Source organism: Triticum aestivum, chromosome 5A (genome assembly GCF_018294505.1).
Source record: "Triticum aestivum cultivar Chinese Spring chromosome 5A, IWGSC CS RefSeq v2.1, whole genome shotgun sequence".
Classification (NCBI taxonomy): Eukaryota; Viridiplantae; Streptophyta; class Magnoliopsida; order Poales; family Poaceae; genus Triticum; species Triticum aestivum.
The window spans coordinates 111351643-111423139 of record NC_057806.1 but is presented as its reverse complement, the minus strand read 5'-3'; the positions used below and the strand labels follow the sequence as shown (position 1 = coordinate 111423139).

Genomic DNA, 71497 nt, shown 5'->3' with positions numbered 1-71497 from the left:
ATATCTACACCCTCTGAGCAAATTAAAATTGAACCTAGTATTGCTATGGTTAAAGATCTCTTGGCCAATAATATTGATGGGCATGTTATTTACTTTTGTGATGAAGCTGCTAGAATTGCTAGACCTGACACTAAAAACAAACATAGACCTGTTGTAGGCATGCCTATTATTTCTATTAAAATAGGAGATCATTGCTATCATGGCTTATGTGATATGAGTGCTGGTGCAAGTGCAATACCTCATTCCTTATATAAAGAAATTATGCATGATATTGCACCTGCTGAGATAGAGGAAATTGATGTTACAATTAAGATGTTGAAGTCTTGTGTGGGAAAGTTAAATATCCTATTGATTGTCTTGTTCTTGGTTCCCCACAAGATAACTTTTGTCCCATTATATTTGGTAGACCCTTCTTGAATATTGTTAATGCTAGGATAGATTGCAAAAAGGTTGTTGTTACTATTGGTTTGGGGGATATGTCTCATGAGTTTAATTTTGCTAAATTTTGTAGACAACCCCATGATAAAGAATTGCCTAGTAAAGATGAAATTATTGGTCTTGCTTCTATTGTCGTGCCTCCTAATGATCCTTTATAACAATATTTGCTCGACCATGAAAATGATATGTTTATGAATGAAAGAAGGGAAATAGATGAAGTATTCTTTAAACAGGGACCTATTTTGAAACACAACTTGCCTGTTGAAATCCTAGGGGATCCTCCTCCACCCAAGGGTGATCCCGTGTTTGAGCTTAAACCTTTACCTGATACTCTTAAATATGCTTATCTTGATGAGAAAAAGATATATCCTGTTATTATTAGTGCTAACCTTTCAGAGCATGAAGAAAAGAAATTATTGAAAACTCTAAAGAAGCACCGTGCTTATATTGGATATACTCTTGATGATCTTAAGGGCATTAGTCCCACTCTATGCCAGCACAAAATAAAATTGGATAAAGACGCGAAACCGGTCGTTGATCACCAACGACGGTTAAATCCTAAGATGAAAGAAGTGGTAAGAAAAGAAATACTAAAGCTTCTGGAGGCAGGTATAATTTATCACGTTGCTGATAGTCAGTGGATGAGTCCTGTCCATTGTGTCCCTAAGAAGGGAGGTATTACTGTTGTTCCTAATGATAAAGATGAATTGATCCCACAAAGAATTGTTACAGGTTATAGAATGGTAATTGATTTCCGCATATTGAATAAAGCTACTAAAAAGGATCATTACCCATTACCTTTTATTGATCAAATGCTAGAAAGATTATCCAAACATACACATTTTTGCTTTCTAGATGGTTATTCTGGTTTCTCTCAAATACCTGTGTCAAAAGAGGATCAAGAAAAGACAACTTTTACTTGCCCTTTCGGTACATTTTCTTATAGATGTATGCCTTTTGGTTTATGCAATGCACCTGCTACCTTTCAAAGATGTATGATTGCTATGTTCTCTGACTTTTGTGAAAATATTTTTGAGGTTTTCATGGATGATTTCTCTGTATATGGAACTTCTTTTGATGATTGCTTAAGCAACCTTGATCGAGTTTTGTAGAGATGTGAAGAAACTAATCTTGTCTTGAATTGGGAGAAGTGCCACTTTATGGTTAATGAAGGTATTGTCTTGGGGCATAAAATTTCTGAAAGTGGTATTGAAGTTGATAAAGCCAAGGTTGATGATATTGAAAAGATGTCGTATCCTAAGGACATTAAAGGTATAAGCAGTTTTCTTGGTCATGCCTGTTTTTATAGAAGGTTCATTAAGGACTTCTCTAAAATTTCTAGGCCCCTGACTAATCTCTTACAAAAAGATGTTCCATTTGTCTTTGATGATGATTTTGTAGAAGCATTTGAAATACTTAAGAAATCCTTGATTTCTACACCTATTGTTCAGCCACCTGATTGGAATTTACCCTTTGAAATTATGTGTGACGCTAGTGATTATGCTAAAGGGGCTGTTCTAGGAAAAAGAGTTAATAAGAAATCAAATGTTATCCAATATGATAGTAAGACTCTGGACAGTGCCCAAAGAAATTATGCTACTACTGAAAAAGAATTTTTAGCAGTTGTGTTTGCTTGTGATAAGTTCAGACCTTATATTGTTGATTCTAAAGTAACTGTTCACACTGATCATGTTGCTATTAAATATCTTATGGAAAAGAAAGAATGCTAAACCTAGGCTTATTAGATGGGTTCTCTTGCTACAAGAATTTGATTTGCATATTATTGATAAAAAGGGAGCTGAGAACCCCGTTGCAGACAACTTGTCTAGGTTAGAGAATGTTCTTGATGACCCACTACCTATTGATGATAGCTTTCCTGATGACCAATTAGCTGTCATAAATGCTTCTCGTACTGCTCCATGGTATGCTGATTATGCTAATTACATTGTTGCTAAATTTATACCACCTAGTTTCACATACCAACAAAAGAAAAAGTTTCTCTATGATTTAATACATTAATTCTGGAATGACCCACATCTTTATAAAGAAGGAGTAGATGGTGTTATTAGACGATGTGTACCTGAGCATGAACAGGAACATATCCTACCCAAGTGTCATTCTGAGGCTTATGGAGGACACCATGCTCGAGACAAAACTGCACATAAGCTATTGCAATCCGGTTTTTCTTGGCCTACCCTCTTCAAAGATGCCCGTAAATTTGTCTTGCCTTGTGATGAATGCTACCTCTTGAGCTTGCGTTGGATTTCCCCGAAGAGGAAAGGATGATGCAGTAGAGTAGCGTAAGTATTTCCCTCAGTTTTTGAGAACCAAGGTATCAATCCAGTAGGAGGCCACGCTCAAGTCCCTCGTACCTGCACAAAACGATAGCTACTCGCAACCAATGTGATTAGGGGTTGTCAATCCCTTCACGGTCACTTACGAGAGTGAGATCTGATAGATATAATATTTTTGGTATTTTTGGTATAGAGATGCAAAGTGAAAAGTAAAAGGCAAAGTAAAAAAAGCAAAGCAAGATTAAAGTGATGGAGATTGATATGATGAGAATAGACCCGGGGGCCATAGGTTTCACTAGTGGCTTCTCTCAAGAGCATAAGTATTCTACGGTGGGTGAACAAATTACTGTTGAGCAATTGACAGAATTGAGCATAGTTATGAGAATATCTAGGCATGATCATGTATATAGGCATCACATCCGTGACAAGTAGACCGAAACGATTCTGTATCTACTACTATTACTCCACTCATCGACCGCTATCCAGCATGCATCTAGAGTATTAAGTTAAAAACAGAGTAACGCTTTAAGTAAGATGACATGATGTAGAGAGATAAATTCATGCAATATGAAATAAACCCCATCTTGTTATCCTTGATGGCAACGATGCAATACGTGCCTTGCTGCCCCTTCTATCACTGGGAAAGGACACCGCAAGATCGAACCCAAAGCTAAGCACTTCTCCCATGGCAAGAAAAATCAATCTAGTAGGCCAAACCAAACTGATAATTCGAAGAGACTTACAAAGATAACTAATCATACATAAAAGAATTCAAAGAAGATTCAAATATTATTCATAGATAGACTTGGTAATAAACCCACAATTCATCGGTCTCAACAAACACACCGCAAAAAGAAGATTACATCGAATAGATCTCTACGAGAGAGGGGGAGAACTTTGTATGAGATCCAAAAAGAGAGAAGAAGCCATCTAGCTACTAGCTATGGACCCGTAGGTCTGAAGTAAACTACTCACACTTCATCGGAGAGGCTTGGATGATGATGTAGAAGCCCTCCGTGATCGATGCCCCCTCCGGCGAAGCTCCGGAACAGGCCCCGGGATGGGATCTCATGGATATAGAAAGTTGCGATAGTGGAATTAGGTTTTTGGCTCCCCTGGCGATCTTTTGGGGGTACGTAGGTATATATAGGAGGAAGGAGTACGTCGATGGAGCACCGAGGGGCCCACGAGGCAGGGGGCGCGCCCCCCACCCTCGTGACCGCCTCTTTGACTCCTTGGAGTAGGGTCCAAGTCTCCTGGATCACGTTCGGTGAGAAAATCACGTTCCCAAAGGTTTTATTCCATTTGGACTCCGTTTGATATTCTGTTTCTCCGAAACACTGAAATAGGCAAAAAAATAGCAATTCTAGGCTGGGCCTCCGGTTAATAGGTTAGTCCCAAAAATAATATAAAAGTGGAAAATAAAGCCCAATATAGTCCAAAACAGTAGATAATATAGCATGGAGCAATCAAAAAATTATAGATACATTGGGGACGTATCAGGCATCCCAAAGCTTAATTCCTGCTCGTCCTCGAGTAGGTAAATGATAAAAAGAGAATTTTTGATGCGGAGTGCTACTTGGCATAATTTCAATGCAAATCTTCTTAATTGTGATATGAATATTCAGATTCGAAAGATTCAAGACAAAAGTTTATATTGACATAAAAATAATAATACTTCAAGCATACTAAGAAAGCAATTATGTCTTCTCAAAATAACATGGCTAAAGAAAGTTATCCCTACAAAATCATATAGTCTGGCTATGCTCTATCTTCACCACACAAAATATTTAAATCATGCACAACCCTGATGACAAGCCAAGCAATTGTTTCATACTCTAACTTTTTCAAAACTTTTTCAATCTTCACGCAATACATGAGCATGAGCCATGGATATAGCACTATATGTGGAATAGAATGATGGTTGTGGAGAAGACAAAAAGAGGGGAAGATAGTCTCACATCAACTAGGCGTATCAACGGGCTATGGAGATGCCCATCAATAGATATCAATGTGAGTGGGTAGGGATTGCCATGCAACGGATGCACTAGAGCTATAAGTATATGAAAGCTCAAAAAGAAACTAAGTGGGTGTGCATCCAACTTGCTCGCTCATGAAGACCTATGGCAATTTGAGGAAGCCCATCATTGTAATATACAAGCCAAGTTCTATAATGAAAGATTCCCACTAGTATATGAAAGTGATAACATGAGAGACTCTCTACTATGAAGATCATGATGCTACTTTGAAGCACAAGTGTGGTAAAAGGATAGTAACATTGTCCCTTCTCTCTTTTTCTCTCAATTTTTTTATTTTTTTTATTTGGGCCTTTTCTCTTTTTTATGGCCTCTTTTATTTATTTTTCGTCCGGAGTCTCATCCCGACTTGTGGGGGAATCATAGTCTCCATCATTCTTTCCTCACTTGGGACAATGCTCTAAAAATGATGATCATCACACTTTTATTTTTCTTACAACTCGATACTAAGAACAAAATATGACTCTATATGAATGCCTCCGGCGGTGTACCGGGATATGCAATGAATCAAGAGTGACCTGTATGAAAGAATTATGGACGGTGGCTTTGCCACAAATACGATGTCAACTACATGATCATGCTAGCAATATGACAATGATGAATGTGTCATGATAAACTGGATGGTGGAAAGTTGCATGGCAATATATCTCGGAATGGCTATGGAAATGCCATAATAGGTAGGTATGGTGGCTGTTTTGAGGAAGGTATATGATGGGTGTATGATACCGGCGAAAGGTGCGCGGTATTAGAGAGGCTAGAAATGGTGGAAGGATGGGAAAAAGTGCATATAATCCATGGACTCAACATTAGTCATAAAGAACTCATATACTTATTGCAAAAATCTAGAAGTTGTCAAAGCAAAGTATTACGCGCATGCTCCTAGGGGGATAGATTGGTAGGAAAAGACCATCGCTCATCCCCGACCGCCACTCATAAGGAAGACAATCAATAAATAAATCATGCTCCGACTTCATCACATAACGGTTAACCATACGTGCATGCTACGGGAATCACAAGCTTCAACGCAAGTATTTCTCAAATTCACAACTACTCAACTAACATGACTTTAATATCACCATCTCCATATCTCAAAACAATTATCAAGTATCAAACTTCTCATAGTATTCAACACACTCAAAAGAAAGTTTCACAAATCTTGAATACCAAGCATGTTATTATTAAGCAAATAACCATGCTATTAAGACTCTCAAAATAATTTAAGTGAAGCATGAGAGATCAATAGTTTCTATAAAACATATCCACTACCGTGCTCTAAAAGATCTAAGTGAAGCACATAGAGCAAAATTATAACGCTCAAAAGATATAAGTGAAGCACATAGAGCAAAACTACTTAGCTCAAAAATATATAACTGAAGCACATAGATCAAAACTACTTAGCTCAAAAAGATATAAGTGAAGCACATAGAGCAAAATTATAACGCTCAAAAGATATAAGTGAAGCACATAGAGTATTCTATCAAATTATAATTCATGTATGGCTCTCTCAAAAGGTGTTTACAGCAAGGATGATTGTGGCACACTAACAAACAAAGACACAAATAATACAAGACGCTCCAAGCAAAACACATATCATGTGGTGAATAAAAATATAGCTCCAAGTAAAGTTACCGATAGAAGTGGACGAAAGAGGGGATGCCTTCCGGGGCATCCCCAAGCTTTGGCTTTTAGGTGTCCTTAGATTATCTTGGGGGTGCCATGGGCATCCCCAAGCTTAGTCTCTTGCCACTCCTTGTTCCATAATCCATCAAATCCTTACCCAAAACTTGAAAACTTCACAACACAAAACTTAAGGTAGAAAACTCGTGAGCCCCGTTAGCGAAAGAAAACAAAAGACCACTTCAAGGTACTGTAATTAACTAATTCTTTATTTATATTGGTGTTAAACCTACTGTATTCCAACTTATCTATGGATTATAAACTATTTTACTAGCTATAGATTCATCAAAATAAGCAAACAACACATGAAAACCAGAATCTTTCAAAAACAGAACAGTCTGTAGTAATCTGTAGCTAACGCAAGATCTGGAACCCCAAAAATTCTAAAATAAATTGATGGACGTGAGGAATTTATATATTAATCATATGAAAAAAGAATTAACTAAATATCACTTTTCAAATATAAATGACAGCAGTTCTCGTGAGCGCTAAAGTTTCTGTTTTTTACAGCAAGTTCAACAAGACTTTCCCCAAGTCTTCCCAACGGTTCTACTTGGCACAAACACTAATTAAACACAAAAAACACAACAAAAACAGAGTCTAGATAATTTATTTATTACTAAACAGGGGCAAAAAGCAAATAATAAAAATAAAATTGGGTTGCCTCCCAACAAACGCTATCGTTTAACGCCCCTAGCTTGGCATAAAAGCGAGGATAGATCTAGGTATTGCCATCTTTGGTAGGCAATCCATAAGTGGATCTCATGATAGTTTCATATGGAAATTTTATTTTCTTTCTTGTAAAGTGTTCCATGCCCTTTTTTAATGGAAATTGAAATCTAATATTCCCTTCCTTCATATCAATAATCGCACCAACCATTCTAAGGAAAGGTCTACCAAGAATAATAGGGCAAGAAGGATTGCAATCTATATCAAGAACAATGAAATCTACGGGCACATAATTCCTATTTGCAACAATAAGAACGTCATTAATCCTTCCCATAGGTTTCTTAATAGTAGAATCTGCAAGATGCAAGTTTAGAGAGCAATCATCAAAATCGCGGAAATCTAGCAAATCACACAAAGTTTTGGGGATAGTGGAGACACTAGCTCCCAAATCACACAAAGCATAAAACTCATGATCTTTAATTTTAATTTTAATTGTTGGTTCCCACTCATCATAGAGTTTTCTAGGGATAGAAACTTTCAACTCAAGTTTTTCTTCATAAGATTGCATCAAGGCATCAACAATATGTTCGGTGAAGGCTTTCTTTTGACTATAAGCATGTGGAGAATTTAGCACGGATTGCAACAAGGAAATACAATCAATTAAAGAGCAACTTTCATAATTAAATTCCTTGAAATCCAATATAGTGGGTTTAGCAACATCTAGATTTTTATTTCTTTCAATCCCACTTTCATCAATTTCATCATAAAGATCTAAATACTCCGAATTTTTAGAATGCCTTCTAGGTAAAGGAAGATTATATTCAGTTTCATCAAGATTCATATTGCAAAACAAAGATTTGATAGGAGACACATCAATAACTTTTGGATCTTCATCTTGATTTTCATAGGAATTGGAAGAACACGCTTTAATAAAGGCATCTTTGGAAGCACGCATCCTAGCGGTTCTTTCCTTGCACTCATCAATGGAAATTTTCATGGCTTTGAGAGACTCATTGATATCATGCTTAGGAGGAATAGATCTAAGCTTTAAATAATCAACCTCAAGGGAAATTCTATCAACGTTCCTAGCCAAATCATCAACTTTAAGCAATTTCTCTTCAAGCAAAGCATTAAAATTCTTTTGTGAATTCATAAACTCTTTAACACTATTCTCAAATTCAGAGGGAATCTTATTATAACTTCCATAAGAGTTGTTGTAGGAATTCCCATAATTATTAGAAGGATTACTAGGATATGGCCTCGGAATAAAATTCCCTCTATAAGCGTTGTTACCAAAATTATTCCTACCAACAAAATTCACATCCATAGATTCATTGTCATTCTCAATCAAAGTAGACAAAGGCATATCATTAGGATCAGAAGAAACACTCTTAGCAGCAAATAATTTCATAAGTTCATCCATCTTTCCACTCAACACATTGATTTCTTCTATCGCATGCACTTTTTATTAGAAGATCTTTCAGTATGCTATTGAGAATAATTAACCATAATATTATCTAGGATTTTAGTAGCATCTCCTAAAGTGATTTCCATCAAAGTACCTCCTGCGGCTGAATCTAAAAGATTTCTAGAAGCAAAATTCAATCCGGCATAAAATTTTTGTATAATCATCCACAAATTCAAACCATGAGTAGGGCAATTACGTATCATTAATTTCATTCTCTCCCAAGCTTGTGCAACATATTCGTGATCAAGTTGCTTAAAATTCATAATATCGTTTCTAAGAGAGATGATCTTAGCGGGAGGGAAATACTTAGAGATAAAAGCATCTTTGCACTTGTTCCAAGAATCAATACTATTTTTAGGCAAAGACGAAAACCAAGCTTTAGCATGATCTCTAAGCGAAAAAGGAAATAGCTTCAATTTAATGACATCATTATCGACATCTTTTTTATTTTGCATATCACATAAATCAACGAAGCTATTTAGATGAGTAGCGGCATCTTCACTAGGAAGGCCGGAGAATTGATCTTTCATAACAAGATTCAACAAAGCAGTATTGATTTCACAAGATTCAGTATTGGCAAGAGGAGCAATCGGAGTGCTAAGGAAATCATTATTATTGGTATTGGTGAAGTCACACAATTTGGTAGTATCTTGAGCCATCGCGACAAACAAGCAATCCAACACACGGGCAAACAAAAGGGCAAACGGAAAAGAGAGGCGGAGAAGGAGAAGGAGATTGGGAAAGAGAGGGCGAATAAAACGGCAAGGGTGAAGTGGGGGAGAGTTAAACGAGAGGCAAATGGCAAATAATGTAATGCGAGAGATAGGGATTGTGATGGGTACTTGGTATGTTGACTTTTTGCGTAGACTCCCCGGCAACGGCGCCAGAAATTCTTCTTGCTACCTCTTGAGCTTGCGTTGGGTTTCCCCGAAGAGGAAAGGATGATGCAGCAGAGTAGCATAAGTATTTCCCTCAGTTTTTGAGAACCAAGGTATCAATCCAGTAAGAGGCCACGCTCAAGTCCCTCGTACCTGCACAAAACGATAGCTACTCGCAACCAACGCAATTAGGGGTTGTCAATCCCTTCACGATCACTTACGAGAGTGAGATCTGATAGATATAATATTTTTGGTATTTTTGGTATAGAGATGCAAAGTGAAAGTAAAAGGCAAAGTCAAAAAGCAAAGCAAGATTAAAGTGATGGAGATTGATATGATGAGAATAGACCTGGGGGCCATAGGTTTCACTAGTGGCTTCTCTCAAGAGCATAAGTATTCTACAGTGGGTGAACAAATTACTGTTGAGCAATTGACAGAATTGAGCATAGTTATGAGAATATCTAGGCATGATCATGTATATAGGCATCACTTCCGTGACAAGTAGACCGAAACGATTCTGCATCTACTACTATTACTCCACTCATCGACCGCTATCCAGCATGCATCTAGAGTATTAAGTTAAAAACAGAGTAACGCTTTAAGCAAGATGACATGATGTAGAGAGATAAATTCATGCAATATGAAATAAACCCCATCTTGTTATCCTCGATGGCAAAGATGCAATACGTGCCTTGCTGCCCCTTCTGTCACTGGAAAAGGACACCGCAAGATCGAACCCAAAGCTAAGCACTTCTCCCATGGCAAGAAAAACCAATCTAGTAGGCCAAACCAAACTGATAATTCGAAGAGACTTGCAAAGATAACTAACCATACATAAAAGAATTTAGAGAAGATTTAAATATTATTCATAGATAGACTTGATCATAAACCCACAATTCATCGGTCTCAACAAACACACCGCAAAAGGAAGATTACATCGAATAGATCTCCATGAGAGAGGGGAGAACTTTGTATTGAGATCCAAAAAGAGAGAAGAAGCCATCTAGCTACTTGCTATGGACCCGTAGGTCTGAAGTAAACTACTCACACTTCATCGGAGAGGCTTGGATGATGATGTAGAAGCCCTCCGTGATCGATGCCCCCTCCAGCGGAGCTCCGGAATAGGCCCCAAGATGGGATCTCGTGGATACAGAAAGTTGCGACGGTGGAATTAGGTTTTTGGCTCCCCTAGCGATCGTTTGGGGGTACGTAGGTATATATAGGAGGAAGGAGTACGTCGGTGGAGCACCGAGGGGCCAACGAGGCAGGGGGCGCGCCCTAGGGGGGTGGGCACGCCCCCACACTCGTGACCGCCTCTTTGACTCCTTGGAGTAGGATCCAAGTCTCCTGGATCACGTTCGGTGAGAAAATCACGTTCCCGAAGGTTTTATTCCGTTTGGACTCCATTTGATATTTTGTTTCTTTGAAACACTGAAATAGGCAAAAAAACAGCAATTCTGGGCTGGGCCTCCGATTAATAGGTTAGTCCCAAAAATAATATAAAAGTGGAAAATAAAGCCCAATATAGTCCAAAATAGTAGATAATATAGCATGGAGCAATCAAAAATTATAGAAACGTTGGAGACGTATCAATTAATGCCAAAGAATTGGAAATATTAGCAGACGTTAAGAAATGCCTATGAATTATTCACTTGTTATTGAACCATTTGATGTTTGGGGCTTTGATTATATGGGACCGTTTCCTTCCTCTAATGGGTATACACATATTTTAGTTGCTGTTGATTACGTTACTAAGTGGGTAGAAGCTATTCCAACTAGTAGTGTTGATCATAACACCTCTATTAAGATGCTTAAAGAAGTTATTTTTCTGAGGTTTGGAGTCCCTAGATACCTAATGACTGATGGTGGTTCACATTTTATTCATGGTGCTTTTCGTAAGATGCTTGCTAAGTATGATGTTAATCATAGAATTGCATCTCCATATCATCCCCAGTCTAGCGGTCAAGTAGAACTGAGTAATAGAGAGCTTAAATTAATTTTGCAAAAGACTGTTAATAGATCTAGAAAGAATTGGTCCAAGAAACTTGATGATGCATTATGGGCTTATAGAACTGCATATAAAAACCCTACGGGTATGTCCCCATATTAAATGGTTTATGGAAAAGCATGTCACTTACTTCTCGAACTAGAACATAAGGCATATTGGGCCATTAAAGAACTCAATTATGATTTCAAACTTGCCGGTGAGAAGAGACTTTTTGACATTAGCTCACTTGATAAATGGAGAACCCGGGCTTATGAGAATGCCAAATTGTTTAAAGAAAAAGTTAAAAGATGTCATGAAAAAAGGATACAAAAGTGTGAGTTTAATGTAGGTGATTATATTTTGCTATACAACTCTTGTTTAAGATTTTTTGTAGGAAAACTCCTCTCTAAATGGGAAGGTCCTTACGTCATCGAGGAGGTCTATCGTTCCGGTGCCATAGAAATCAACAACTTCGAAGGCACAAATCTGAGGGTGGTGAATGGTCAAAGAATCAAACATTATATCTCAGGTAATCCTATAAATGTTGAAACTAATGTTGTTGAAACCGTAACCCCTGAGGAATACATAAGGGATACTTTCTAGAACGTTCCAGACTCCGAAAAGGAATAGGTATGTGGTACGGTAAGTAAACCAACTCCAAAACAGTTCTAATAGCAATTTTCTCTGTTTTGGAATATTTAAGAAAATAGGAAAATAAGAAGCAGTCCGGGAAGGACATGAGGCTTGCACGAGGGTGGAGGGCGCGCCCTACCCCCCCTGGGCGTGCCCCCTGCCTCGTGGGCACCTCGTGCGCTCTCCGGACTCCGTTTTCTTGCACGATACTTCTTTTGGTCGGTAAAATTCATTATATAATCTCCCGAAGGTTTTGACCACCGTATCACGCAAATATCTTCTGTCTTTGTTTCGAGCTATTTTTCGGACAAATCTAGATCGCCATGACGTCTCCAACTGCCCCCAAGGACAAGTTCTTCGAGAAGGTCATCAACCCCTACATCGCGGAGGTTCTACAACACCCTCAAACCATTGAGATGCGTGAGGGGTTGCTGCACATCTGTGATGTTGAGGGACCAAGGAGGACCGGAAGCATGGAGACAAGACTCGAGGCAATGGAGCAACAAGTTTTCAAGTGCTAGGAGATGGTGGAGCGTGGACTCGACGCCAACCACATAATGATCACGGAGTTCACCAACAACACCAAGCAAGATGCCAGGAACATCGGGGAGACCATCTCAAGCTTCACGAGAAAATCGAGCATCTCCAAGCCCAAATCTATGACCTACAAAACCAAAACTGTGAGTATGAATATAGATTCAAGAGGATGAGTTTGGCTGCGGATGTGAGGATCCCAGAGACTCGATCATCCTTCTATTATGGTGAGCCTATGCCTTGGAAGATGGACGACAAGCCTACATCATCAACAACTCCATCACCACCACCTTCGAGGAAGGAGACATAAACATATGGGTATGGGCACTCCCCTTGACAACTCTCAAGCTTGGGGGAGTGCCCCGGTATCGCATCACCATCACACCTTTTTATCTTTACCGTTTTTCTTAGTTCGATCCTTTTGGTAATATCTTGATCTAGTAGAATAAAGTTTTAGTATGATCTAGTTTTTAGTTTTGCTTTATGATCCTTCTATGTAATCGAGTCCGTGAGCTATATAATAAAGATTAGTGTTGAGTCAAGGGCTTTGCCATCTTGCTATGATCTGGAGGGAATAGAAATAAAACAGAAGAGAAAGAATAAAAATGATTAAAGATATCATATGGATCTTATGGAGGGTAATGACTTCACATATAAAAACTATGATGAATAAAAGTTGTTGAGAGTTGACAAACATAGTTTTGGTCATCGTTGCAATTAATAGGAAGTAATAAAGAAAGAGAGGTTTTCACATATAAATATAATATCTTGGACATCTTTTATGATTGTGAGCACTCATTAAAATATGACATGCTAAAGAGTTGATGTTGGACAAGGAAGACAATGTAATGGGTTATGTTTTCTTACATCCGAAATAAATTATATTGTCATGGATCATCCAACATGTTGAGCATGTCTTTCCCTCTCATGCTAACCAAATTCTTTGCACCAAGTAGAGATACTACTTGTGCTCCCAAATATCCTTAAACCCAGTTTTGCCATGAGAGTCCACCATATCTACCTATGGATTGAGTAAGATCCTTCAAGTAAGTTGTCATTGTTGCAAGAAATAAAAATTGCTCTCTAAATATGTATGATTTATTAGTGCGGAGAAAATAAGCTTTATACGATCTTGTGATGTGGAAGAAATAAAAGCAATGGACTGCATAATAAAGGTCCATATCACAAGTGGCAATATAAAGTGACGTTCCCTCTACGAAGGGCCTATCTTTTATTCTTGTCTTATACTTCATACAAGAGTCATGGTGATCTTCACCTTTCCTTTTTACATTTTATCCTTTGGAAAGCACAATGTGTTGGAAAGATCCTGGTATATATAGCTAATTGGATGTGAGTTTTCATGAACTATTATTGTTGACATTACCCTTGAGGTAAAAGGTTGGGAGGCAATACTATAAGCCCCTATCTTTCTCTGTGTCCGATTAAAACTTCATACCCATAAATATTGCATGAGTATTAGCAATTGTGAAAGACTAAATGATAGTTGAGTATGTGGACTTGCTGAAAAGCTCTTATATTGACTGTTTCCGATGTTATGATAAATTGCAATTGCTTCAATGACTGAGATTATAGTTTGTTAGTTTTCAATGAAGTTTATGATTCATACCTGAAATTGTGAATGAGTTGTTACTTTAGCAAAAGAGATCATATGACAATATATATATGTTGTTGTTATAAGAATGATCATGATGCCCTCATGTCTGTATTTTATTTTATCGACACCTCTATCTCTAAACATGTGGACATATTTTCGATTTCGGCTTCCGCTTGAGGACAAGCGAGGTCTAAGCTTGGGGGAGTTGATACGTCCATTTTGCATCATGCTTTTATATCGATATTTATTGCATTATGGGTTGTTACTACACATTATATCACAATACTTATGCCTATTCTCTCTTATTTTACAAGGTTTACATGAAGAGGGGGAATGCCGACAGCTGGAATTCTGGGCTAGAAAAGGAGCAAATATTAGAGACCTATTCTGCACAACTCCAAAAGTCCTGAAACTTCACGGGAGCACGTTTCAGAACATATAAAAAATATTGGGCGAAGGAAGTACCAGAGGGGGGCCACCCACCATCCACGAGGGTGGGGGCGCCCTACCCCCTGGGTGCGCCCCCTGCCTCATGGGCCCCCTGGCAGGCCCCCGGTGCCCATCTTCTGCTATATGAGGTCTTTTGCCTAGGAAAAAATCATCAGCAAGCTTACGGGATGAAACTCCGCCGCCACGAGGCAGAACCTTGGTGGAACCAATCTAGGGCTTCGGCGGGGCTGTTCTGCCGGGCAAACTTCCCTCCGTGAGGGGGAAATCATCACCACTGTCATCATCATCGATCCTCTCATCAGGAGGGGGTCAATCTCCATCAACATCTTCACCAGCACCATCTCATCTCAAACCCTAGTTCATCTCTGGTATCCGATCTTTGTCTCAAAACCTCAGATTGGTACCTGTGGGTTGCTAGTAGTGTTGATTACTCCTTGTAGTTGATGCTAGTTAGTTTATTCGGTGGAACATCATATGTTCATCCTTTATGCATATTAATACCCCTCTGATTATGAACATGAATATGATTTGTGAGTAGTTACGTTTGTTCCTGAGGATATGGGAGAAGTCTTGCTATAATTAGTCATGTGAATTTGGTATTCGTTCGATATTTTGATGAGATGTATGTTGTCTTTCCTCTAGTGGTGTCATGTGAACGTCGACTACATGACACTTCACCATTGTTTGGGCCTAGAGGAAGGCATTGGGAAGTAATAAGTAGATGATGGGTTGCTAGAGTGACAGAAGCTTAAACCCTAGTTTATGCGTTGCTTCGTAAGGGGCTGATTTGGATCCATATGTTTCATGTTATGGTTAGGTTTACCTTAATACTTCTTTTGTAGTTGTGGATGCTTGCAAGAGGGGTTAATCATAAGTGGGATGTTTGTCCAAGGAAGGGCAGTACCCAAGCACCGTTCCACCCACATATCAAATTATCAAAGTACCAAATGCGAATCATATGAACATGATGAAAACTAGCTTGACGATAATTCCCATGTGTCCTCGGGAGCGCTTTCCTTTATATAAGAGTTCGTCCAGGCTTGTCCTTTGCTACAAAAAGGATTGGGCCATCTTGCTACACCTTATTTACTTTTATTACTTGTTACCCGTTACAAATTACCTTATCACAAAACTATCTGTTACCGATTTCAGTGCTTGCAGAGAATACCTTACAGAAAACTGCTTATCATTTCCTTCTACTCCTCGTTGGGTTCGACACTCTTACTTATCAAAAGGACTACGATAGATCCCCTATACTTGTGGGTCATCAGAAGCGTATACCCAAACCTACCCCATATGGGACAAAATGTGTACCACGGCATGTTGATGCCGCTCCATGATAGCATGCCAAGTTTCATGAATTTCACACAAGTTTTGGATTTACTAGAATTTAACAACCAAGCATCTCAATGTTTTGCTGGCAATCAACGGTGCCCCGGTGTTTGAAATTCATGCTCATTTCTTGCATGGGACCTAAGCATGCACCCAAGGACACAGATTTGATTTTCCAACTAATTTATATGCACTGGAGCATGTGCATATAGTTCAAATTTGAATTATGCACATAAAATGCATTGAAAACTCAGTTAATGCATAAAAATGTCCAAACGAACCCCGAAAAATCACAAAAAAATCACACAACACTCCTGTTGTTCTATGTTGACATGAGAAAAAAATTGAAAGCAATAAGAGGCAATGGATATCGTTTCGTCCCCAAAGGTGGGACATTCCCTACCGAAAACCATCATGCTTGTTGTGAGAAGCTCCGGTTTGTGCGAAGCATATACCCAAACCTGCCCCATATGGGACAAAATTTGTACCACGACATGTTGATGCTGCTCCATGATAGCATGCCAAGTTTCATGAATTTTAGACGAGTTTTGGATTTACTAGAATTTAAAAACCAGGCATCTCAATGCTTTGCCGGCAATCAACGGTGACCTAGTGTTTGAAATGCACTCCCATTTCTTGCATGGGACCTAAGCATGCACCCAAGGACACAGATTTGATTTTTTTTAACCAATTTATATGCACTAGAGCATGTGCATGTAGTTCAAATTTGAATTATGCACATAAAATGCATTGAAAACTCAGTTAATGCATAAAATGTCCAAACGAACCCCGAAAAATCACAAAAATTCACACCACACTCCTGTTGTTCTGTGTTGACACGAGAAAAAAATGAAAGGAATAAGAGGCAATGGATATTGTTTCGTCCCCAAAGGTGGGACGTTCCCTACCGAAAACCATCATGCTTGTTGTGAGAAGCTTCGGTTTGTGAGAAGCATATACCCAAACCTGTCCCATATGGGACAAAATTTGTACCACGACATGTTGATGCCGCTCCATGATAGCATGCCAAGTTTCATGAATTTCAGACGAGTTTTGGATTTACTAGAATTTAAAACCAGGCATCGCAATGTTTTGCCGGCAATCAGCGGTGCCCCGGTGTTTGAAATTCATTCCCATTTCTTGCATGGGACCTAAGCATGCACCCAAGGACACAAATTTGATTTTTCAACCAATTTGTATGCACTGGAGCATGTGCATATAGTTCAAATTTGAATTATGCATATAAAATGCATTGAAAACTCAGTTAATGCATAAAAATGTCCAAACGGACCCTGAATATTTCCAATTCTTTTATGATCACTGCAGATAAAAGGTCTAGCAATTCAAACACCGTCCATGGCCATTGTGACCCCATTATGTAATTCAAATGAAGACCAAAAATCAAGCAGATCCCACACAGTTTATTATAACCAACCGTGTGAGATGCGGCACAAAATATCTTCGGATTGTGTCTGAATAAGGGACCGCGTTTGATGACACTTTGCGCGCCAGTTTTTTGGCTGAAGCGATTCCAAATTTTCGGTTTCCGCGGAAATATCTACCTCCCCGCCCCCTTCCCTTACCAAAAGACACATTTCCCCTCTTTCCGCCTTCCTTTCCAAATTGAAACCTTCACTCCTTGCTTGCAGCGTTGTCGCCTCCTTGCCGGCAACCCTCCTTCACACTGCTCGGCCTCGCCTATCCGGGCAGGTAATCCACACCCGACCCCCATCCTCCTCATTCTTCCACATCTCACATGGCCCGACCACCGGCGCAAATTGCGGCCACACGCGTGGATGGGGTCTTGATGGCTGCCATTCGTGCCGACCCGCAGATCTTGAAGAAGCACCTTGCCATTTGCTAGCTATGCCGGTTATGCATGCTCGGTTTACCCATTGTGGGTGCTGCTCCTGCCTTTCCTTCACAAATTCTAGTGAATTGTGCTATCTAATTTTACCATGCAATCTGTTGCTCTAGTGTATATGTTCTATATGTCATGCAGTGTGGTGCTCACTTAGTAACTGTTTTGTTAATTAGTTGTCGTCTTGAGTTAACTATTTGGTTCAAATCTGCAAATGTGATGTTCAATTCTTCAGGCTGCAATTTTGTATTGTCTTTCAAATGAGAAATAAATTGAATTTATCTTTACAAAATTATGGGTGCATTCTGTTATTGTATACCATGTGAGGAATAAATTAAATTTGGCTGTAGTAAATACATGAGAAACAAATAGAATTGCTACAATTGGATGTATTTAACTGTTTGGTTAACTGTCTGATCTTCTATTAGGAGTATGTTATATTGCGCAATGTGGTGCTCAGTTAATGTTTGGTTCATTTGTTGTGGTGTTTAATTAACTGCTTGGTTCAATGTTATATTGTGCAATGTGGTGCTCGGTTAATGTTTGGTTCATTTGTTGTGGTGTTTAATTAACTGCTTGGTTCAATTCTGTAATGCGATGTCCAATTGTCGTGGGTAGAATTTTGTATTGTTGTGCATGTGAGGAATAAATCGAATTTGGTTGGACTTAATACATAAGAAACATATAGAAGTGCTATATTTCCTAGTTCTTAATCATGCTTGGTTTGGATAAATGGGTTTTCCCTATGGCTTTAATTAATCTGATGAATCTGCAATGTGATTATTTTTCATCAACATATTTTACTGATAGCATGCGAACCCTTACTTAACCTGATGACTAACTACCTTATATGTGTTGCAGGGAAACAATGGGAAGCACTGAGGTTTACAATCGAGGTTAGCACGTGCATGGTCCGTTGTCTAATAGCATATTATTGTGCAATTGCAGGAACCATTCTAATAATTATGTTCTTAACAATTTGGCCTTGCACATGTAGGTCCTGCTGTCAGAGGTTTTGACCCACTGTTCGACCCTTTTGCATATGGGGAAATGAGTTGTCCATGAGTATCAGTCAAGTCAAGAAACTCAGAAAGATTGTTAGGATAAATAAATTAGCAACAAAAACAAAAAAGATCTATGTCTCTACAATGAAGAAGACATCAATTCACTACAGGATGGTACTAACTATTTTACCTTGCCTTTTTTTTATTCCTTTGCCCCATTTCCAATATAGAGAAGATATTTATGCACATCCTTGTTTTCAGGCCTTTCTAAAGCAGTTTACTGATGATTACCTCTCAAACCACATGTATGGTTAGGAGGCGAGGAAGGTATTCATACAACACCCACGGTTCAATATTGAAGTGTTCCTGAAGAGGACGAAGGATGGACGGCCAATCATCCACAGGCACTGGCCTAAAGTTAAAAAGACCTTCAACATCAATGAAGGCTCAATATTCGCCTTCTGCCTCAGCAGTTTTCCAGATGAGATGCATCTGTCTATGTACCGTCAATGATGCTAATTTCAAAAGGTTATAGATGTTGCATGTGAAACTTGGTCCTGGTGTAGTTGTGTAATGGGATAGCTGAGTGTTGAAGCTATATGATGTTGTACTCTAATGTATTTCAATTATGAAAATAAAATATATTGTGTGCTTAATATGAACTGTCAATTAGATTAATAAATGGATTATGAATAGTCGGATAATTAGTCTGCTAGTGGCGAATTAGCCTGCTAATTGGGTTTTGCTATTGCAAACGGTTGTTAAAAATATACTGTGGGCGATGACCTCGGGCAACACACATAGTTTCTAGGAATAAAACGTGTTGGATCAATGAACAATCACACACGACTCTCTTGAGAACTGTTTGCGTTAGGCCACCTTGCGCAAATGTTTACCACATGAAAACTGTGTGCGATGGACAACCTTTGACACACAGTTTCTTCCACGGACCGTGTGTGATATATTCAATAACGCAAGCGATTTAACGGGAAAATTTGTGTGTGATGTACCTGTGAACGGAAACATTTTCCTTTGAGCGACTGTGTGGGATGTACATACGAACGGAAACGTTTAGCGGGGACTGACTATGTGGGATGTACTTGCGACCGGAAATAATTTCGCCGTATAATTGTATTTTTTTAGCTCTGTTGTACGTATTTCCATATTTGAACGCTCGCCGGTTGCACATGAACTCATTTTGCCGAACGTGTGTGCCAGGAGGGCATATCCCCGATGGTTTCTGGGTCGTGTGGGAAGGACCCCCCTATCGCCCACACTCACTTGGTGACGGTTCCAGATGTCGTCGTGGAAAGGGGTTTTAAACCGTTTGTTTAGGAGCTCATTGTACTAGTGTTGGTCCCTGCTTCCTCTCATAGTTGTTCTCTGGAACGGCGATGGATTTGTGCAGTTCCTCTACATGGTCTTCATGGTGACATTATCCACAACATGTTGTGGGGATCCAATCCTTGGGCCCTGCAATCAATGCGTCACTTTCTCCAATGATGGTGTAGGGATTCTAAGGTATGTTGGAGTGGCTCCAGATCCTCCTCTATCTTGCCGGCCGGCAAGCGAGGTGGCAGCTTCGACTCAGTAGTGGTATGTCCCTCTTCTTCTCCGTCGTGCGGGTCCGAAGTGATAGAGATCGATGACTTCCCGTTCGCGTGGATACTACCTATAGAGTCTATGATCTCGTTAGTTCTAGGAGGGAGTGGTGGAGGTGGTGCAGCGGCATGTCCTTGTGTCGCGTCAGTGTTTGCAGTGGGGTGGGCCTCCAGAGATCCATCTGTAAATTTGTGGTTTCTTTGGGGTGCGTTGTACCTACGAGTGTGGCTAATAGATTCGGGTGTTATTCTAAAAAAACAAATGAATTCAAAGGTCTTGGTGCAGCAGATATCCACAATCATGATGTTGTGAAGAATTTGATGAGTTCCCTCAATGATTTGTTTGATGCTCTAGTCCTCATGATCCGAAAATGCATGGGCTAGTGGAGCAATTAGGCCTTTACATTTGACACCTGATCATTGAATCTGATGCATCTTTTGTTTCCAGGCTAAAATATGTCACAACCTACATATTCTAATTAGTATCATTCTCGGGTGTCAAGAGAGGACGTAACGCTTTGGCCAGCTTCGCCAGGAAACTCCATAGTTGTGTAGATCATTTGGTCGGATGTGCATAGTTGTGTAGATCATTGGGCCGGATGTGCATAGTTGTGTAGATCATTTGGCCGAATGTGCATAGTTATGTAGATCATTGAGCCGGATGTGCATAGTTTGGTAGATCATGGCCGGATGTGCATAGTTTTGTAGATCATTGGGCCGGATGTGCATAGTTTGGTAGATCATTTGGCTGGATGTGCATAGTTTGGTAGATCATTTTACCCGATGTGCATAGTTTTGTAGATCATTTGGTTGGATGGTGCATGGTTGAAAATATTTCTTTTGTAGCCTTCCCGTGCGTGTAGTGTGTTCCTGAAGTTGGAGAAGAAGTTAACCATCATACAATGTTGGTTGAAGTTGAAAGGACAACCCTAGTGGAATATATACATTGTCAAGAGCGTCGCCCATGCCATTGAGAAGAAACCGGTGATCCAACCAACCCAACAAAAGAAATTCCCAAGAAGGCTAGAAGAGGGTTCCAGGGAAAGAAGTGGGAGGAGGAGAGGGCCAAGCAAGAAGGGGCGGCGGCCAAGATGACGGTGAGGTTCGAGGACATCTTGGGGAAGAAGGAGGAGGCATACGTCAAGAGCTAGGACATCAAGGAGGAAAAAAGGTGGGCAGGTTTAACTTGTTGATGGCGACGATTGACTCTAAGCTCAAGCTCAAACATAAGAGAACCATGCTTGAAAATAAGAAGGTCGAGATCGCAGCCAATTCGGAAGACATGGAGATGTTCACCTTGAAGATGGACGATTTGGATGAAGACACAAGGATGGTCATGCGAACCGTCCGTCTGAGGATATTAAAGCGCACAAAGAATCGGCTGGAGAGGGAAGAGAATGAGGTGGTGGGGCAGGAGAAGGAGAAGAAGGAGAAGGCGGCTGAGATGGCACCGACGGTGGAGTGAGCTTGGAGGCTCTAGATGCCGGTACGGCGGGGCAGATATTTTTGCATGGACTGCCAGCTTGATATTATTATGATCGGGCATGTAAAAACTATGAATGCTTGTCTCTTTTTGATGATCGGGCGCCGATGCAGTCCGGCCCGTGCTTTGTGATTAGAAGGATATAAATTCTGAATTGCCCGTACTGGGTGGAGATGTATGCTGCTACGGTTGGATGGCCACCTCCTCCATCCATGCATGCAGACTGGCCCCCCTGTCTACGGATGGATGCAGTGTTTGGTTTGGGGGTCTGCGTTGGAGATGCCCTTAGCTCCTCATGGATAGCTGCTGCAACGACATAGTCTTTTTTTAGTCTAAACATACTCCTCTTTATTGATCAAATTGATAGAGTACGTGTCCTTCAAGTATTCTACTAATTAGAATCAGTTAGGATCTAATATAATCCCTTGTAATTAGGAAAGGTTGTATGCCTATATATATGATGTATATGCCGCACCTATGTGTGTTGTGCATTGTCCCCTTGATCTCTCTCATAGAATACATCTAAGAATACATCTAAGTCTCGATGATCGGTGATCAACCGGGAGGTATAATCTCTTTTATGGACCTAACTTGATCGCCTAGAGTGCCAAGAAGCAGTCCATTGTCTCTCGTTCAAGTACCGAGTCTGAATATAAGGTTGTTGCCGATGCTACTACTGAGCTGATCTGGGTAGAAGCACTACTGAAGGAGCTTGGTGTTCAGCAAGTCTCCCCTCCTGTTCTATGGTGTGAAAACATTGGTGCTACATATTTATCCTCTAACCCAGTGTTTCATGCTCGAACGAAGCACGTCGAGATTGATTATCACTTTGTTCGAGAGCGAGTTGCACGGAAGCTTCTGCACATCCGGTTTATATCATCCAAGGATCAACTTGCAGATATTTTTACCAAACCACTACCGCTTCCAATGTTTCAAGAATGTAAGTGCAATCTCAATATGCTATCGATAGTTGAGATTGAGGGTGGCTGATAGAGTACGTGTCCTTCAAGTATTCTACTAATTAGAATCAGTTAGGATCTAATCTAATCCCTTGTAATAGGAAAGGTTGTATGCCTATATATATGATGTATATGTCGCACCTATGTGTGTCGTGCATTGTCCCCTTGATCTCTCTCATAGAATACATCTAAGTTTACACAAATAACAAGTTCACGGGGATACAATTTAGGCCTGGTGTATTGAGAAGCCAAACGTGGCGACCCAATGGCAGACCTAGAACATGTTTAGCGAGGCTATGACCCTCGAGATTAGTCTCTCTTCCCTCGAAGATGAAGAAACATCTAGGGATTTCAACCGCCGTCTGCTTGATCTCTCTTATAATGCTAGCATACAAGCCTCCAATGGTTCTCCGTATATCGTTAACCTCACCCTGACAGTCAGAAGCAATGATGATATCATTGAGACCAGGATCAAGCGCAAGAGCCATCGCTTCACGGCATGGCAATGCTTCCAAATTTGCTGCATTAGTGACCCGTTGATACGTCTCCAACGTATCTATATTTTTTTATTGTTCCATGCTATTATATTATCAACCTTGGATGTTTTATATGCATTTATATGCTATTTTATATGATTTGGGGAGTAACCTATTAACCTAGAGCCCAGTGCCAGTTTCTGGTTTTTTCCTTGTTTTAGAGTATCGCGGAAAAGGAAAATCAAATGGAGTCCAATTGACCTGAAACTTCATGAAACTTATTTTTGGACCAGAAGAAGCCCACGGAGTATCGGAGATGGACCAAAAGAGTCCCAGGCTGCCCACGAGGGTGGGGGGCGCGCCCACCCCCCTGGGCGCATCCCCCTGCCTCGTGGACAGATCGGAGATCCACTGAGGGAGTCCTGGATTAGGGGGTCTCCGGACAGCCAGATTATATCCATTGACCGGACTGTTGGACTATGAAGATACAAGATTGACGACTTCGTCCCGTGTCCGGATGGGACTCTACTTGGCGTGGAAGGCAAGCTAGGCAGTACGGATATGTATATCTCCTCCTTTGTAACCGACCTTGTGTAACCCTAGCCCCCTCCGGTGTCTATATAAACCGAAGGGTTTAGTCCGTAGGACAACATACAATCATACCATAGGCTAACTTCTAGGGTTTAGCCTCTCCGATCTCGTGGTAGATCTACTCTTGTACTACCCATACCATCAATATTAATCAAGCAGGACGTAGGGTTTTACCTCCATCAAGAGGGCCTGAACCTAGGTAAAACATTGTGTCCCCTGCCTCCTGTTACCATCCGCCTTAGACGTACAGTTTGGGACCCCCTACCCGAGATCCGCCGGTTTTGACACCGACATTGGTGCTTTCATTGAGAGTTCCTCTGTGTCGTCGCCAGAAGGAAGGATGTCTCGTCTCATCTTTAAAGACGGTACTTCTGTTGGGTGAGCTTTGGCTGTCAGCCAAACTCTCCGGCTAGGCGGGTTCATCATGACCGCCTGTTCGGCCGCCGCGCCGACGATGACTTCTCGGGTCATCAAAAACAGCCTCCACATCAAATCTGCACTCGCCGAACAGATGGATCCAATGGAGCTCGCCTCCTTAAACGAGCTCTTGGATCGCATCGCTGCTTTGGGAGTCGCTACGGACTATGATCGGATTGGGCTTAAACCCAACCGAAGGGAGATTAACTCTCCACCGATCACCCATCATATTGCAGTGGTGGAGGAACAACGCGGCGACCTTTCCTCTATCTTGAGGACCAATTATGTCCGGATTCCTGAGCTCTCCGAGCCGGACGCCCGTTCGCGGGAGGACAACATCCAATCCCTGAACCTTGAGTCGGGCAGTGGACCAGGATTATCGGGTAACACCCCGGAACCAGAACTTCCAAAATTGGAAACTCCTCGGCCCCTGGATCCCAGATCGGGAGTGGGTTCGGATTCAATTCCACCCACCCACCCAAACATAAGCGATCTTTCCCACATCAGGCAAGAGCCCCAGGAAACAGTACATCACTATTGGGCCATATTCCTCCTTGCAAAGAACAAGGTTAAGGACTGTCGCGAGGAAGACGCAATCTCATTTTTCTGCAGTAATTGCACGGACAAGGGAATCCTTAACGCCATAAATCACCGTGAGATAACACGCTTCGCTGATTTGGCATCCATAGTACGAAAGTACTGTGCGATGGAAAGTGCCTGGAAAACCGAAACAAACTTTTGGGATAATCCGGCCCTGAATACAAACCCAGTCCGAAATAAAAGGGTGCATTATCACAATACACCCGGGTCAACTACCAAAAAGCAAAAACCCTCTACAGGGCATGGAACCGTACTGGAGGGATGGCTCAACGGAGCCTGCAAAATTCATAGCACAGTAGATACAATACCAATGCACAGTCATAGAGCATGTTGGATACTCCGGCAGGTGGCCAAAAGTGGTGAGGATCTTCTTATCCCAAATACCACAGAGAACCATCCCTTGGATAGCAATACGGTGTTAACAGTGTTCGAGACCTTCGCGTCAAATAATAGGCGCAAGTGAACACTCCGCAGCATGGCCGAAATCTGCCACGTAGCAGCAATAAATCCATGGAGTGACACGGCTATTACCTTCAATGCCAGTGATGAACCTAAATTCCGAACAGCCCGAGCACCAACCGCACTGGTCCTCAGTCCAATCGTGGACGGCTTTCGACTCACTAAAGTACTCATAGACGGCGGCAGCGGACTAAACCTCATCTATGAGGAAACTCTTCAAAAGATGGAAATAGACTGGAACCGCATCGAGCAAAGTAGTACAACCTTTAGAGGAATTATCCCCAGTCGGGAAGCACGCTGTGCTGGGAAAATCACACTAGATGTGGTATTCGGCACGCTGGACAATTACAGGTCCAAAGAAATTACATTCCAAGTGGCCCCATTCAACAGTGGCTATCACGCTCTTTTAGGACGGGAGGCGTTTACGATCTTCCAAGCCGTACCCCATTGCGGGTACATGAAGCTTAAAATGCCCGGGCCCAACGGAATCATCACTCTCGCCAGTGATCCGGATATAGCACTCCGCTCCGAAAACAAAACAGCCGCTTTGGCCCTCGAGGCATTATCCGAAGCCCTCTCAGCCGAGGAATTAACCACGCTACGCTCCACAGTGGACAGGGACGACGTGATACTCGATAAGAGATCCAAGTCCACCTCTTTTAAACCAGCGGATGAAATAGTCAAATTCCAAGTCCACCCAACGGACCCTACAAAAACAGCCTCCATCGGGGCACAGTTAAAACCCGTTGTGGACGCTGCACTACGAGAGTTCCTGCGCGAGAACTGGGACATATTCGCCTGGCATCCCTCAGACATGCCAGGAATCCCACGCAGGCTGGCCGAGCATAGCCTCAATATCCTAAAGGGATTCAAGCTGGTCAAGCAAGCTCTTTGGCGTTTCTCCGAACCTAAGAGACAGGCCATGGGAGAAGAACTAGCCAAGTTATTGGAGGCCGGATTCATCAGAGAAATAAAACATCCGGACTGGCTAGCAAACCTGGTGATGGTACCAAAGAAGGACAAATCCTGGCGCCTTTGTGTCGATTTCAAAGACCTCAATAAAGCTTGCCCAAAGGATCCCTTCCCCCTCCCATGCATCAATCAAATTATTGACGCTACCGCAGGACACGAGTCATTGTGTTTCCTCGACGCATACTCCGGTTACCACCAAATCAAGATGGCGGAGTCCGACCAAGCCGCAACGGCATTCATCACACCATACGGTCCCTTCTGTTTCAACACAATGCCTTTTGGGCTCAAAAACGCCGACGCAACATACCAGCGCATGATTCAGACATGCCTGGAGAAACAAATTGGCAAAACAGTAGAGGCATACGTAGACGATGTGGTCATCAAAACCAAACATGTCAACTCTTTGATAGATGACCTGAGGCTCACATTCGACAACCTCCGAACATATGACATCAAGCTCAATCCGGAAAAATGCGTTTTCGGCGTACCAGCCGAAAAGCTCCTGGGATTCATTGTCTCCAGTAAAGGTATTGAAGCTAATCCGGCCAAAATCCAAGCGTTGTCACAGTTGGCCACCCCAACAGACCTCAAACAAATCCAGAAGTTAACTGGATGCGTGGCGGCTCTAAGCCGCTTTATCTCCCGCTTAGGAGAAAAGGCTTTACCCCTCTATCGCCTCCTTCGGTGCACCGAACACTTCGAGTGGACGGACGCAGCCACAGCCGGATTGGAAGAAATAAAGGTCATTTTGGCAACCAACCCAATCTTGGCCGCACCAAACATCAGGGAACCAATGTTGTTATACATTGCGGCAACTCATCAAGTTATAAGCGCGGTGCTCGTTGTCGAACGGGAAGAGGATGGACACAAATTCCCTCTTCAAAAGCCGGTATACTATGTATCCACTGTCCTCACTCCATGCAAATCACGGTACCCGCATTACCAAAAGATAGCATACGCGGTATTCATGGCATCGCGGAAACTGCGACACTACTTTCAAGAGTGTTCGATTACAGTAGCCTCGGAAGTGCCACTTAATGATATTATAAACAACCGCGACGCTACGGGCCGGATTGCCAAATGGGCCATTGAGCTCCTCCCATTCGACATAACATACAAACCTCGACAAGCCATCAAATTGCAAGTATTGGCCGACTTCATCGCCGAATGGACGGAGGCCGAACTCCCTAAAGAGTACGGCGCATACTCCAATTGGATCATGCACTTCGACGGTTCTAAAATGTTGGCCGGTCTAGGGGTTGGCGTCATCCTGACGTCCCCAACCGGAGATACCGTTCGGTACATACTGCAAATATTGTATACAGACTCCAATAATGCAGCCGAATACGAAGCTCTATTGCATGGTCTTCGGATGGCAGTCTCCATGGGCATTCAACGCCTGGAGGTGCGTGGGGATTCAAACCTCGCAATATCCCAAATAAACGGAGATTTTGACGCCAAGGATCCGAAAATGGCGGCCTATCGAAACACCGTCCTAAAAATGTCAGCTCGGTTCGAGGGACTCGAATTTCACCATGTGGCTCGGGAAAACAATCAGGCGGCGGATATCCTTGCCCGCATCAGCGCAAAACGCGATGCGGTCCCTCCCAGCATATTTTTGGAAAGGCTTTTCAAGCCATCCGTAGTATGGGAAGGGGACACCGGTAACAACAGTCCAGACCCGGCCAAACTACCCGATACCGAACTCTCTGACAGAATCGGAGGCTCCGCCACCGAAATAACACCTTCAGCCCACGAAATAATGGTCATTATTGCCCCGTGGACAGAACCATACCTGGCCTACCTAACTAGACAGGAACTTCCGGAGGACCAAAATGAGGCACGCTGCATAGTGCGGTGATCCAAGGCCTACAGGGTCCATGAGGGAGAATTGTACAAGAAAAGCACTACCGGAGTCCTTCAAAGGTGCATCTCCGAAGAGGAAGGGCGGAATCTTTTGGCAGAAATTCACGCCGGACTCAGCGGTCATCACGCCGCAGCCCGGGCTCTTGTAAGCAAGGCCTTCTGTACAGGATTCTATTGGCCAACGGCCCGGGCAGATGCACAGGACTTGGTCCAACGTTGCGCAGGTGGCCAGCTCTTTGCAAATCAAAGCCACATGCCACCCACCGCCCTCCAAACAATCCCCATTACATGGCCCTTTGCGGTCTGGGGGCTCGACATGGTTGGACCCCTTAAAGGGGGAACCCACAAGAAAAAATACTTATTGGTCATGGTGAATAAATTCACCAAATGGATAGAGGCCAAACCAGTTAAAACAGCCGAATCTGGACCGGTGATAGATTTCATATCCGGGGTTGTACACCGTTATGGTGTCCCCCACAGCATCATCACTGATAATGGCACGAACTTCACTGCCGACGAGGTAAAACTCTGGTGCAGCAAAATGGGCATCAAGCTCGATTATGCCTCAGTCTATCACCCACAAACCAACGGTCAAGTCGAGCGAGCAAACAGTCTTATAATGAGCGGCATTAAACCTGGATTAGTGCGTTCCTTAACGGAGTCTAACACGCACTGGGTAGAGGAGCTCGACTCCGTACTCTGGGGGCTGCGGACCACGCCGAATCGTAGTACCGGATATACACCTTTCTTTATGGTGTACGGTGCAGAGGCAGTCCTGCCCTGTGACATAATTCATGACTCACCTAGAGTGCGCATGTACGAAGAAAGAGAAGCCGAGCTCGATCGGCAGGATAGTCTGGACACCTTGGAGGAGGAGCGCGACGTAGCCAAAGCCCATTCCGCATTTTATCAGCAACAGGCTCACAGATACCAAAGCAGAGAAGTACGGGCCAAAACTTATAACGTTGGCGAACTAGTTCTACGCCTGCCGGATAAGAAAAAGAACAAGCTCGAGCCCAAATGGGAAGGTCCCTTCATTATTGACCAAGTTCTGACCGGTGGAGCGTACCGACTGCGGGATGCATCGACTAGTCGACTCGAGCCGAACCCATGGAACGCGGCCAGGCTCCGAAGATTCTACGCCTAGCGCCGGACTCTATGTTAGTCCCCTCCCTTTGTCCATTTTTCACAAATGCATTATCTGTCTTGTTTTCCTTTCTTTCTTTCTTTTCTTATTTCTCTAGGCCTTCAAGGGTCACCTTGTGCCTTGTTCGCACATGACAGATGCGCTAGCCGCACTCTTCATACCTGGGGGCTTCTTTCACAGAAGCTTAAATTATTTATCCGGGCTTCAGGCCCAACACATGTGTTATACTTCCGCATGTACCTTTTTTCACCATTATATGCATCGATATGACTTAAGTTTTGGCCAAGCTGGGTTGCATGGCTCTTGTATTTATGCCCTACGTTCCCGTTAATTCGGCTAGGGCATAAGGGGAGCACCTCTGCGATTGTTACCGCCGAGTCAGCCGGATGCGTACCTCGGACTGGGTGAAGCCAAAAGCTAGCGTTCTTAAGGGAATATTTGGTCGGTGAACAAAAGATGATTTTTTTATTTTTCATATCTGCACCCAGATGTTTTTTTCTGCGTTTCCTACCGCAGTCCGGACATGCACTTTAGGGCATGCTTGCCCAGGGAAAGGAACCCTTAACGGAACTATTCTCCCTGGAAGATGTTTCTTACTACCCATGTAATATAACATAACTAGTTGGGCACTTGTCTGATAAAGCACTAATGACCCCTACGCCTAGTCTCCACGCATAACCCTGTTCTTATATAACTGAGTCGGTATTCGGATACACTCCAGACTATTGGGCCCGGAGGCTGAAGCGAAAAGGTCCGCAACGACAAATGATCTATAATCCGGCTAGAAGGCATTATACATGTCACTTCAATTACATAGTCATGCAGACTGACTAAATTATTCTTCTATACCATCCAACCGGCGATCTAGCTTACAATCCTGTTGGGAATACTTTGTGGCTAATTCTACTTGCCCATATACTAAGCTAACGGGAATCTCTTTTCCGTCGGGCCCCACAGGTCCGACCTCAGCCATGTGATTTGGGTCTGCTTTGGTATACCGCGTCTTCACCATGGCCCAGGCTTCTCTAGCACCCTGTCGGCAGGCTGATATCTTCCATAATCGGAAGCACCGCCGCACTCCTTTGAGCTTCTCCGCAAGCTCCGCAACACCCTCTGGCAGGGAGACGGACGGCCACAAGGCCTGGGCAACACCCTGCATCACCTACCGAACTTGTTCGTGCAGATGTGACAGCTCGGACAGAAGATCACCCGCAGACCCGGGCATTTCCTCTGCGGGATGACCTGTCAGCATACCTACAGACATAACGCTATTAGTCGGCTTCTTCGCCGAATACCTTTAAAGGATTCGTTCAAGCACTTACTAAAAATGCCGCGTCGAAGCCTCTTATTCTCCTTCTCGGAGTCTGCAAGCTGGCTCTGAACGTCTTTTAGTTCCACATTCAGCCTTATATTGGCGTCTTGGAGATTGTTTTTCTCCCGCCTAACCTCAGTCAGCACGCGTTTGCCAGCTTCTAGCTACCGCATAACATTCTGGTCCTCCGGATTTTCTCCGGATTCATCTGCAAAATATATTGTTAGATTTGCAGCCACGCCGCGCACTATATGGTAACCATCATTTTAAAAAAATGTTACCAGCAGGAGGCTTTTTCTGTTCCTGCAATGCGGCAATAGCGGCCCGCAGTTGGGTCTTGCATTCCTCCAGCTCCTGGGGCAGCCTAGTATTCTTCTCTATAAGAACCTGCACAATAAAGATGATCCTTAAATCAGTTCTGCTAACTGTTTCAAGTCTCAGGGGCTACTGATACATACAAATCGTCAGATTCACTCACCCGTACATCCTTTACATACTGATCCGTGGCTCTGGCTAGACCATCTTGAGCGGCACGGAGGTACGCCTCTCCAGAATTAAAGGCATCAAACACCTCTGGTGAGAAACAAGCATCACGGAGTACGGCCCGGCGGCGCCTATGATTCATGGCGCTTTCCACTTCTGAGTTTGTAGCAGATAACCTATCCGCATCCTCTGTAGGGGGATTATCCGGCGCCTGCCCCATATCGGGTTCTGCCTCCGTGTCCGGTCCTGGTGCCCGACTGGTGGAAGCGTGATCGGCGACATCGCCGGACATATTCCGGCAAGCGTTTTTTCTGTTAAAGAAACACGGGCGTCATTATATTTTGAAAAAGACGACAACCACGGAGCGGGGTTTGTTGTACCTTTGCACCGGCGTCTCCGTCCTAACCGCCTTCCTTTTTTGCCTACCCTGCCTTGATGCCTCCTGTTGGCGCGTTGCTGCGGGGCGTCCCGAATGCCTTCCCTGTAAAAAAGGCCATGTGAATATGGTGGGTGAAGTTTCCAAAAGGGGATCCTACCTTTTTGAGTTGGGACTTTTCGGTTTTTCTTACATGCGATGCAGGGAGCAGTCCAGGATAGTCGGCCGTAATGGCCACCATGGCATAGTCGCAGCTCAACTGATAGAACTGCCAGTTTATCAGCTCCACGGAGATGACCAGATCTTCTTCGAGTCCGGAGTCGAGGGCCTGGTCAGGGTCCTACGATTGTGGAGAAGGGTTGCTGACCTCCTTTATGGCCTTTCGCAGTTCCTGCCGTAAATTGGCAAGGTGAATACCTACAATAAAAAACACAGGAAGATGGAAATAAGGGGATATAGCTTACCCAGCTTGGAGGATTGTACATGGAGAATCCGTCCCGTGGCTTGATGCGGGTGAACTCCTCCTCCTCTCCCTTGAACAGTTCGGATAAAATTTTGGCTAATGCGGCAGCATCGCCCGGACCCTTACGCCCGTAGCGGGTGGCGTCATCCTCCCCGTTGAAACACCACAAGGGGTGCCACGATACTAAAGTGGTTGCACTCCCCGCATTATGCAAATCGACATAACTTCGGTTATTGTCAATCCTGACTGAGCCCGTGCCTTAATCCGGTTCATCAGATAGAGGACTTCTCTGTCGTCTTCCACCTAGGGGCTCCGTGTGCGCCAACTTCGGCGCTTCTTCAAAGGAGCATTGCTGAACTCAGGAAGACCCCGCCGAACAGGGTCCGGAAGGGGAACGTCCTTCATATAAAACCATTCTGAAGGCCGGTCTTTGGACAGCTTCTTCGGGGTACCGGACAAATATCCGGTATCGGCGATGCGCCATACTTCGGCTCCGCCCACTTGATAAAGTGATTCCCTCTGTGTGCGAGGAACGGGGCAAAATAGCCTTTTCCACAGCTCGAAGTGAGCCTCGCAGCCCAGGAACAACTCACAAACGGCAACGTAGCCAGCGATGTGTAGGATGGAGGCAGGGGTGAGATTGTGTAGTTGGAGGCCGTAGAACTCCGGGAGCCTGCGGAGGAACGAATGAATTGGAAATCCGAGTCCCCTTAGTAAGTAAGGAACAAGGCAAACCCGTTCCCCCATGGAGGGACAGGGAAAGTCCTCCGCCTGCTCCCCGCCATTGTAGGTGGCGAGCCCGGCTCGAATGGGCACCATGTATGCTGGAGGAAGAAATCCTTTGGTCTGCAGTTCGACCAATCGACTATGTGGGACTAAACACCTCTCCCAATCACCAAGCTTAGGGCTACGGGGGCGGGAGGAGGAGCTGCGGAGGTCGGCCATGCTAGAATGGATCTTTCTGAAACGCGCTCTGATGGATTCTCGCTGAGGGGAGGAAGGTGTAGATCGGATCTAAGAATCCCTATCCCTTTAATAGACAATTTATTTATTTGGCTGGGGGGCGAATGTAAAAAACGCCATGGCGCCTCGTATTCATTCGGCACGAGGGAGATAGCCCTTACTGGGCACAGAAGCCAAGAAGTTCAACATTTATGGAGCCGGACACTACTTGCGCACACTTGAAGATCGGAGAAGAACCCGCCTTGCAATGTCGAAGACAAAATTGCACGCCGGACTCATCGTCATTGAAGCCTGGTTCGGGGGCTACTGAGGGAGTCCTAGATTAGGGGGTCTCCGCAGCCGGATTATATCCATTGACCGGACTGTTGGACTATGAAGATACAAGATTGAAGACTTCGTCCCGTGTTTGGATGGGACTCTACTTGGCGTGGAAGGCAAGCTAGGCAGTACGGATATGTATATCTCCTCCTTTGTAACCGACCTTGTGTAACCCTAGCCCCCTCCAGTGTCTATATAAACCGGAGGGTTTAGTCCGTAGGACAACATACAATCATACCATAGGATAGCTTCTAGGGTTTAGCCTCTCCGATCTTGTGGTAGATCTACTCTTGTACTACCCATACCATCAATATTAATCAAGCAGGACGTAGGGTTTTACCTCCATCAAGAGGGCCCGAACCTGGGTAAAACATTGTGTCCCCTGCCTCCTGTTACCATCCGCCTTAGACGCACAGTTCGGGACCCCCTACCCGAGATCCGCCGGTTTTGACACCAACATCCACCGACGTACTTCTTCCTCCTATATATACCCATATACCCTAAAAACTTTGGGGAGCATAATAGATCGGGAGTTCCGCCGCCAGAAGCCTCCGTAGCCACCAAAAAACAATCTAGACCCGTTCTGGCACCCTGCTGGAGGGGGAATCCCTCTCCGGTGGCCATCTTCATCATCCCGGTGCTCTCCATGACGAGGAGGGAATACTTCTCCCTCGGGACTGAGGGTATGTACCAGTAGCTATGTGTTTGATCTCTCTCTCTCTCTCTCTCTCTCTCTCTCTCTCTTGTGTTCTTGAGGTGGTACGATCTTGACGTATCGCGAGCTTTGCTATTATAGTTGGATGTTATGATGCTTCTCCCCCTCTACTCTCTTGTGATGAATTGAGTTTTCCCTTTGAAGTTATCTTATCGGATTGAGTCTTTAAGGATTTGAGAACACTTGATGTATGTCTTGCGTGGGATACCCGTGGTGACAATGGGGTATTATATTGATCCACTTGATGTATGTTTTGCTGATCAACTTGTGGGTTCCTCCCATGAACCTATGCATAGGGGTTGGCACACGTTTTTGTCTTGACTCTCCGGTAGAAACTTTGGGGCACTCTTTGAAGTACTTTGTGTTGGTTTGAATAGATGAATCTGAGATTGTGTGATGCATATAGTATAATCATACCCATGGATACTTGAGGTGACATTGGATTATCTAGGTGACATTAGGGTTTTGGTTGATTTGTGTCTTAAGGTTTTATTCTAGTACGAACTCTATGATAGATTGAATGGAAAGAATAGCTTCATGTTATTTTACTACGGACTCTTGAATAGATCGATCAGAAAGGATAACTTTGAGGTGGTTTCGTACCCTACCATAATCTCTTCGTTTGTTCTCCGCTATTAGTGACTTTGGAGTGACTCTTTGTTGCATGTCGAGGGATAGTTATATTATCCAATTATGTTACTATTGTTGAGAGAACTTGCACTAGCGAAAGTATGAACCCTAGGCCTTGTTTCAACCCATTGCAATACCGTTTGTGCTCACTTTTATCATTAGTTACCTTGCTGTTTTTATATTTTCAGATTACAAAAACCTATATCTACCATCCATATTGCACTTGTATCACCATCTCTTCGCCGAACTAGTGCATCTATACAATTTACCATTGTATTGGGTGTGTTGGGGACACAAGAGACTCTTTGTCATTTGGTTGCAGGGTTGCTTGAGAGAGAGACCATCTTCATCCTACGCCTCCCACGGATTGATAAACCTTAGGTCATCCACTTGAGGGAAATTTGCTACTGTCCTACAAACCTCTGCACTTGGAGGCCCAACAACATCTACAAGAAGAAGGTTGTGTAGTAGACATCAACCTCTTCTCTGGCACCGTTGCCGGGGAGGTTAGTGCTTGAAGGTATATCTTTAGATCTTGCTATCGAATCTTTTTGTTTCTTGTTTTATCACTAGTTTAGTTTATAAAAGAAAACTACAAAAAATTGGAATTAAGGATGCCTCATATGCTTCATCTTTTTAATGTCTTTCGTGAAAATAAGGATTCCGATAATTGTGCTCAAGTGCTGGAAGAAGAATGCATTAGAATGTTTGGCACTAAATATTTGAATGATGAGCATGATTGCAATGTTGTTAGTATGAATTCCTTGAATATCCATGATGCTAATGATATGCAAAGCCACAAGCTTGGGGAAGCTATGTTTGATAAAGATGATATTTTTTGTCCCCCAAATTTTGATGAGAAAATTTATTACGATGAAAGCATTCCTCCTATTTATGATGATTATATTGATGAAAGTGGATTTGGAGAGGTCATGGCTTTATTTAGTGATGAATCCACTATTTCGGAAGAGGTTCCAATTGATTATGAGAACAAATTTGCTACCTATGATGATTATTGTGATGACATGTATGCTATAAAGATTAATGATAACCATGAAACTTGCCATCATGATGTTAGTTTTAAATTGGATTATGCTTCACATGATAGTTATTTTGTTGAGTTTGCTCCCACTGCTATTCATGATAAGAAGTTTGCTTATGTGGAGAGTAGTAAATTGTCTATGCTTGTAGATCATGAAAAGAATGCTTTATGTGTTGGTTATATTGTTGAATGCATTCATGATGCTACTGAAAATTATTATGAGGGAGGAATATATGCTTGTAGGAATTACAATAATATCAAGTTTCCTCTCTATGTGCTTAAAGTTTTGAAGTTATGCTTGTTTTGCCCCCCTATGCTAGTTGATTATTGTTCCCATAATTTGTTTGCTCACAAAATCCCTATGCATAGGAACAGGGTTAGACTTAAATGTGCTAGTCATATTCTTCATGATGCTCTTTTTATGTTACAATTCTTATCTTTTATGTGAGCATCATTGAACTCATCATGCCTAGTTAGGGGCGTTAAACGTTAGTGCTTGTTGGGGGGCAACCCAATTTTATTTTAGCTCCTTGCTTTTTGTTCCTGTTTAGTAATAAATTAATCATCTATCCTCTATTATGATTGTGTTTTTTATGTTTTAATTAGTGTTTGTGCCAAGTAAAGCCTTTAGGATCTTCTTGGGTGATTGTTATTTGATCTTGCTGTAAAAAACAGAAAGTATGCGCTCACAAGAATAATTTTAATTTCCTACCAGAGAGCGATAAAATACCAATTCCACTTGAAGTAGATTAATAAACAAATTGCCAAGGACTTCCTAATTTCTCAGGATTTTTGGAGTTATAGAAGTATTCGAAACATACATATTACTACAGACTATTCTGTTTTTGACAGATTATGTTTTCTATGTGTTGTTTGCTTATTTTGATGAATATATGAGTAGTATCGGAGGGTATGAACCATAGATAAGTTGGAATACAGTAGATATTACACCAATATGAGTTTAGAATAAGTTCACAACAGTACGTAAGTGGTGGTTTATTTTCTTATACTAACGGAGCCTACGAGTTTTTGTTAAGTTTTTGTGTTGTGAAGTTTTCAAGTTTTTGGTAAAGATTCGATGGACTATGGAATAAGGAGTGGCAAGAGCCTAAGCCTGGGGATGCTCATGGCACCCCAAGGTAATATTAAAGGACAACCAAGAGCCTAAGCTTGGGGATGCCTCGTAAGGCATCCCCTCTTTCTCCTTCGTCTATCGGTAACTTTACTTGGAGCTATATTTTTATTCACCACATGATATGTGTTTTGCTTGGAGCGTCATTTTATTTTCTTTTGTTTTGCTTGCTGTTTGAATAAAATACCAAGATCTGAAATTCTTAAATGTTAGAGAGTCTTCACATAATTGTATAATTATTCGACTACTCATTGATCTTCACTTCTATCTTTCGGAGTAGTTTGTCATTTGCTATAGTGCTTCACTTATATCCTTTTAGAGCACGGCGGTGGTTTTTTTTATATAAATAATTGATCTCTCATGCTCCACTTATATTATTTTGAGAGTCCTTTAGAATAGCATGGTAATTTTCTTTTGATATAATAAAAAACTTTCATATAAGTGCATTGAATACTATGAGAAGTTTGATACTTGATAATTGTTTTGAGATATGGAGATGGTGATATTAGAGTCATGCTAGTTGAGTAGTTGTGAATTTGAGGAATACTTGTGTTGAATTTTGTGATTCTCATAGCATGCACGTATGGTGAACCGTTATGTGACGAAGTCGGAGCATGATTTATTTATTGATTGTCTTCCTTATGAGTGGCGGTCGGGGACGAGCGATGGTCTTTTCCTACCAATCTACCCCCTAGGAGCATGCGCGTAGTACTTTGTTTCGATTACTAATAGATTTTTGCAATAAGTATGTGAGTTCTTTATGACTAATGATGAGTCCATGGATTATACGCACTCTCACCCTTCCACCATTGCTCTCCTCTCTAATACCGTGCACCTTTAGCCGGTATCATACACCCACCATATATCTTCCTCAAAACAGCCACCATACCTACCTATCATGGCATTTCCATAGCCATTCCGAGATATATTGCCATGCAACTTACCACCGTTCCATTTATTATGACACGCTCCATCATTGTCATGTTGCTTTGCACAGTCATGTAGTTGACATTGTATTTGTGGCAAATCCACCATTCATAATTCTTCCATACATGTCACTCATGAGTCATTGCACATCCCGGTACACCGCCGGAGGCATTCACATAGAGTCATATTTTGTTCTAAGTATTGAGTTATAATTGTTGAGTTGTAAGTAAATAAAAGTATGATGGTCATCATTATTAGAGCATTGTCCCATGTGAGGAAAGGATGAGGAGACTATGATTCCCCCACAAGTTGGGATGAGACTCCGGACGAAAAAAATAATAAAAAATAAAAGGCCATAAAAAAGAGAAGGCCCAAAAAAACAAAAAAAGAGAAAAAGAGAGAAGGGGCAATGCTACTATCCTTTTTCCACACTTGTGCTTCAAAGTAGCACCATGATCTTCATGATAGAGAGTCTCCTATGTTGTCACTTTCATATACTAGTGGGAATCTTTCATTATAGAACTTGGCTTGTATATTTCAATGATGGGCTTTCTCAAAATGCCCCAGGTCTTCGTGAGCAAGCGAGTTGGATGCACACCCACTTAGTTTCTTTTTGAGTTTTCATACACTTATAGCTCTAGTGCATCCGTTGCATGGCAATCCCTACTCACTCACATTGATATCTATTAATGGGCATCTCCATAGCCCGTTGATACGCCTAGTTGATGTGATACTATCTTCTCCCTTTTTGTCTTCTCCACAACCACCATTCTATTCCACCTATAGTGCTATGTTCATGGCTCACGCTCATGTATTGCGTGAAAATTGAAAAAGTTTGAGAACATCAAAAGTATGAAACAATTGCTTGGCTTGTCATCGGGGTTGTGCATGATTTAAATATTTTGTGTGGTGAAGATAGAGCATAGCCAGACTATATGATTTTGTAGGGATAGCTTTCTTTGGCCATGTTATTTTGAGAAGACATAATTGCTTGGTTAGTATGCTTGAAGTATTATTATTTTTATGTCAATATTAAACTTTTGTCTTGAATCTTATGGATCTGTATATTCTTGCCACAATAAAGATAACTACATGGATAAATATGTTAGGTAGCATTCCACATCAAAAATTCTGTTTTTATCATTTACCTACTCGAGGACGAGCAGTAATTAAGCTTGGGGATGCTGATACGTCTCCAGCGTATCTATAATTTTTGATTGTTCCATGCTATTATATTATCAACCTTGGATGTTTAATATGCATTTATATGCTATTTTATATGATTATTGGGACTAACCTATTAACCTAGAGCCCAGTGCCAGTTTCTGTTTTTTCCTTGTTTTAGAGTATCGCAGAAAAGAAAAATCAAACGGAGTCCAATTGACCTGAAACTTCACGAAACTTATTTTTAGACCAGAAGAAGCCCACGGAGTATCGGAGATGGACCAGAAGAGTCTCGGGCTGCCCACGAGGGTGGGGGGCGCCCCCCCTGGGCGTGCCCCCCTGCCTCGTGGACAGCCCGGAGATCCACCGACGTACTTCTTCCTCCTATATATACCCATATACCCTAAAAACTTCGGGGAGCACAATAGATCGGGAGTTCAGCCGCCAGAAGCCTTCGTAGCCACCAAAAACCAATCTAGACCCGTTCTGGCACCCTGCCGGAGGGGAATCCCTCTCAGGTGGCCATCTTCATCATCCCGGTGCTCTTCATGACGGGGAGGGAGTAGTTGTACCTCAGGGCTGAGGGTATGTACCAGTAGCTATGTGTTTGATCTCTCTCTCTCATGTTCTTGAGGTGGTACGATCTTGACGTATCGCGAGATTTGCTATTATAGTTGGATGTTATGATGTTTCTCCCACTCTACTCTCTTGTGATGAATTGAGTTTTTCCTTTGAAGTTATCTTATCAGATTGAGTCTTTAAGGATTTGAGAACACTTGATGTATGTCTTGCATGGGATACCTGTGGTGACAATGGGGTATTCTATTGATCCACTTGATGTATGTTTTGGTGATCAACTTGCGGGTTCCGCCCATGAACCTATGCATAGAGGTTGGCACACGTTTTCGTCTTGACTCTTCGGTAGAAACTTTGGGGCACTCTTTGAAGTACTTTGTGTTGGTTTGAATAGATGAATCTGAGATTGTGTGATGCATATCGTATAATCATACCCACGGATACTTGAGGTGACATTGGAGTATCTAGGTGACATTAGGGTTTTGGTTGATTTGTGTCTTAAGGTGTTATTCTAGTACGAACTCTATGATAGATTGAACGGAAAGAATAGCTTCATGTTATTTTACTACGGACTCTTGAATAGATCGATCAGAAACGATAACTTTGAGGTGGTTTCGTACCCTACCATAATCTCTTTGTTTGTTCTCCGCTATTAGTGACTTTGGAGTGACTCTTTGTTGCATGTTGAGGGATAGTTATATTATCCAATTATGTTACTATTGTTGAGAGAATTTGCACTAGCGAAAGTATGAACCCTAGGCCTTGTTTCAACTCATTGCAATACCTTTTGTGCTCACTTTTATCATTAGTTACCTTGTTGTTTTTATATTTTTAGATTACAAAAACCTATATTTACCATCCATACTGCACTTGTATCACCATCTCTTCGCCGAACTAGTGCACCTATACAATTTACCATTGTATTGGGTGTGTTGGGGACACAAGAGACTTTTTGTTATTTGGTTGCAGGGTTGCTTGAGAGAGATCATCTTCATCCTACGCCTTCCACGGATTGATAAACCTTAGGTCATCCATTTAAGGGAAATTTGCTACTGTCTTACAAACCTCTGCACTTAGAGGCCCAACAACGTCTACAGGAAGAAGGTTGTGTGGTAGACATCACCCGTGAGCACTTGATTGCAGAAGCACCTACAACCCTGCAACATTTCTACATAGCGCGCTATAGGAGCCTTGAAGAGAATTCCGAGGAACTGCCCCATCGACTTTGATCTTTGTTGTACCGATTGGTGGAGAAATCCATCTTATACTGTGTCGCATGACCGACTGAGGATTTTAGTGAGACTCTTTTGGCTTACACTCCTCGAGCTCTTTCATATACCTCATGAGAAAATGATGGGTAGAAGCCGGGCTTTGAAAGACATTTTCATGCATTGCCTTGCCTTGTGCGTGTCATATTGCTCATAGTGTTACCAGCACCGTTACAAAGTCAGAGTGGGGGAACGAGTTCATGAGGCTGAAGATGAATCTTTTGGCATCTGATTCTGTGATGCTCATCACAACTTCGACCAAGTCTTGGTCTTGGGCCCATATAGATCTGGTGAGGTTGCATTCGATGAAGGAATGCCGCCATGACTCAGTGTTTCAACAGATCCCACAAGTTGAACTGGCGCCTATATGGCGATGGTTAAGAAGATCAGAAGTCGGGTGGATCAGAAGTCGGGTGGACTTATGAGAGAGCGGCCACAATAACATTTTAATTATTATTTTTTGTGTTGAGGGTGTAACATCTTAATTTTCGATGGTACATCAACGGTCCACATCTTAGTCCATGATTTCAACCCGCTCGATCAAGAAAAAAGGAAAACACGACACTAAAGATAGCCCGGGCGCAGGGCAATTATGCACCCAACACGTCTCCCTGGACCGACCTCTCGTTTCAACAAGGCCGGTTTAGAAACCCCACGGCCCCTCTTCCTTTCTCCGCTCACCTGCTCAACGGCCACGTACGCGTAACGTATAACCTCTCCATTCTATCTGCCCCTCCTCCGTCCCCCACGACGCGCGACGCAGCTGCTTCACTCGCCTCCGCTCTGCGTACATAACCACCACCCCGCGCGCCGCACGGCCGGCTCGCAACTCGCAACGCCAGTTGCGCGGCGTCTCAAACTCAAACCCGACTCGATCCTCTGCAGGGTGGCCAAGAAAATCAAGGTCGAGCCGAGCGAGCGATCTCGAGCCCTCCCTCGACCGATGCATCCGCTCGTGGGGGCGCTGCTGGTGGGGGCCGGGGAGCGGTGGTGGTGGCCGTGCTGGGGCCCGGCGGCGCGCCACGCCGCGGCGTGGGCCGGCGCGCTGGCGCTGGCCGTGTCGGTGGCGTCGTTCGCGCCGGAGGCCGCGTTCGTGTGGGCGCTGGCCAGCGGCGGGTGCGCGGCCGGGTCGGTGCGCGTGCCGCTCGACGGCGGCGGCGACCACGTCTGCGTGCCGGCGAGGATGGCCGGCCGGACCTGCGCCGACATCATCGTGCCGCCGGTGTTCGCGGCGCTCTCCGTCGGCGCCTCCGCGTGCTTCGTCCGGACGATCGCCATCGGCCGCCGCCACGGCTACTAGCCATCATTGGAGCAAGCCCGTGTCCTTCCCCTCTGCTGTGCGACGCACGCCTCCGCTTCTGAACACGTATTATGTCCCGGCTTCATTTTCTCTCAGTCATAGATGATGTTCATTTTTTTTGGGTACATTGATGATACTCGGTGGTTAATCTGAAATATAGTCACAATACCCCGATCCCTCAATCGGATCAAGGAAATGCGCACAAAATGCAATTATCCAGGGCATGTTCTTATCATACAGAAAAATGTTCATGTCGATGTCGTTATCACTGTGCTGTGCATTTGTCAAACCTGCTTTACTAATCCTAATACTAGTAAGTAAGCTACCACGCAATGTACATCTCACTCAAACTGAGCAGTACATGGTTGGTGATCTAATCAAGAATCTCCAACCCCATCGCCTCCAAATCCATCCAGCGATTAAGGAGTAGGTCTGATCATTCTCACCAGTCACACATATCCACAACAGAGTAGTCTGACAGAGCTTCTTCACCCTCACCTAGTAAGCATGGGTTCTGTGAGGACGCCTTCCTGATCCCGTCAAGCTCCTCGGCGACCTCTCGCATGGAGGGCCTCCTCTCGCCGGACATCTCCAGGCACAGCTTCGCGAGCTTGGCCACCCGCTCCAGCGTCTCCGCCCCCACCTCGCTCTTGATCCGCGCGTCCAGCAGGCCGTCCAGCCTGCCGTCCCTCGCCGCCGTGAGGAAGCTCGCGACGACGCTCTTCTCGTCGTCGGGGGCGGCGAGGTTCAGCGCCTTCCGCGACGTGAGCAGCTCCAGGAGCACCACGCCGAAGCTGTACACGTCGCTCTTCTCCGTCAGCCGGCACGTCTGCATGTACTCCGGGTCCAGGTACCCGCACGTCCCCTGCACGAACGTCACCAGGTGCGCCTCGTCCGTCGGCGCCGGCGCCAGCGACGACGCCCCGAAGTCGGACACCTTGGCGCCGTAGTTCTCGTCGAGGAGGATGTTGGGGGACTTGACGTCGCCGTGGATGATCGGCGGCGACGCCATCGAGTGCAGGTACGCCAGCGCCTCGGCCGTCTCGTGCGCGATCCTCAGGCGCACCGCGAACGGCACGACGGCGGCGCCGCCGTGGAGGAGCTGGTAGAGGGTGCCGTTGGGGATGAACTGGTAGACGAGCATGGGCACCTCCACCTCGAGGCAGCACCCGTAGAGCTTCACGATGTTCTTGTGGTTGATCTGGGAGAGGATGAGCGTCTCCATGCCGAACTCCCGCTGCTGCCGCTCGTCCTCGCCGGCGATCCTGCACCGCTTGATCGCCACCGCCGTGCCGTCCTGGAGCGTGCCGCGGTACACGGTGCCGTTGCCGCCCTTGCCCAGCACGTGCCGCTCGTCGAAGTTGCCGGTGGCCTCCTGCAGCTCCTGCTTGGTGAAGAGCGTGAAGGACATTCCCTGCTTGTTGGACTTCTTCATCTCCTCGAACAGCAGCTGGCCGCCGTGCTGCCGGAAGTGCCGCGTCTTGACGACGGCGACCCGCCGCTTCTCTTGGATGGCGTAGGTGCAGGTCATGCCTAGTGCCAGCATGACCACGCCGATGCTAAAACCTGTACAAATGAAGAAGAAGAAAATCATTTCCTGGTTTTATTGTCTAATTGATTGCTGAAATAATACTTATATTGTTTTGTGCCGACATTTTTTCCCTGGAATGAGATGAAATTCAGATGGAGATGGCAATTTCAATCACACCTATTGCGATTTGCAATTTAGTTATAGATCTATCCGCTTCGCATGTTCCATCAGAATAGCCTCGCTTTTGTGCAGGGCATGGGCATTTGTACCCTCCGATCGTGTTGATGCAGGAATCACGAATGGCACATGGGTACGACGCCTTCTCCTCACACTCGTTAATATCTGCCAAGGCAAAGACCAAGAGTTGGTTTGATGAAATACGTACCAAATTAAATATCCGTGTAAAGTATAAAACATAACCTTTGTATTTTTTTTCATTTGTTAACGGCGACAAAATGGAATACACAGGAAAACCGATAAGAAATACGCAGGAAAAAAAAGAGAAAAAAAAACTCAAGTCAGCGGCACTACAGCGAAATCACTAATTAGGGAGTACTCGTTACAAAGAACACTTCACTTTTCAGGTCGCGAGAAGTGGCACACATGCAGCGCGCCACTTGTCGCAACCTGGGAGTTTTCTCTTTTTTCGTAAATTCGTTTATTCAAAACGTTTTATCTTTTAAACCCTGCGTCCAAATCTCGAGCCGTTTTTCCATTGAATTCCTCGCGTCGAGATCTTCAAAAATAGATCCCATGTTAATAGGTTTTGACGAACTTTTTTTTTCACGAAAAAACAGATGAAAAAAACCGAGCGAAAAAACCGACCGGGAGCATGTTTTTTCCATTTTCGAAAGAGGCACACCCGTGCCTCTCGCGAAATCACACCCGTGCATCTCGTGGAAGCAAAACCGTGACTCTCGTGCAAGGAAAAAAACAGAAAACACGTTTTTTTTCTGTTTCCAAGAGGCACGGCCGTGACTCTCGTGAAAGTACAACCGTGACTCTCACAAAAGAAAAAAAACAGAAAACGCGTATTTTTTCCCTTTCTGAGAGGCACGGCCGTGACTCTCGCGAAAGCACAACCGTGCCTCTCGCAGAAGCAAAATCGTGACTCTCGCGAAAGAAAAAAAAACCAGAAAACGCGTTTTGTTTTTCCCTTTTCGAGAGGCACGGTCGTGACTCTCGCGAAAGCACAACCGTGCCTCTCGCAAAAGCAAAACCGTGACTCTCGCGAAAGAAAAAAAAACCAGACAACGCGTTTTGTTTTTCCCTTTCCGAGAGGCACGGTCGTGACTCTCGCGAAAGCACAAACGTGCCTCTCGCGGAAGCAAAACTGTGACTCTCACGAAAGAAAAAAATAGAAAATGCATTTTTTTTCGTTTCCGAAAGGCACGGCCGTGACTCTCGCTAAAGCACAACCGTGCCTCTCGCGAAAAAATCCGTGACTTTCACGAAAGAAAAAAAACGTGTTTTTTTCGCGCAAAAAAACATTTTCCCTAATTTTTTTATCGAAAAGTTAAGAAAGACCGGGGGAAAACCAAAATGTCGAAAAAACCCGGAAAAAACCGTTTAAAAACCAAAAACGCGTGCGGGAAAAAAACTGAAGGGAGCGTCCAGAGCGCGACACGTGACGAATGTTTGAGAGCGCGCCAAGTGGCGCTGATCGTTGCGAGGCTCCCGAAGGAGCGCTCGTTAACTAGTTGTTCCCGCACTACAGTGCCTCACCAGGTATTGTTGTGCACGGGGAAAAACACAGGTATCCCGGCCCAATACCAGGGACAGAAAGGCGGGACCTCCTAAGTGGCGCCTTTAGCGCCACTTGCAGAACGGGCGCACATTGCGCCTCCTTGCTGGGCCGGCCCATGTAAGCCGAGCGATCCATTCCCCCCTCTGGTCGCTGGAGCGGCTAGTTCTCGAAAGAAACAATGGTCACTCGAGCACAGTTTGACCGGTCATCGACTTTTTAAAAATAAAGAGAAAAAACAAATCATGAATTGGAAAAATGTTCACGGCTTTTGAAAATAATTAACAAATTTCAAAAAAGTTCATGAATTTGAAGAAAAACATTGAACTTGAAAAAAAGTTCATCGAATCGAAAAAAGTTCATCGAATTCGGAAAAAGTTCATTGACTTTTAAGAAAAAGTTCATTGATTTCAAAAAAAGTTCATCGAATCTGAAAAAGGTTCACTGAAATTGAAAAAAGTTCATGGATTTTCGAAGAAGTTCATCAAATTTGGAAAAAGGTTCATAAAAATGAAAAAAAAAGTTCATCTAATATGAAAAAAAGTTCATCCTTTTCTATAAAAGTTCACTGAATTTGAAAATAAGTTCATCAACTTTCAAAATAGTTCATCGAATTTGAAAAAGCAATTCATTGATTTTTAAGAAAATGTTCATCAAATTTCAAAATTAGTTCATATAATTTGAATGAATGTTCATCAAATTTAGAAAAAGTTCACGGATTTTGAAAAATAGAAAAATAAAAAATTAGAAATGTAAAGGAAAAAGGGAAAGGGAGAAATAGAGAAAAGAGAAAGAAGAAGAAGAATAACAAAACTAAAAGTTGTAGTTAAGCACGTAGGTATGTGTAGTGGGGTGGCTACCATAGCTAAGTTGTTGAAATCTCTAGAAAGACAAGTATTTAGGAACGGAGGGAGTAAAAAGGAATGGGATCTAGGCCGGCTCGCGAAGAAACCGACGCTTAAGGCGCCGTTTAGGGATTGCCCAGAAAGGCAGCACGTGCTGACCTCTCCCAGGGAGTTCTGGAGGGCTGTTTGGTTAAGGCCCAACGAAGGGAAATTGTGGCCCTCCTTAGCCGAATGGCAAGAATACACGAGTCACAACTTGTGGGAGAAGTTTCCCCCCAAATGGCGATGCTGAATTTCCCTGAGATTTTCAATATGTCAGGAATTTTCAGTCTCGGACAACTCTACCCTGAGTACATCTCCCTCAGCTAGTCTTGGTCATGGGCAGCCCGGCCCGACCGGGCCCGAAAAAGCCCGACGCCGCTCCCAGGCCAGGCTCAGGCCTAGATTTTGAGCCCGAAGGCCGGGCCCGGGACCATCATTTTCGTGTTTTTCTAAAGGACGGGCCAGGCCGGCCCGAAGCCCGACGGGCTTTTACGTGTTCGGGCCAGGCTCAGGCCCAGAAAATAGGCCCGACAGCCCGGCCGGGCTTGGGTTTGGTTTTTTTGCGTCGGGCTTGGCTAGGCCCGGCCCGGCCCGGCCCGAGGTATGGCCAGGTATACCCCCAGCAACCAAAACAAAGGCCTAAGCAAGCTAGAAAGGAACACTCGCATCAAATGCTACACAGTAACATGCCAGCCCAATAGAGTGCACTTGAAAAAAATAAACAAGGAGAAAAAGGGGGAGAATCCTATTCGCCGCTCACTGCGGCGAACTGTCGAGCGATCGCACAGGGGCAGCGCAGCTAGCGACAGAAATGGGTCGGCCCACACATAATGCATCCAAACCAGTTTTAGGAACCTCCTAGAAGGTTCCCTGAACCGGGTTTTTTCCTGTATCATTTTTTCTGGTTCTTTTTCGGATTTATATTGTTTTTTATTTCTCTTTTTTTTGTTTCTGTTCCTTTTTCATTTTTTTGTTTTTTGTTTCACTTTCTTTTTCAAGTTTATTTTTCTTTTTCAGAATATGTTCGCAGTTTTACAAAATGTTTATGATTTCCTTTTTTATTTCTTTTTCTTTTCTTCTCTTCCTCTAAAAAATAAAAAATTTAAATTTCGTTCGTGTTTCCAAAAAATGTTCTCAAAATTCAAAAAATTGTTCTCGTTACACAAAAGAGTACAAAACTTCTGAAATTCAGAAAATGTACTGAATTTCTATTTTTTGTTCACATATTCAAAACATGTTTGCGCTTCCAAATTTGTTTGGGATTTTTCAAAATTTCTCTCTGTTTCAAAATATGTTCTCAAGATTCAATAAATGTTCGTGCTTTAAAAACTTGTTCGCACTTCCAAATTTGTTTGGAGTTTTTCAAAAGTTCTCTCCGTTTCAAAATATGTTCTTAAGATTCAAAAAATTCTTGTGCTTTAAAAAAGTGTTCATGCTTCCAAATTTGTTCAGGATTTTTTAAAATTGTTCACTGTTTCAAAATTTGTTCTCAAGATTCAAAAAATGTTTGGGAATTGAAAAAAATGTTCCAGCTTCCCAAATTTGTTCACAAATTCAATAATAGTTCATGTTTTTCAATTTTGTTCCCAAATTAAAAAAATGTTCTGGAAGTTTTAAAAATGTAAGCATTTTTATCTTTTGTTCAGAAATTCAAGAAATGTTCCCCTTTTTCAAATTTGTTCACATCATCAAAATGTTCCTGTTTTAGAAAATTTGTAAAAAATTTCGGAAAATGTTTTTATTTTGAAGAAAATATTCATAATTTTGAAAAATTCAGTTGTGGGAGGTTGTCGGTTCGACCCAATAAATAGACTATAGTCTTTAATTGTCGCGCTGCTAATTGAACATCAGAACGTCTACATCGCAGTGGTTTGCACGGCAGCCGGCCTATAGGAGCTCCCGAAAAAGGGAGAGGGCAGGTCGACCCAGGATTCAAACCTGGGTCTCCTCGATGAAGTTAAGCTAACCACTAGGTTAGCACCGCGTTAGTGATGAATACCAGGGCGTGCTCTATTTATAGAAAAAGAGTCGTGTTTTCTCTGGGTTTTTCAGTTTTTTTGTTTTCTTTTGTTTTTCTCTCCTCCGTATTTTTTTGTTTCTTCAGTTTTTTTGTTTTCGTTATTTTTTTGTTTTTCAGTCTACATTCTTATATAGATGATCAATATTTTTTAATACATTTTATTTGAAATACCTGTTCAATATTTTTATATATACTTGTTCAACATTTTTTCTAATACTTGGTCAATATTTTTTCAATATTTTTCAATACCTTTTCAACATTATTATTTACATGATCAACATTTTTTCAAAGACTTGTTCAACATTTTTCAAATACTTGTTCAACATTTTTTATATACTTGTTCAACATTTTTCAATTGTTTTTCAAAGAGTGTTTTTGTAATATATATTTACAATATTTTAAAGTATAAACAAAAGTACAAAAATAAAAGCAAAAATGAAAACATAAAACATTAAAAAAAGCAGGAAAAAGAGGTTGTGGCCTCCAGCGCTCGTAGGCCGGCCCAGCTCGCTCGCCCCTTCAGCGAATCCGAAGCCAGACTCGCCGAAGGCAAGATATAGGCGTGCCCCTCACTACGACGTCCTATCCCGCGATACCCACATCATTCTCCCAACTCCCATTCGGCTCTTAACTGCTGGTTGTAGTGCAAATTTCACAAACTTTTTTAAATTTGTTTTTACCCTTACATATTTTATGAACTTTCCTTAAATTCCTGTAATTTTTCCAAAAAATCGAATATTTTCAAATTACAAAATTTTCCTAATCTTGTGAACTTTTAGTTTAATTTGTGATTTTTCTTTCATTTTGCGATTTTTTAAAAATTACAAACTTTTTAAGTCGTGAACTTTCTTCATGGATTTTTCCAAATTTATGAATATTCTTTCCAAATTACATAAGTTTTTTTTAGAATTTTCAAAATCTTCTTTTTTTTCCTTCTGTAAATTCAACGTTCAACTCACCATGGTTGCCGGTCAAATGTAGCAGGTCTGCTAGTTAACCGATTTAAAACAAAACGCAGTTGGTCCGGCCCATACTCTCCCACACGTTGGTGCCAGCTATCTTAGCTGGCGCCCAAGGCGCCAATTAAGAACTATCCGTGAGCCTACCGAACGCGCACTGGGTTGGTGATACGGTACCATGAAGTTAGAGAGTTTTCTATCCTCGTAGATCCAATTATTCAGATATGATGAGTTCATGTTGGTGTGTCAGGCTTTTTGTGTTGGTTTGATTCTTGGTAGAGGTTAAATCTTTCTTCGACACCATGGTAAAGATATCGTGATTTGATGACCTGCACTTCTAAGGGATCATCCCAGCCCAAGCATGTTCATCCATCAAGACTTCCCATCTTTTTTGATGTGCGACTCAAGACGTTTTCAAAAACTATTATTGGCAAGTGAAAGAGGGACAACATTATTGCTTAAGTCTAATTACAACCTCTTTATCGAAGTCTTTGAAGTATTTATTCTAGTAGAGATTGATACCACGAAGAAGGACAACATTCATGTAGTATTATTGGCAAGTGAAAGAGGGACAACTTCATTCTTTGTTATAGGGGTTAGTTTTTATTTCCTTCGATCTTAGATTCAAATCAATGTACATATAATTATTATGAGTATAAATAAAACTACATGTGTTTCTAAAAGAAAACTGTTTTTTCAGTCGTTTGTTGGAATGGAGCAGGCTACTGTAGGTGTGCTGGGTCGACCTTTTTGAGTAGTTTTTTTCCTAAAAACCAGCTATTGTAAGAATTTATAAAATGTTCAACAATTTAAAATATGTTCTTGAATTACAAAATGTTCGTGGATCTATATAAAATAGCAAAATAAGTTCTAGAATTTTAAAAATGTGCACAATTTGTTAAAGTAATAGAATTTTATAAAAAATATTCATGAACTTTAAAACATCTTTAGAATTTAAAAAATGCCCGCGAATTTAAAACCACCATGAATTTTAAATTGTGTTACATAATTTATTTATTTTCACAAATTTATAGAAAACCATGAATTAAAAAAATCTATTTTTTATGAATTTTAAAACTGGTCTTGGTTTTCACAAACTTTTCATTTATTTAAAAATAACAAATTAGAAGAGGGAAAACAGGAAAACAGAAAAAATGAAGAACTAAAGTAAACCAATAAAATAAAAAGGGGAAACAAAGGGAAAAAAAGACTAGACGAATAAACTTCTAGTACTTTTCAAAAATCAGAGAGAATTACAAAAAACATGTACTGCATAGGTCCAATAGGGTGCGACAGGGTGAGTGTTTGGTGTACACCTATCACATTAGGCACATAATATAAGAAATATGGGCCTCACCTCCGCTCAAGATGTAGGGGTGTAGAGCAGCGTCCCGCATAGACCCGTTGAAGCGCTGAATTAGCACAACTTTGCCTAACGCCATCACAGCCTAGCTAGAACTAACTTTGTCTAATTTGTGTATAAAGCGGGACGGGTTCGGGCACTGCCTTGCATCCCTAGCAAAATGTGAGATCCATGGATGTTTATATCGCTTAGCTGGAACACAATTGATCCAATCGAACTTAGTTCTTTTTTTTTCACTTAGTCGGAACCCAACGGAACCTTAAAACTTACTTGGGTATCAGCTCAGGATTTCTAACTACAATATCACTCCTTATGCTTTCATTTTTGTGGGGGACGATGCATGCACCAGATGCGAGTGAGACATTCCTACCATCTGTACAAGTAAATACGAGTATGTGCAAGGGGAAGTTCTCACGACGAGGAGGACCGATGACATGGGTGGGTCTTCGACACTGGTGCATGAGTGTGGGTACGGTACATGCACTATGTGTTGATGAGGACAACTAGTGACATTATAAGTCCGCAAAATTACAAGTGGTGCAGAGGGGTGCTTGCTAGTGCAACGTGCTAGAGTATGATGACAATGCACATCGCCTTGGGGCATTCGAAAATTTGTTTGTCTTTTACAGTGTATGAATAATTTAGTTTTTTTCTCCTTTCACTTTGCACGGGCATATTTGGTAGTGTAAGAAATAAGTAATGTGCCGCAAAATTGATATGATTCGAGGCATTCTCAAAACATAAATTTCCTTTGTAATCACAAAAAAGGGGAAACACATAGATTTCCTTTGTAATCACAAAAAAAGGGAAACACATAGATTCCCGCAAGACAGTCAATGGATCAAAAGATAAATCAAAACTGGTGAGAAACTAACCTTGGCAGCCATGGATGACGTAAGGGTTTCCTTGGTACCCTTTGGAGCAGTTACAGAGGTAGCCCGGGCCGTTCTTGGCGTCGACGCACTCGCTGTTGGCACTCGCGCAGGCGTACGCGCCCGTCTTCTTCCGCCGCACATCCCGGCACGTCTGGTTGCCCACCGCCCAGTCCAGCACCGCCGGCACCTGAACGCCGCCGGCGTCCCCGAGCGCGCCGGTGGTGACGTAGGTCGCCCGGAACTCGAACGCCGCCGCCTCGACCAGCACGGCGTAGCTGCACGGGCTGAAGCCGGCGACAGCGGAGTTGTTGTAGGCGTCGTCGAAGGCCACGTCGAAGGAGCTGATCCCGGGGGGCACCGGCGTGAGGCAGCATCCTGTGCCGTTGCACGGGCCGTCGGACAGCGACGCCGCGCTGGCGCACTCGGCGTGGCACCCCACCACGTACCGGTTCTCCACGGCGCCGTCCTGCGACCCGATGTAGGCGAGCGCGCTGCACCCGACGACGGCGAGCTTGTTATCCGCGTCGGAGACGCGGAGCGCCGTCGAGTTGAAGGACCACGTGTCCGGCGCGCCCATGGACCGCCTCGCGCCGTCGTAGCACCACGAGCTGACCGGGCTGCGGATGCGTATCTTGCCGCGGCCCGGGTCAATGCCGAGCACCTCGAAGCCGTCGGCGAAGGGCCGGGCGTCGTCGGAAGCGGTGGCTTTGCGGCAGGTGACCTCGAAGGTCCTGTCCCCCGTGTCGAGGAAGCAGCCGCGGCCGATGCCGAACGGGTACGGGATGTCCACCCCGCCGCACCTCCGCTGGCACGCCGGCGCCGCGGCCAACGGCTGCCATGCTGGGATCGAGAGGAGCACCGTGGTGGTAACTAGTGGAAGCAGCATGTGCATTTCCATTTGCCTGGACTGGAAGGACACGATGGACTCACTCAGCTCTGTCGGCGGTGGTTATTCCGCGCCTAAAATATATAGTCCGGGGGAATAATTCTTACGTGCCAGCCCCAGAGATCGGCGTTACAGTGGAGAAAAAGAATGCCACCTGCATAAAGAAACTACGATTCTCTCGCAAAATCTCCCGCACGTTTAAAGTCACCATGTACGGAATTGATTAATCCACCGTGCCCATCACACGGTAACTAAGGTCACGTACACGCCAGTCATGCTTTGGTTTACTAATGTATAATGTCTCACCATAATACTAATCAAGTAGCCATGCACACTCTATTTTATATCTAAGCGATCGAGGAGGTGGTTAGTAGGAGTAGTGTTCGATCCTCCAGCAAGAAATCAGTGTCCAGGATGCATGGTTCTCCACCATGATTGCGGCCACTGCCAGCTCCAAAAGCTTCTGAGTTTTCAGACTTCTTTCCCTTCCCTTTTCGAGTTTTATATTTTCGAGATATTCCTTTTGGGGTTAAAGCCATGTTAGCCAGCGACCAAGGGGCCGGCCATATGCTTAGAGAAATGAAATATTGTTTGCACATTATTGTTGTTGTTGATCAAAGTTAGTGAGACCATGATGTACAGTGCGTGAGTGGCGCTTTGGCAATATAAATGGAAATCAGCATGTGGCTACTCAAGTGCTGTTCATACACCCTGTGTTTATTCTTTTTTGGCGAACCACCCTGTGTTTACTTAATTCAGTGGCCTAGCAAAGTGGACTGCAGCCTTTTCTGTATGGGAAAAGATTCTAGGAAGAAAAACTTTGGTCACTTAATCTGTTGGATGTGCAAAAAAGGAATCACACACACGTTAACCATACACGTGATGCAAAGATTTTTGCATAGTTTGACTTGTGGTGACACGGCCAATTTTACCATTTTTTATATATCTGTCATACCAAATTGAGTGCTCAAAACATTTAAAAGTTTGACTTTATTTATTTTTCTTTCAAAAAAGACAAAATTGTAACGAATGTGATGCAGTGATAGTATTGTGAGACAGTCTTAAATTTTTGAGTGAAAGCATATGATACGGGGCAAACTCTAACTCCAAAGAAAGAGATGAAACAAGAGATAGTTCTTTCCCCAAGTCTTGAGACAAGGATGGTTTGAATTCCACAAGAGGAATCTTCACCCGTAGGTGGCCTTGATACTCCCATGAGTCTTCTCTCTCAGGAGGCCTTCATCCTTAATAGCGATTTAAACTCTCGCGACATCAGAGCACCCAAGTGCCTAGCCCCCGCGGTGACCCAAAGTTTGGCCTCATCCTTAGTAAGCTTTAGAATGTAGAATGGTGTCGTCGGTTGTCTTTTAGAACACTCTCACATTCGTCTCGTTCCAAATCACCCAAGCGCCATGCATGGCGAGGGTGGCCATGGCCTTACGGTGAGGCGTGTTGGTTCTTGACATGTTGGTCCGCCACTTCATGATACAACACTCAATCGCCCATTGATCCATATTCCTCCACACTCGCAACGTCAAACACCCCTGTGTCTCTTTCATTGCATGCATAGCCCACAATCAGGCCATCCCCATTTGTTGTTGGCCCATAGTCTGATACCTATTTGGCAGCGCTAGCCAGGCGAATAACTTGACCTTGGGGGGAGCCCAATCCTTCCAAACCGTCTTCTTCATGGTGGTCAACATGGAGCCTAGGAATTGTGCCTTGTATGCAGACGTCGCCGAGTACTCGCCGTTGGTCTCAAATTTCAACAAGATGTTATCTTCCGCATCCGAATGAAGATGGGAGTGCTCCAGGCGGACCCGAAGGTCCACAAACTCGATGATGTGGCTCAAAGTGAGCTCCACGGAAGGGTTGACCTTTCTCACCCAAGTGTTGTCCCTCATGGCCTCAGACACAGCCCACCATTTGCGCTTGCACGCCACAATGATGAGAGGAGCAACATCCTACGGCCACTTTCCTTGCAACCAGGGAGCGTACTAGAATGGTGTTTTTGTACCATTGACAATTATTATTGTGGTGGAGGCATAGAACTGATCCATATCAACCTTGTTGCATGGGTTTACCAGCCCAACCCACAATTTAGTAGGGTCCTTCCGTTCCAACCAAGGCCAACGGAATCTGAGAGCCCGAGCAAATTTCTCCAGATGAAGGATACCCAGCCCAACGAGGTGGGTGGGGTGGCAGACGATTTCTCAATTGACTTTGCACTTTGCTCCAATAGTAGTCTCTTTGGCCGACCAAAGGAAAGCACGCTCAATCTTGTTGACACTCTGCAACACTCTGGGGGGGGGGGGGGGGGGGGGGGGGCTGGTGTGGTGATGTGGTAAACCACTTGTGAAGTTAGGACATGTTTCACCAAGGCCGACCGATCGTGGTGATGTTCCTCCCCTGTCAAGGTGGAAGCTTAGGGGAGGAGGGGGGGGGGGGCTAATATACTTCAGAGGGAAGGATGTCGCATGGCCGTAACGTCACCAAGGATTTTGTCTAGATTTAAGTGCCCGCAACGGATGGGGACGACAGAGCTCTTCTGAAAGTTTGTGGCAAGCCTGGTGACCTCGTCAAAGGAGCCGAGAATGGCTCCGGAGGTGGTCAATGTCTTGTGTGGTAGGAGTGACCAAGATGGCTGCGTCATCAGCATATAAGGGTCACCCTCCCTCTAATCTTGTGTAAAAAGTCATGTTCCATGGCAACATAGAGGATCTGCTGCTGCAGAGGGTCAATGGCGGGGACAAAAAGCATAGGCGGTGGAGTCACCCTGCCTCAGTCCTCGACCATGGATTTGATTTGAATATGTGTAAAGGAAGACCAGAAAAGTTTTGATTTATTTAATTAAGGTTTTAGTACGATTTGATTAAGTTAATGCATGAGACATAAGGGAGGGAACATGAGGCAAGGGGTAGTTTGGACGCACGAACATAAGGGAGTAGCGTTCCATCTTAATTTCGATGGCAGGAATGACATCGATGGCTCAACAGAGGAGTTGATGATGTACTGCACCGAACACTGCAAAAGAATCCTCCGAGTTCCCTTCCCTTGGCTAGATCTCAGCCTCCAGACCCACGTACGGACGCTCCGGTTTATCTAACACGGCAACCGGCGCTGGCTGTTTCCCGGTGATCAACTGCCCGAAGCTGACGGGCTCCGTGAACTTTGTCACCCCCGCGCCGTCGAACATGGCGGCAACGGCTCGCTGGTAGGCGGCCTGCGTCCCGTGGACCTTGTCCCAGAACACGTAGCCGTCGCGGTCGGTGCAAAGGTTCGAGCTCGCCGAGCAGTCGATCTCCGCGTTGAGCCTCCCTCCTCCGCAGCACGCGCTAGTCGCCTCCTGCAGTCCTGATGATACGATCCAACAGTTCATTAGGTAAGAACAATCGGACGCGCGCCGTTTGGAATGCAGAAGTATTACATCAAGCATTTTGACTTCCACAGAGATCGTGAACGATCCAGTGTTCCAGCCTCAGAGGTAACCGTGTACAGATTAGCCGAATGTTTTCATTCTATTTTATGTTAATTATATTATATCTCCTCTTCCTATTAGATTGGGATAGTTGATTGATAGGAATATCTTAACATGGTATGAGCCAGGTTTCGGTTCAAGTCTCAGTCCCTGCATTTTCCCCAATCATTTATCCACGCCCACGTCGGGTGTGTGGGGGAGGTGTTGAACTGTTGATCATTCCATATCCACGCCGGATGTGAAGGGGGGGTGTTAAGTATATTATATCTCTTCTTCCTATCAGATCGGTCTTTTGGGATAGTTGGTTGATAGGAATATCTTAACATTTTACAATATAATTTTGGTTGCGGATACCTTGTAAAAGAAATTTTGAAGAAACAAATTGACTATTGTTGCATCGAGAGTCATGCAAAGAGAGCTAACCGTTGTCCAGCTCCAGGTTGGTGATCATGTCGGAGAAGATGCCGTAGATGCTGGCGATGGAGTACTCCATGCATGGCATCGAAGCTGCCGTGGCGCTGGCCATTTCAAGCCGGAGTAGGGCGTTGAACCGCCGTGCCAGAGAGTTGGCAACGGCGTCACACGCGCCATCGTGTCCAAAGGAAGTTCTGCAGCCCGGCAAGCATCCGATGGGTAGCGCGTCCAGCAGTCCTAGCCTCCGTGCCCCCAGCCTGTACAACTCCTGCTCACATATCGTGCGTGTGCATCCGTGCGTTCGAAATTATGAGGGTCAAAGAGATTTCATTTAAACATGTGTGGTTCTTTTGGTATTCTGGCAAAATGTTATGAAAACAGTCAAGTCAAGATAACATCCTTGACATTGAGATGGATATACTGATAAGGTTTATCTGAACTCAAATGTCACTGAGATCTCCCGTAATACGAGACAAGATTTTTAACCTCCTGTTGCTCACATGAACCTACCTTGATGTGCTTGAGGTAGGTGGTGACCATTTTGGCGATGTAGGCTGATGCATCACTTCTGGTTGCCCTACCGTCGCCAAACGCCAAGAAGTCGTTGCCTGCAGTGCTGATGAGGAATAGGGACTGGGACAACAAGCGATTGACCCTATTATTTCCCAGCTTGTTGGCCTCGATCATGGTCGCCTTGGTGTCCGCAAACATCTTAATCTGTTCTCGGAGCGTGATCGTGCCGTTCCCCTACATTTTGTAAGGCAGAGGCCACATGCAACTGAAAACATGGACACATTCTCCAAAATGCAGTTAATTTGGTTCATACCAATATGTCAGAAATAAAATTAAAATTTGAGAATTATAACATATTTTTATGAAAATCCTGATGATATTGTTTCCATTTGACAAGTCACAATAATATTTTTACATTTGAATGTCAAAGTTAGAGAAGCTTTACTGCATGCTTTATAGCACATCATCTATCTTGAACCAAGATAGTAAAAGTCAATCAAGCTTAATTCACAACAAGTAGTCACCCTCTTCAGACTTCAGGGTCTAATTTGCACTGCTGATAAACATAACGAACTAAGATATGTGCAGAAATAAGAGGTGTTGATTGGGCAAAATCATACTGTGTGTGGATGGTGACTCGAGCGAAGTAAGTGCAGGTTCTAAATTATGTACATTTGTACACACATACAGTATCGTCAAGGATTCCTGATCCACCAGAAGCATAATTGGCCCCAACGCGGCCGCTCAGGAGGTCGAGGCTCGCTTGCGGCGTCAAGGAGAGGTAAGCTAACGGGCTCATGTCAAACCCCACCCGTTGTGCTGTGTATATATACATAAGTAACGTATGTATTAGTATTACCAAATTGGAATGGAAATAAACACATAGAATTTCTAAATAAAATGATAATAACTGCAACATTCGGAAAGACAGTATGCAGCATTTCAAGTGAATTGTTTTTAGACCTCTTGTAGTGGGAAGTATCATAATGAATATCATGCACATTTGTATTGAGATCTGGGTGCTACAAATGGGAACCGTGCGCATCAACAACAATGATTTTGGAGGAGCTACGATGCCCATGTGATGTTCCAAGGGCGGTCTCCTCCGATGAGCCGTTGTATTCTATGGCCGAAGAGCGGTCAAGTTTATGCCTCCCGGACATGATGGCAGAGTTAGAGGCAGTGCTGGTTTAGGGTGGAGTCCATTGCATATTCTACTGTGGAGGTCTCATCAGACAAAGTGGTTTCGCGAGATTGGTTCCATTCCTGATCATCTGTGATCAGGGTCCTCTTTGCAAGAATCCAGGATGTATATGTAATTTTCTGTTTATATGAGCACCTTTTCGTAAATTATAGTGCCCACCGCTTTATGTGAGGCCCTGTTTGTAATTTTCCTGTCTAATTCTTTCTGCGCCCTTGCCTTGATCAGCAGATAAGAAAAAAGAACAATGGTCTGTTTTCGCAAAGATTTGAGGGGACTGGCACTCAAAAAATTTGAAGGCATCGTTTAATGTGCATCATCTCAAGCAGCTTGGCAACTACGGTAGTTCATCTAAATCGGCACAAGGATTGTGAGGAACCGGATCAGACTAAATTAGCTTAAGATCTGTGGGCTAACAGCAGTGTGAAGCATAGGCACAGCGAGTGCACAAGGTCCGCGCAACTAAAATTAGCTTCAGACTCACCGATGATGTCGGCCAGGTTGTAGCCGTTGGTGAACCTCCCGGTCCGTCCGCCGGGGATCGCGCGCGGCAGGTCGACGCCGCAGGGGAAACCCGCCCTGGGCGCCGGCGGCGGCAGGAAGTCGTTGTTGCCGACGTCCACGAGGGAGTCGCCGAACACGTACACCGCGGGGACTCTCTCGCTGTCCGCCGAGGAGCAGACGACCGCGGCGGCTAGCAACAAAGCAGCGCCCGCAACCGTGGACATCTTCCTCATCGTACAGGTAGACCGATGGATCGGGCGGTGACTGAGCACTAGCTGATCATCAGCTGAGGGTAGCTCCATGCCTACACATCATCATGTTGATTAATTAATGTGAGTCGTTGCCCTGTCGACATGCCTTTGTGGTGGAGGAGTAGACACGTAATGCGGCTGACTGACGTAAGCCATGCGCACTTGTGGTAGGGACAGTGCAATTCTGTGCACATGTTTATGCCGAAATTTAATAAGTACTCGTTGCAAAAAACACTTCACTTTTTTGGATCGTGACAAGCGACGCACATGCAGCGCGCCACTTGTCGCAATATGAGAGTTTTTCTTTTTTTGTAGATTTGTTTATTCAAAATGTTTTATCTTTTAAACCGTACGTCTAAATCTCGAACCGTTTTCACCATTGGATTCCTCTCGTCGAGATCTTCAAAACTAGATCTCATGTTGATAGGTTTTGACGAATTTTTTTCACGAAAAAAACTAGGCGAAAAAATCGAACCGGGAGCATGGTTTTTTTCCCTTTCTGAAAGATGCACGTCCGTGCCTCTCGCGAAATCACAACTGTGCCTCTCGTGAAAGTAAAACCGTAACTCTCATGAAAGAAAAAAAAACAGAAAACGCGTTTTTTCGTTTCCGAGAGGCACGGCCGTGACTCTCGCGAAGGCACGACCGTGCCTCTCGCGAAAGCAAAACCGTGACTCTCGCGAATGAAAAAAAACAAAAAACGCATATTTTTTCCCTTTTCTAGAGGCACGGCCGTGTCTTTCGCGAAAGCACAACCGTGCCTCTCGCGGAAGCAAAACCGTGACTCTCACGAAAGAAAAAAGACAAAAAAACGTGTTTTGTTTTTCTCTTTCCTTTTCTATAGGCACGGTCGTGACTTTCGCGAAAGCACAACAGTGCCTCTCGCGGAAGCAAAACCGTGACTCTCACAAAAAAACAGAAAACACGTTTTGTTTTTCCCTTTTCCGAAAGGCACGGTCGTGACTCTCGCAAAAGCACAACCGTGCCTCTCGCTAAAACAAAACCGTGACTGTCGCGAAAAAAAAAAACAGAAAACACGTTTTTTTTTCGTTTCCGAAACGCACGGGCGTAACTCTCGCTAAAGCACAACCGTGCCTCTCGCGGAAGAAAAAACGTGACTTTCGCGAAAGGAAAATAAAAAAACGCATTTTTTTCACGCAAATTTTTTTTGATCAAAAAGCTAAGAAAGACCGGGGGGAAACCAAAACGTCAAAAAAACCCAGAAAAAAGCCGTTTAAAAAGCCAAAAACGTGTGCGAAAAAAACAAACAAAATCCGAAAGAAGCGTCCAGAGCGCGATACGTGGCGAATGGCTGAGAGCGCGCCAAGTGGCGCTGATTGTTGCGAGGCTCCCGAAGAAGCGCTCGTTAACTAGTTGCTCCCTGTTTATGCGGGACCCTGTGCCAAGACGAGAAGATCTTACCAGAAAAAAAGACGAGAGTAATTGGGCTTGGAGGCCCACTTGAGCACTCACGGCATTGTTGCCTCAACAAAAAAAAGTGTGTCTAAAAAAACAAAAAAAAAGTTCCCTAAAACAGAACAAAAAAGAATTAAAATGAGTTCAAAGAAAGGTACAACATATGACATAGAGAGCAAGGGATGCTCGGCACGGATAGATGATAAAACACAACCAACACGAGCGACATCGTGAGCGAGCAAGATGTCGCCTTGAGAAGGGAAACGACGTGGTGGCCATCCGATTGGAAGAACGGTACCTGGACTTTCCTCTAAGCTCGAAGAGGGTGCAAATAAAGGCCCTGACAACGCCTGCAAGAAGGTAGAACTACATCCGTGAGTTCGTCGCTGTCAACATCAGCAATCTAAGGAGGGATTTTGCCTTGGCCCGAGCCTTAGCAACCCATAACCGCTAGATCATGATTCGGAGATGAGGCAGACAAAACAATGGTCAGAACTAGGAAGGGGGATGGGGCCACACCTTCCCCAAAGGGTGGCATCGGGCATCACCAGACACGTGAGCTTTGAATCTGGCAAAGGGACGAGGTGTGGAGGTGGACCAGCTACCGCCAGCATGACAAAACATAGTTTGTTTATATAATATTTTTGGGTTTTAGAAATAAAGCTTAACTTTTTTTCATTTTTTCACAACAAATGAGAACCTAAAATCATACATATTTTTTATTTTTATTTAATTAAAATGTGCTATTAGTACTTGTTTTTTCTAGCATTTGCGCATGGTAGAAGTTAGGATAGGGAGGGGGTCATCCCTAGTTTTTGAAATCGTTCCCATCCCCGCTTTATAAATATAAAGCCTTACGCTCGAACTCATACAAGGTGATAATGAAATCTTCTCACAAAGCATATCAATGAGATAAATACCAACAGAGAGGGCTATGCAGAGCAAAGCACAAGTGCCCTATAGGACGCCACAAACTCGACAGAGAGCATGAGCACATGAGTAGCCAGAACCCAACAAAAAAGAACTCAAGGGCACTGACAAGAACGACATCATGCTCCACAAAAAAGCACTCGCGTGCACCAAGTTGTTGTCGGAGAGAGCCCACCGCCCTCTCGCTCCGGATCAAGGAGCGGTGATCATTCCTGCAGACAACAAAGACCGAGAACGGTGACACCATCATTTGGAACTCATGGCTGAACTGTGCTACTCCACCTCATCTGCTTATCAGGCTAAACTCATTGGTACTACATCCTCCATGTTCGAGTCTACCATTTGGGAGCCTTGGGCACTTCGAAGTGCAAAGTATTCGCTTGGCTCATCAACCAAAATCATGTTTGGACCGCGGATCATGTGGCTCCGAGGAGTTAGCCTAATTATAGTTTTTGCCATTTATGCAAAAGGAGCCAAAAACGTAGGTTCATGTTCTCTTCAATTGTTGGTTTCTCCGTTAAAATTTAGAACATGATAAAAGAACTTTCTTGACCGTCATGGCCTTGACCCTATGAATTGGCAAAACTTTGACTCGGTTCACGATTGGTGGGTAGCAGTCACCACCCGGGCTGGCGTTCCTTTGAAGGCATGCCGCACATCAATCCTCACGCTCGTTACTTGAGAAATCGGAATGAGCCTTCTAGAATGTGTCAACCATACCTCGATCATATTCTTCAACGTCAACAAATAGGCGGCGCTTTGGGTTGTAGCCGGTGCTCGTTAATTTTATTCGGGGGGAGTAATCCATTTTTGTTGGCCACCATTTGTACATATTACTTTACTCTCTTCTTAATCAATAAAATATGGCAAAGCTTTCACCATTTGTTTAAAAAATAAGGAAAAGCAAGCAACATGCTCGGAGGTGGTGATGGTGAGCCCTTCCGGCGTCTCCTGAGTTCATTTCTTTTTGGTACACGGTTCTTTGTTTTCTTTCTCACCGTTTTGCTACCTCCAAGCGATCTGTTTACCATACTTGGTTCTCTTGCTGGAACTGAAATGCCATATACGAATTGATTTTTGATTTCATACTTACGAATCCGGACGTGCCCATGGTTTTCGTTTAAAAGATGGTGCAAGCTTTTGGAGACGATCATCTTCTTGTTGATGTTTCGCATATGCCATTGCCACATTTCTATTTTAAGTTGAACATCATAATATTGTACTATGTGTATTAGGTTGTCTTAAGTCATCACATAATATATACCTATCCAATACTATTATATTCATGAAGATCATTGCCATATTGTATTTATTTGATATTATAGATGTTATATTTAATATAAATTTGATTAAGTTTATCTTAAGATAAATCTAATATGAAACATAGGGAATACTTTTTGCGTGGACTTAGTGCATTTGCAGACTTGCTTAATTTATAGGTCAAGTCTCTAGGGGGTCCTAACCCTAGGACATACTTCCTTGAAATTTTCTTACCTAACCCTAGGCGGTTGGGCAAACTCTCCCCTCCAGACTTCACCGACGAGCCCGTGAATTCGCCTTCCCTCCGCCTGCCGCTTCAATGCCCGTTGGGGGGGGGGGGGGTAATCCCGGTGCCTTTTCTCCTGCTAGTAATTTAGGTTAGGGTTTTTTTTAGTCCCCGCAGGTACGACGCTCGGGCAGATGGCGGTGATTCTTCCTCGAGTTTGTCTTCCGAACTTTGATCCTCCTAGAGTTCGTCCGTCTGGACGTAGTCGATGGAGCTCCGGCGTAGATTCCTGCCATCTCCTTGAGAAAGCGAGGTTAGGGTTTCTTGTCATTTGGCGAGATTTTGTGTCAGGTGCTTCAGATCTATATAGGTTTCAACGATGATGACTGCGCCTCCAGGGCACATGCACGGAGACTTCCCATTTGTCATTGATAAGGTCAAGCCAGCTTCGATAGAGGAGCGGCAACAACGGCACGTCAGCGGCTTGTTTGGCGGCGGTAGTGGTCACTCGGCGGTCTCAAAATCTTGATGTAATTTTTATTATGTCTGAGATGCTTTGTACTTTGGTGAACTTTTATAATAGATCTGATCCTTCTCGAAAAAAACCATAGGTCAAAAGAAAAATCATTACTGCCCCCACACAATCTCCCAGAGGCGACACGGGCGGGAGCCTCACCTCCCCACTGCCGGTGCTACAATCTCTACCAACGCCCCTCGTCGCTGCCGACACTCGACGCTGGGTAAAGCCCGCCGGCGGCCAGCAGCGTCAGGATTCCTTCATGCGCGACCATCTCCCAACGCGTCTCTCGACAAGGGAAGGCCAAGGGAGCCATGGCTTGTCCTCCACATCAATCTCAAGGGTCCGACAGTGAGGGACATGCTCCAGAATTTTGGGCAATGGTGATGGTGGCAAGATGGCGGTTGGATCCACGTGGATCTTGCTCCCATCAGGTGCACAGTTGTGATGTCGTGGTCAGGGCCGGCCCTGGGGAGGGGCAGGGGGGGCGGCCGCCCCGGGCCCCCAAAATTCAGGGGCCCCCTATGGCCCATGCTGCAGACGCGCGTAGGGAGCAGCAGGTCGATCGATCGATTTGTTTCCTCGGAAAAGCTAGCGAGCGAGGCAGCCAGCGGTTCGTTCACATAAAAAAGGAGAGGGATCGCGTGAAAAAAGGATCAGCGATTGATCCGATTCTGACGGTTCCCTTCCTATTCTGTTCCATCACGCAGACGCAGCCCTAGGCCGCCGACGCTCGATGCCGTACATGTATTCCAGCCTCTCAGTCGTCCCCTGGTAATTTCCTTAATAATCCGGTTATGTACGCGGCAGATTTCAATTCTGGGGATCCATCATCACGCCCCTTTGGCCTTTGCTCAGTTGATCTTCTCTCAATCCTCTGCAGACTCCAAGCGCTACACTGCTGCCGTGCTTTATAGGCAAACGCACTGAAGTTCGATCGTCAGGATTCAGGAACCGAGGTATATATTCATATAATGTTGATACAATAAATTCTATGGTTGCATAGCCGGCACCGTTCAACGATTGATCATTGATGCAACAAACTGTTTTGTTTTCAGCATTGTGTGTGTTAATCATGTCGTCTAGCAACTGGACAAATTCATCTGGTAGCCATAAAAGAAAAAGGAAGAAGGAAGTGGATAAATTGATACAATCAGAGCGCACACATATTCACAATTTTTTCAAGAAGAGTGATATTGGTGCTTCCACTGCTTTGATAAACCCAGATGACTAGTAGGTGATCGTTGCCATTCGGGAAGAGCAACAGACTAATGGGAATTCGGAAGAAGAAAATGTCGAGACCAACATCAGCGAGAACAAAGTAAGTTGCTCGGTAATTCATCAGATGCATAGGCACAATTTGCTACTGTTGATGAAATTTTCGAGCATATGAGAGAAGTACTCATCGGCCGAAAGAAGCTTTTCGAAGTTATACCAATATATCTGCTTATTGCATCTTATTTACTGTCCCTGTGACGGCCACATCGGCCAAAAAAAGCTTTTCGAAGTTGAAATAATTGAAGAATTATTTGAGATCAACAATAACTCAAGAGAGATTAAATGGTTTGGCTACATTATGCATGGAGAAGAAATTAATGGATGAGATTGACATGGACCCCATCATAAGTGACTTTGCATCAAGGAGTGTTAGAAGATTTTTTAAGGTAATTTCAGAGTATAAATTACTGGATAATCATACTGATTTTGGATGCATTTAAATGTTAAATGTTATTTGTAACGCTATATATAAGTATATTCATTGATGTTACTATGATGTGTATATTAAGGGCCCCGAGTTTTAGGTTCGCCCCGGGCCCCCCAAAACTCAGGACCGGCCCTGGTCGTGGTCGGTGCTCCTCCAACTGCAGTCACGGGCTGCCTCCCACAGTTGACCGGTGAGCTCTCCGGCTGCTAAATCCCGCCCTACTCATCTGAATTTCATGCCAACGCCTCCAACACCCTCTCCTCGATGCATCCTCCTGCCCGTCTGCTGCCGGGAAAGGCACTCGCGGTGGATGGCAGTGGGGTGACACCTTGGATTTGATCACAGTGATGATCACAATGGTCACACATCGGGAGGCATCGAAGGAGGTTTTGCCGAATGCGGTAGGCAGGCCTATGTGTGGCTTCCAATCAGAAGGCACAACGGCGCGCCTGACTGCGCGGTGGCCATTGAAAGATCTCGTTGAGGGTTTTTCTTTCTAGATCCGGTGGTTGACTTTAGTAGGAAGATGTAAACTAGAATGACGGCTTGGCGCAGAGGGATGGTTGTGCAGCGGCGGCGAACACACATCGCATGTAACTGTTGGGATCACGGAAAAGTGGTGGCATCAACACATGAGAGACGTCGATGGTGGTGCTACTTGAGCACCTGCTCTCGAACTTCGGGGTGAAAGACTAGATCTGACACGAGTTGGTTATACCTGGCAATGAAGATATTTTTATAGCGTGTCCTTGTTGAAGGCATGGCTCGGATATGCTCGGACTGGTTCTTCAGGACGAAAATCTAGATTCTGACCTTGGGAGGTTGGATCCGGTGATGACAACGCTCGAGCGTCATTCCCTCCCCGAAGGCATTGCTGTTGGAGAATCTCGTCGTCCGTATGATGTCATGAGATGATTGATGCAGATATGATCATTGTCGTAGTTTACCGATCACGGATCTGATTGCTTTGGGTGTTCATTATTTCCTTAGCTTTGATCTTATATGATTTTACTATTTGCTCATGTGTTTTTTGTGTATATGTTGACGTTAGAGGTGTGCATCGTAATTATGTTAGTATCTTTTCGATGCTCTATTTTGAGCTAATAAAAGTTTACCCTTTGTCGAGAAAGATCAAAAGGAAAAAGCTTTCTTTTCCAAAAACTACACATTCTCCTAGTTTTACATCTCTATCTGTTTGTCTCCTCCACGCCTATGATACTTACAAAGCCGCGGAGCCGTGCATGCGTCAGAATTTCAGCGCGTGCGACCTCTCGATGACGAGTGAGAGGAACAGGAAAGCCGCCACGGCGACGACCAGCGCGGCGGCCAGCGCAGCGAGCATGCCCTGCAGCGTGGCGCCGGGGCTCAGGAAGAAGACCGCTGCCGTCGCCGCCGCCTGCCACATCTTCCCCAGCGCGAATGCCGCCTCCTGCACGCACGCACGCATTACATATTAGAGTACTACTTTTCAGCTTGGTCAGAGAAAAAAATGCATCATTGACACAAGCTGAACATATGTACCTTGTCGTTCTCGAAGAGAAGGCCGATCAACGCACTCAACTGCGTGTTCAGAATCCCATCTCCGACGCCCCATACGGCGCCGACGACCAGCGGAGCTGCTGACCCGAGCAGACCGTCCATGGGACTGTAACCAGATTCCAGGAACATGCATGCACATTATGACCACAGCAATGCCAGATGACAAGCTATATGCATCTGAAAGAAACAATTAAAAACCTCTGGTGTAAGAAATTAACCTGTAGAGAAAGAGCAGCCAGAGCAGCACCCCGGCCTGGAGAACAGCTCCGGTTGACACAATGAACGTGGACGAACGGAGGCCGGAGGTCAGACGGCCGGCGACCAGCGAGCTCTGTAATCCGGTGGGAAGAAATCTCTCAAGGTTAGCTCAAGACCTCGAAAAAGCATGGTTTATTGTCAGTTGAGATACATCGGATTTGGTGGTGGTTTGGCGCTTACGACGACACCGGCCGCGCCGTAGACTGCCATCGCCCCGCCGACTCCGGCGACCCCGAGAACGGGGGTCACGACACTCTTGGTAAACACAGCCCTGGTTACATAATCCAAACCAAACATTGTTCATAACATATTGTGCTCGATCTGATCATACCCAAACGAGATGCTAGCATGTTCGTGGAGTTGAACTGATCTGCTCACCATACAAACGCCTTTTGCAGGCCGTAGTAGGCGAGGAGAGGAGCGAGGAGGAGCATCCTCGGGTCAGCGAGCGGCGTGACGGCAGATCCCGACGTGTCAGGGAGAAAGGAACGTCCTTGGGGTTCATGGCCGTCTGATTCTCCTCTGATCTTATCTCTTCTGGAGAGCAGGCACATCAGCACGATGCCGATGACCATGCAGCCGAGGAATACAGTGAACAAGAGGTTCTTCTTGTTGGCACCTCCTCCATCCTACAGTTGTTTCAGAAGTTCGTCGGTTCGATGACACAAGGATACATGTAGCGAATGAATAAATTCAATTTAAGGTGCTAATTATATACCTTGTCATTTCCCAGCACCACGAGCGAGATCAAATTTCCAATGACCTGCAAAATATATTGAAATTTAGTACATATACATCATACATTTCAACCAAAATTTCTCTGCCAAGCTAGTGCTCTAGGTAGCGAACTTATATAATACACACATACATACCTGCGTGCTTGCAAACATTCCCCAGAATTCCCCGTTGAATCGACCCAAAACTTGGCCCAAATGAAGCTTGTTCTCTGTCGCATGGCTGAAGGCAGCGGACGTGAGATATGTGCCCTGAAACGAAATAGGTAAAGACGCTTAGTCAGCAAAATTTCCTAGGGTCCATTCACATCCGAAATGTATTTTCTTGGCACCAAAAGTCAAATCATGCACGATCATATACTATAACAAGTGTTCTTGCCAAATTTGATGAAAATGCATGAACAACTTTATTCTTTCATGTACAGAAGGTATACATGAACATGATCAAAAGTTCCAAGCGGTTTAATCTGTTGGAAATAATCCACATGATTTATGAAGTAAAACGTGGACCATTGACTAAAGAGAAGTACTATGCTGCCCGTGGTCAACTAAGTACCTGGCCAACCCACATGAGGGATGAAGTAAAACCCAGGTAGACCGAAGCCGGCACCATCGTGTACCACGTTGGGAGGAGGTTGGCGAGGATGAAGAGCGCGTAGCCGCTGGTGCCGACGACGAGCGCGCCCCTCGACCCCAGCCACCGCACCACGGCCGCCGCCGTCGCCGTGAACACGGTGAAGGAGGCGTACAGGATCCCCATGGACACGGCGCCCAGGTTGCCCTCCTGCAGGTACGTGGATTACCGGAACACGTCATGGACCCAAAGATTCACAGCAGCTTTGGATCTACCGGAACACACGTCAGGTACGTACGGTGTTGAGTGTGCTCTGCAGGTTCTGCGTGGGGAGGTAGGCGGAGAAGACGAAGAGGAAGGCGGCCGACAGGAGGTGAACGTCGCCGGCGTGGCTCCGTCTCAGGCCGCTCGGAGTTGGGTATGCCGCCGCTAGGAGGGGCACGGCAGCTGCCTGCTCCTCGTCGTCGCGGCGGGAGCCCATTGCCACCCGGCAGCTAGCTACGCTCGCCGTGTAACCACGCCGAAATACTAGCTAGAGACAGCAAATAGTTCTACTTCTATTTCTGATGAAATATATGCTTAGTTTATTAACATCAAAGTGTTTGCACAACTCTCCTGGCTAGCTAGCTACTCTGCTTATAAGGAGAGAGGAAGAAAACTAGGCTCTTTCCACTTGTATTGTGATCTGGAGTACGAGCTAAGGTGGCATGCATGCATCAGGTGGGGTCTCACAGGTCAAAAGCACATGCTCCGTCGGCTTCCAGATCACCAGATGAGGTCGACGATGGCACCCGCCGCTAGGTGGAAGATCGAGCTTATAAGATGGGATCGCCAAATCACCAAGTATCTTCTATATTGCTCCTTTTCTATTGAAGAAAAACTTATATTAGAGCATCTACAGCCAGGCGCTCCAAACCAGCCTCAAACGTCCGTGCGGCCCGTCCGGTTACTGACCGGTCATAAAATTTTAACCCAGACGGGCGTCTCAAACGGGCCTCAACACCCGGGCTGATCGGCATCCCTAATATCTAACACAAATATGGGGAGGATACGGGGGGCGTCCGGGCACGTCCGGACGCGTCGGCCACGTAGGCTGACGATGGGATCCCACGCGGAATCGCCCGGAAACCCGGCGGTCCGACGGATGCCTCCTTCGTCACCGCGGTGTGAACGTCGCATGGAGCCGCTCCGGCTCGTCGCCCGAGGCTAAACCTGGCTATTTAAGTCGGCCGGCGTCCCCCAATCCTAGACCATCCACCTCCTTCCTCTCTGCACCAGCACGCGAGCCCATCCGCTTCCTCTCCCCCGCTCTCCCACGCTCTCCAGCATCGCCATGGTCCGGCGCGAGATCGCCACGTATGCTATGCTCAGGCCGGAGCGCCGAAGGCAGATCCGGAGGAGATCCAGCCGAGACGCGCCGCCCGCATCGCTGCCGGGCTGCCTCCGGACTCGTCGGAGCCGGAGGAGGAGGGAAAGCGGTTGCCGGAGTAGATGAAGGTGGCGGATCCGGAGGAGGACGAGGCGGAGCAGTCTGCTCCGGGCTTCAACATGATGGAGGCGGAGTTCACCGTCGCCCAAGCCGCGGAGATGACGGAGTAGCAGGCCATCCTAGAGTCCATCCAGGATGAGGCCTATATGGAAACCAACCGGCAGTTCTTCCGGCAGGAGCAGACGGTGTCTGACATGCTCTTCGCCAGACTCGGTGCGGAGATAGAGGAGGAGGAGGCCGGAGCGGAGCAGCCGGAGATGCTGGAGTTGTAGCTGCCGCTCATGTACTCGGAGCCGAGCACAGAGATAGCCGACATCTCCGACGAGAAGTGGCTAGATTATCTACGTAGTAGTACGTAGGTTTTTTAGTTTGCATGTTTTGTATGGATTTAAGAATCTCGTATGAGATGTTCGGATGCAGTCGTGCTATTTTGAGAAGTGCCTGATCACTGTCCACGGACGTGCCCGACTATGTTTGTGGACGCTTGAGGGGTCATATTTATCATATGCGGCCGTAGATGCTCTTATATTAAGTGAATTGTAAAAAACCACCACATTTGGGGCATCGTTTGCGGAAAACCACCAGGTCACTAATCTTTTGCAAAAGTCACCGCGGATTCAGTAAACATTTTACAAATAGCACTTATCAGGTGATTTGGTTCATTTAATCACTTTCTGACAAATAGAACCAGATTGTAAGGAACTGATTTGACAAAGTTTTGACAGACACACTCCTAAATTGTAAAAAGAAAAAGCAATCAGACCCTCCTCCCCCTTGCCTCGATCCCGTTTGGATCGGGAGAGGCCCTGAGCTGCCCAACCCCTGTGCCACCCCGTGCGTCCTCTATCCCGCCGACGAGCCACCGCGTCGCGACCCTCTTTCTCCTTACCCACCGCTCCCGCCCGATGACGCGGGCGTGCGTGTGGTCCATGCGGCGCGCAGCAAGGCCAAGGATGTTGGCCGCGCTAGGGATCCTCGAGCGTGTCGGCCGCGCCTGGATGCCGGCGACGAGAGAGACGCCAAGGAAGTCGTGCAGGATGAGCTGTGTCTGCATCTGGCCGCGAGCGGGCGAGCTCCAGAGCATATCAATCTTCCCCTGTTCTCTTCTAAGTACTTTCTATTGATTTAAACCACGCACGTGTGTGCACACTGATGCGCACTTGTTGAAGCTCCTGGTCGGCCGCAATCTCGGCTCGCGCTGCTTGCTGGAGCATCGTCTCCCGGTCAAACCCAAGCCGCTCCGGCTGAGACGGGTGGCAGTGCAGCTTCCTGTTCTATTGCCTCGTCGCCGGCGAGCAGGGGTAGAGCAGGCTACCGCGGCGGCCAGAGGCTAGGGCTGGATGGACAAGCGCCGGTGAGCCTCCCGGTGGTGACGCTCCACAAGTTCACCGCCGTCGTCGAGCTGCAGATCGCGTAATTGCGCGCGGGATAAGCGGAACACCTCCAGCGCGCACTGGTTCACGACCGTGCTGCGGGGTTCCTCGAGGACGAGTTCCACGGCGGGGTACCGGTGCTCAGGCGCGCGACGGTAGTTGAGGGAAACGACCACGGCGGCCGGCTCACTGCAGAAGCGGCGGCACATCGCGTCTGGGGTCATGGATGCTGCAGAGAGCAGGAGACGGGAGAAGGAGGGGATGTGCGGCTCGGTCTGCAGCAGGCGGCGAGCGCGGCGTGGTGGTGGAGATGAAAGGTGGCGGCGCGGTGGCTCGCCGGTGAGGCAGCATGCCGCCGGCTGAGCGGGTGGAGCGGCCACGGAGGCGTCCTGCAGGCAGCGAACGGGGGGGGGGGGGGGGGGGTGTCTGTTGATTGCTTTTACGTCAAGTCAGCTCCTTACAATTTGGTCCTACTTGTCAGAAAGTGATCAAATAAGTCAAATCATTTGATCATTTATAAAATATTTACCGAATTCGTGGTAATTTTTGCAAAAGATTAGTCATCTGGTGGTTTTTCGCGAACATGCTTTAAATGTAGTGGTTTTTTTTCAATTCTCTCTCTTATATTGCTGCTTATTACTTCAAGCAGGTTGACAACTTGGCATGGTCCTCTAGCTAGCTGAACCACTTTGTCCTGTGCGTATGAATCCGTGGTTGGTTCATGCATATCCGGC

The 71497-nt window shown here is 44.6% G+C and overlaps 4 protein-coding genes across 4 annotated transcripts; 1 reads left to right on the top strand and 3 right to left on the bottom strand.

Annotated features, from left to right (window-relative positions):
- Positions 1-41575: 41575 nt before the first annotated feature.
- LOC123102532 (uncharacterized) lies at positions 41576-42373 on the top strand. Its single transcript, XM_044523920.1, has one exon. It carries the CDS (start codon positions 41760-41762, stop codon positions 42114-42116), a length of 357 nt encoding a protein of 118 aa, XP_044379855.1. The 5' UTR covers positions 41576-41759; the 3' UTR covers positions 42117-42373.
- LOC123102530 (wall-associated receptor kinase 2) lies at positions 42274-54699 on the bottom strand. Its single transcript, XM_044523918.1, has 3 exons — positions 51496-54699; positions 43825-43989; positions 42274-43682 (listed from the first exon to the last, which is right to left on the bottom strand). Exons 1-3 carry the CDS (start codon positions 52391-52393, stop codon positions 42559-42561), a joined length of 2187 nt encoding a protein of 728 aa, XP_044379853.1. The 5' UTR covers positions 52394-54699; the 3' UTR covers positions 42274-42558.
- Positions 54700-55318: 619 nt separating this feature from the next.
- On the bottom strand, positions 55319-58835 carry LOC123102531 (GDSL esterase/lipase At3g50400). The gene is made up of 5 exons (XM_044523919.1): positions 58472-58835; positions 57475-57605; positions 56784-57020; positions 56283-56541; positions 55319-55735 (listed from the first exon to the last, which is right to left on the bottom strand). The coding sequence occupies exons 1-5, from the start codon at positions 58791-58793 to the stop codon at positions 55440-55442; spliced, it is 1245 nt and encodes a 414-aa protein (XP_044379854.1). The 5' UTR covers positions 58794-58835; the 3' UTR covers positions 55319-55439.
- Positions 58836-65920: 7085 nt separating this feature from the next.
- LOC123106678 (UNC93-like protein 3) lies at positions 65921-68523 on the bottom strand. Its single transcript, XM_044528771.1, has 9 exons — positions 68200-68523; positions 67884-68111; positions 67466-67579; positions 67312-67356; positions 66972-67222; positions 66774-66864; positions 66554-66666; positions 66318-66441; positions 65921-66225 (listed from the first exon to the last, which is right to left on the bottom strand). Exons 1-9 carry the CDS (start codon positions 68380-68382, stop codon positions 66043-66045), a joined length of 1332 nt encoding a protein of 443 aa, XP_044384706.1. The 5' UTR covers positions 68383-68523; the 3' UTR covers positions 65921-66042.
- Positions 68524-71497: the final 2974 nt, after the last annotated feature.

What these genes read in the sequence shown, in the direction of transcription:
- LOC123102530 (XM_044523918.1), bottom strand. Translation starts at nt 52,393, where the DNA reads ATGGAAATGCACATGCTGCTTCCACTAGTTACCACCACGGTGCTCCTC. An exon ending in CGTCATCCATGGCTGCCAAG is followed by an intron (nt 43,990 to 51,495) that starts GTTAGTTTCTCA and finishes TTGCCTTGGCAG; the next exon opens with ATATTAACGAGTGTGAGGAG. An exon ending in TAAATTGCAAATCGCAATAG is followed by an intron (nt 43,683 to 43,824) that starts GTGTGATTGAAA and finishes TCATTTGTACAG; the next exon opens with GTTTTAGCATCGGCGTGGTC.
- LOC123106678 (XM_044528771.1), bottom strand. Translation starts at nt 68,382, where the DNA reads ATGGGCTCCCGCCGCGACGACGAGGAGCAGGCAGCTGCCGTGCCCCTC. An exon ending in GAATGTTTGCAAGCACGCAG is followed by an intron (nt 67,357 to 67,465) that starts GTATGTATGTGT and finishes TATATTTTGCAG; the next exon opens with GTCATTGGAAATTTGATCTC. An exon ending in TGGCTGCTCTTTCTCTACAG is followed by an intron (nt 66,442 to 66,553) that starts GTTAATTTCTTA and finishes ATCTGGTTACAG; the next exon opens with TCCCATGGACGGTCTGCTCG.
- LOC123102532 (XM_044523920.1), top strand. Translation starts at nt 41,760, where the DNA reads ATGCATCCGCTCGTGGGGGCGCTGCTGGTGGGGGCCGGGGAGCGGTGG.
- LOC123102531 (XM_044523919.1), bottom strand. Translation starts at nt 58,793, where the DNA reads ATGGAGCTACCCTCAGCTGATGATCAGCTAGTGCTCAGTCACCGCCCG. An exon ending in CAGGAATCCTTGACGATACT is followed by an intron (nt 57,021 to 57,474) that starts GTATGTGTGTAC and finishes TACAAAATGTAG; the next exon opens with GGGAACGGCACGATCACGCT. An exon ending in CAACCTGGAGCTGGACAACG is followed by an intron (nt 55,736 to 56,282) that starts GTTAGCTCTCTT and finishes TCGTATCATCAG; the next exon opens with GACTGCAGGAGGCGACTAGC.